Consider the following 70,833-nt stretch of genomic DNA (forward strand, 5'->3'; position numbering starts at 1 on the left):
ATGGTTAAAATCAAGCACCTACTAGCTAGGTTGATTAAAGTACCTAACTTAAAATGTGACATAGTGTGGAAAGATGTGACTAGGAACCAAACAACCCCTTTATTGCTCCATGTTTGTCGCCAAATTCTCCGTGCTTCGATCATGCGAGTATCTCAGCTTTACTAATACCATTATGGCCGTATGCATCACTCTGATGCAGAGGCCGGGGAGATCCCCTTTTCGAAAAAAAAACTAATACCTACCAAAAAGTCCATACATCAAAAAAATTCACTAAGGGGGTTGATCTGAATTGTATATACATCTGGGTGTTCTCTTACTATCTGGCTTCAAAATAAAAAAAAATACTAAGGACTTAATTGGTTGGTGACTAATTTTGGCACTGTTTACCATACTATTTTTGCTTTACTTGTATTACCTTGGTTGTTCAAAATCTTAACCACACTTTTACTTGCTTAAGGGAATTTGGTGACACTTTTTATGTATATGACATATGAGCTTATTTCTCAAACAAAGAATCATCGATTAAATATTTTTAAAACCAAACACCTACTAGCTAAGTTGATTAAAGTACCTAACTTAAAATGTGACATGGTGCGACAAGATGTGACTAGGAACCAAGCAGCCCCGTGTTGCTCCACACTCTCGCCAAATTCTACTGCGTCGATCGTGCCAGTCATGCTCAGCTATACTAATAGTAACTTCCAAAAATTCCATACATACACGGCGGTGACCCGTTGCAGTTCCCCACCAGCGATCACAAGTGCACGAAACCCGCTCTTGACCTCCCCCTACCATGCCACGGCTAGTCAACCATGGAGATGCCTCGGCCTCCGCAACAGGGGCGGAGACAGGGGGCGAGCAGGGGCTAGACCCCCTCCAACGATCGGCCCCCCTCAAAGAAATATAGTACGGGCCAGTACTAATACCCGTATATATATGCGCTAATGGCCGGAGATTACCTGCCTAATTATGTCATTTAAGCCCAAAAATCCACGTTGTTGTTCATGCGCCAAAGCCCAGGATGCAACAAAGATAGCCCATCTACCTTGCCTGTGTATATAGACGATAGATCATGGAGGCCTGGTAGTTCGTTCGATCTCTTCTCGCCTGACGATCAGATCGCTAGATCTATCTATCTCGGCGCCATGGCGCTAGGACGTCTGCCGCCGGACGCCGGTCCCAAGTCGCTGACCTTGGACTTGATTCCTGGCTTGTCGACGCAGCGGAGTAGCGGGGAATACGACGGCTGCCGCCGACGGTCCTCTTGGTCGCTTCCGTCCACACACAACCAGATAATTAGGCAAGGTACATACACGGTATTGTACTTTATATACCTAAAAGTTTTGCCAGTATGATGTAACCCCCTTTTCCTTTTGTTTGGCTATATATACTTTGTTAGTCGGAAAACAAAGAGAATTGTTCATGTGAATTGCCTCAATCTCAAATCTGTGCTGGGGCCAAAATTTTGGATCGAGTCATTGATGAATAGTGACAGTAGAGCTATATTTTAAAAAAAAATCAATAAAGTACAGCCAATTTTAAAGTTTTCTGTGTTTCTGAATTTTAGTATTTGGGATTATTTGTTATTGACCTATATATTTTTAAACATATGTTGAGATACTGTTTTGGTTGATAAATCCTACTATAGGTCTATAGTTCTATAGTACTAAACTAGTGATCGTCATCACTCGCCCCCCCTATATCCAAATCCTGGCTCCGCCCCTGCTCCGCAAGCACCAAGGCGGCGGAGCTGGATGCGCTGCTCCACGCCCTTGACTTCGAGATCGAAGATGTCTCGCCGTCGCGGCTCACAGGCCACGTCATTGTCACGGACACCTGCTGCCAGGTTCTTAATTCTTCCAACTAGTGCCATCTCTAAGCAATAATAACACCTACTATGTATTACTAAGGGCATCTCCAACATCGACCCGCAAACCTCCCACAACGGTCCAAACAGCGGAAGCCATCCAACACCGACCTGTATCGATCTGCGGGGCGGTCTGGACGCGATTTTTCCCGGAAACCGGAGACAAAAGTGGGGGAGATTTGCAAGAGTCTAGACCGATCCCAAGCCCGTTTCTGACCGCCCTGGCCCACCAAAACCCCCTCACCCCTCCCACGTGCTTTCGGTCAGTGCCGCTCCAGAGCGTCAGCGCCCCGCATTCATGCCCGCCTAGAGCAGACGCGACCGCTCATTGGCGCCTGCATTGAAGCGGAGCGCCGGCCGAGAGAGTGCCACCCGCGCCACTTCCCGGTGCAGGCGACTGTTGTGCGTTCAAACGACACGATAGTCGCCCGTCTGTCCATCTGCCACCCGCATTGATGGCACGCGGTTTCCGAGGCATCTCCTCCGGTGCCACTCGTCCGTCTGTCGGTCTGCCGCCCACTGGTGCTATATAAACCGCTGCCCCGGCCGTAGCCACAGTCATCCCTCTCCACACCACTCCCCGCTCATGGATCCCTCCATGTCCAAAGCTCTCTGGGACGGGCTAACGTCGGAGCAGAAGAAGGCCATGGCTGCCATTGCTGCCGACTGGCAGGCCGGCAGGCAGCCAGAGGACATGCAAATGGAGGAAGCCTCCGACGACAAGCCATCGCTACCCTCCTCTTCCTCCGCGGCACCCTCCTCCTCCGCTCCACCCTCGCCGGTGCATCGCACCCTGACCATCGACGAGGCTCGTGCCCATTATATGGACATGGTGCGGGAGGAGTGGGAGGAGCAGTTCCCGGAGGTGCGGATTGACGCCAACTACAACCACAACCTCCTCTAGGAGCATCTGCAGGCGGAGGAGCAGGTCGCCACCGATAGGGCGGTCGCGCCGGACGTAGACCTGGCAGAGCAAGAGGCGCTGCTCGAGTCCTACCGCTCCGCCCGCGAGATCCGCCTCGCCCGCTGACGGTATCGGCAGCGGGTGGTGGAGGTGGCGGCCGCCGGCAACAAGCGCGAGGGTGGCGATGGCTTGTCGTTGGAGGCGTCCTCCATTTGCATGTCCTCTGGCTGGCTACCAGCCTGTCAGTTGGCAGCAATGGCAGCCATGGCCTTCTTCTGCTCTGACGTCAGCTTGTCCTAGAGAGCTTTGGCCACGGAGGGATCCATGGGCGGGGAGTGGTGTGGAGAGGGATGACTGTGGCTATGGCCGGGGCAGCGGTTTATATAGAATCAGTGGGCGGCAGACGGACGGACGGGTAGCCCCGGAGGAGATGCCTCAGCAACTGCGTGCCATCAATGTGGGCGGCAGACGGACTGACAGGTGGCTGTCGTGTCGCTTGAAAGAGCGTAGTCGCCTGCACCGGGAAGCGGCGCTCTCTCGGCCAGCGCGCCGCTTCGATGTCGGCGCCAATGAGCGGTCGCCTCCGCTCTAGGCTGGCATGAATGCGGGCGCTGACCCTCTAGAGCGGCGCTGACCGAAAATGCGCAGGTGGGGTGAGGGGTTTTTTGGGGCCAGGGCGGTCAGAAACGGGCTTGGGATCGATCTGGTGTTGTTCGGCGACACCGACGATGAGGAGGTCGCGCCCAGGCGCCACGACGACGAAGAATCCGGCACGTCCGCGGGCGCCGCCAGCAGCGAGGAAGAGTAGTGCACGGTAGGTCGCCACCGCTTGGGTCCTAGTAAGGCCACCGCTCCTCCCATCTCGTCGATGCCAAGCTTGGTGGGCTCAGCATCTTCGGTCGATTAGTCACTTGGCGGCAACGTCGAGGCGGACAACTTCAGTTCCCGGGGCTCCGGAGAAGGAGGTCACGAAGGCGGAGCTGGAAAAGGCGAAGCTTCCGTTCTCTTGGTTCGTGGCCGGAGATGGGGACCGGACGCCGTCGTTCATTTAGATTAGCCTGCCTAGGACCACTTTGATGTATTTGTAATGAAATTCGTCATGTTTATACGAAAATCCGATATGTTTATATTAAACCGGGTCGTGTCTATATGAAATCCGGACTTGTTTGAATGAATTTCGTCCGATTGGTTTGAGTTGTTATGAAAATGTATGCGGCTAGCGTTGGATGGCTGCCTCCCGCATCCGCGTCCGCGGACTGGTCTCCCTTGTGAGCGGACGGATGCGGGAGGTTTTTTGCAAGTTGCCGTTGGAGATGCCCTAATGACAATACAATATCGATTGCTTGGCACCTAATTCTCCACTTTTCCTATGTCTATACATCCCCATCTCCGCTAAAGCGTCCAAACATGCAGCACCAAAACAATAAGAAAAGGAGAACAGAAGAGAAACACGATTATTATAGAGAAAAAATATGTATGATGGCAATAAAAGAGACGAGAGTCGCATCATCTAATGTTTCCATTTTCTTCATTTGTTCATGTTAGCTTAAGGATGTGAGGCATCTATCGGGGAACGGATTTCTCCAGCACCATCATAATAAAGCAAGACTAAATTGTGGTTTTCTCACAGAGAAAACAGTCACTGAATTCCCCAGCAATGCACTGTATGATTGAGTTGTTCCTTGGTTCGACTACGCATGCACGTATCACCAGGTCTTCATTGTGCCATTGCATTTGTGTGATGGTGTGAGTGTGTGCGTGTGTGTACGTCTGTGTTGTAATCGCCCGGGTGTTTTATCTGGTGGCGTTGTGTGAGTGCATTCGTGTTGTAATCGCAGGCACTCTCAACTCAACTTTCCAAAGGCCATACATACACACATACGCGGCGCTGACCCGATCGCAGTTCCCCACCCGCCACCACACCCGCACCTTCCCTTCCCCCGAGCGACCGCGCCTCGGCTCGGCCAGTCAACCCAACGAGCCCCGGCCGTGCCTCGACCAGTCAACCATGGGCGACGCCACGGCCCCGGCGTCGGCGAGCAGCAAGACGGCGGAGCTGGACGCGCCGCTCAGCGCCCTCGGCTTTGAGATCGAGGAGGTCTCGCCGTCGCGGCTCACCGGCCGCCTCCTCGTCACGGACACCTGCTGCCAGGTCCGTCCTTCTCCCTTCCGGCCGCTTACCTAACCCCGGCCATCGATCAGCTAGTCGCAAACTTTTTCTTTTCTTTTGTGTGTGCACTGAAACTGAAAGAAGCCGTTTTGCGTTCGCGCTCGTGGCCGGCCGGCCGGCAGCCGTTCAAGGTGCTCCACGGCGGCGTGTCGGCGCTGATCGCGGAGGGCCTGGCGAGCATGGGCGCGCACATGGCCTCGGGCTACCGCCGCGTCGCCGGCATGCAGCTCAGCATCAACCACTTCCGGAGCGCCGCCGCCGGCGACACCGTCCTCGCGCGGGCCGTCCCCGTCCACATCGGCCGCTCCACCCAGGTTATATTAATTCGTTTCCCCTGCTATTTCCCTAGGAGTAGCAGTCGATCACGTAGTGGCTGATTTCGACGTGGATTTGATTCCCTTCGATTCAATATAAATATACTCTCTCCGTTTCAAAATAGATGACCCAACTTTATATTAACTTTGTACTAAAGTTAGTACAACGTTGAATCATCTATTTTGAAACGGAGGGAGTATAATGGTGTTTTCACTCTGAAACAACTGTCTGAATCTCACTCCATGTTAGTTTGGCAGACTACTTAGCAACTTGTTCTGTGCTTAAGAGTAGAATGATAATCTCAACATATTCTGATCTCAATACGGACCATTGATGGAATAATGCAACTGGTCTAGCTAATAAGCTCACTAAAATTGAAGGTTGTTAAAGCTATCTTCTATGGATGCGTATCGCTGTCAAATCCGAATGATGAAAGGATGTTAGCGATCAACCGAAATTAATAGTTGCTGCTGGAATGGATTTGAAGGTATGGGAGGTGAAGCTCTGGAAGATGGATGCATCCACGCAGGGGGAAGGGCCTCAAATCGCAGAGGCAAGGGTCACGCTCCTCTGTAATCTACCGGTGCCGGATGAGATGAAAAGCGCAGGAGAACCCCTTAGAAAATACTCTAAACTCTGAAACTCCACCGACACATCCTCCTTTCCCTGTCCTGCCAGTCTTAGCTATAAAGTTTCGTAAAGGAAAATTAAGAGATCAACACATTTGAAGAAAAGGTATCAGGTGCAGTGCAGGCATATCAAGTTTCATGGTATTTTCATTTTCTTTGAAATCTGTCCGCATAAGGATCGGAGGTATCAGGAAAAGGATACCCGATGTGCCAAGCAGTAAATGTGCGCAAAAATCTGCACGTGTTTCTTTGTTTCACAAAATCGGGATTTCAATAGTTCGATGTCAAAATCTGAAACGAAGAGAAATAAATTTATCCGGGCCTTTACTCAGGCATTTGGAGCACTGGTGGATTAGACCACTTAAGTTCTCTACGTGCACTCTCAGAAAGGACGCAATGCTCATCCACATCTTCAGGCTGTGCTCATTCCTCATGCCCGTTTTTGTTCCTTGTTGTGAACAATCTGTACACCTGTACGATCGCCGGTCGGTTAACTACGAAGTACCCAGTCCCAAGTAATTCACCGTTAATCTCTTCTTTGATCGGTCACGTCGAGCAAAACTAAATCAGAGCAGAGCTCACAGTTCCCTTTTTACTCCTTCCAACCATAGTTTGCAATCTGGCGTTGTTCGTGTGGATTCTCATCGATCCGATTGTTTTTTTGCTGAACTGGTCTTCACTGACTCTAGATCATCTTGAGTTTGGCAGAACCAATTTATTTTTATTTTTGATGGTACTGTAGTGGCCGATGCTATTGTGAAGTGAGACTACCACAGTACCACGCTCCTCTGTAATCTACCGGTGCCGGATGAGATGAAAAGTGCGGGAGAATCCCTTAGAAAATACTCTAAATTGTAAAACTCAGGACAAATTAAGCTTGAAATGGGATGATCCATTGATATGTGTTTCTGTGAAAATATATTATTGTAAGCTTCTTACTTTTCGCTTGTGCAAATACTGATGGATCAACTTGGCAGAAACGATCTTCGTGTCTGTGGTTGGTGAATCTCACTATCCAGCGATTACTAATTTCGAATGTGCTTCCATTTTGTATTTATTCATTATTCCAGTATATATATTAAAGGGCCTACTATGTAAAAGGCTATCATAAATACCACATCCCCTTTTCCCTGTCTTCCCAGTCTTGGTTATAAATTCCCGTAAAGGAACATAAGAGATCAACAAACATGAAGAAAAGATATCAGGTGCAGTGCAGACATATATCAAGTTTCATGGTATTTCCATTTTCTTTGACTCTGTCCGCGTAAGGATAGGAGGTATCACCGTATCAGGAAAAGGATATCCAATGTGCCAAACAGTAAATGTGCACAAAAATCTGTACCGCTTTTCTTTGTTTCACAAAATCAGGATTTCAATAGTTTGGTCTTAAAATACTACACAAGAAATTGGCCATACAATGTTCACATATACGTACGCTTAGATATCAAGTTTGACTGTTGGAAATACTCTTAGATATCTCTTTCTCAGTGACTGTAAGATAGTTAGAAGAGTACCAGACATGTGGTCTTCGCCGGTTTCCCTTAATTAACCGTGTTATGTTTGGTTTTTGGGTCCGGTTCCACTTACTAATTGGACCAATTATCTTCTTCTTAATGCAATGCGGGAGCTCCCTGCCCTCTGACGAGGTTCCGTCAAGAAGAGTAACAGACATGACATAAACAAACTGCAAGTTCTGTTCGCTTAAGAGAAAGTAGTGCAAAATAATTTTTTCATCATGAGATGAAACACGTACCCGACGATTTTTCATCAGCACCGACGGAGTTGTTAAAACTACTTTCTTTAGGCGCTTATCACTATGAAATCACATAGAATAAATGATGTGTCCTTTTAGAATGTTAAAACCATTGCTGAAATAAACCGCCGTATTTTGCAGTAACACGAAAGTGTAAGGAAAAGGGAACTAGTAATCATATATAGCTTTTGGATTTATTCCTTTTACTACTGGTATATGCAGCTCTGTTGGCATTTTTAAATGGTGTACGACTGTTGCGTCAATGCCGGGCCCACTTGTCCAGATATACATACGCTTTTCTTCCCATCTTGGCTATATATATTGTTCAGTGTAAACATAGGAAAGGAACAAAATAGTAGAGCACAACAAAGACATCAGGTGTGGAAATTGTATTTCATGGTCTTCCCATTTCACTTAATATCTGTCGTCATAAGGATGAGAGGTATCAGGAAAAGGATTTCCATTCTGCCAGAGAGTGAAGGTGCGCAACAATCTAAATTGTGTTTGTTTATTTGCAGAACCTTGCATATCACATTCCATTAGTTTGAACATGGAAACTAAAACGAAGGTAACTAAATTTACTCTCTTTACTCAGACATTTGGAGTGATGTTGGATAGACCGCAACACACACGGCATGCAGGCTCTCAGAAAGCTTGAGCACCGGATGATCTCTTCGTTGCTGAGGCCATGACTGATAAAGCACAAGCCTTGTTTGGCGCATAACTATATTCACCGTTAAGTCCAGCTGCTAGGTGTTAGCGGGAGCAAAACATATTTCAGTTTCTTGATGATCCGTTTCTTGTACGCGACAAATCTATCTTTTAACTTGCATTGTTTTGCTAACATAATAGATGCCCTTAAACTTGGCCAACCAATATTAGCTCTCAACAATTACTTCAGTCGGCCGCGCAAATCAGAGTAGGGCTAATAGTTTTCCTTCTTCTCTCTTTCTAAAGTCTGGTTTAAGATTTTCGTGTGGATTCCCTTTGAATTCCGACATTTTTCGCTAACATTTACTTGCGTCATCAAAGCTCCATTCATGTGGAAGGTACGCTGGTTGTTCTTACTAGTGTGAACTGTTAAGTGACTACCGAGGTCCTGCATGGGAGTGAGTACAATTCAGTACAGTGACATTTCACTGGTGTAAACTGTACTAACCAAAGTTCCTCTAATTCCTCAGCCAGATATTTCCCTTGCCAGACGCCTGTAATTTACTTGTCACAGCAGAAACCCTTTTGGTCACAGCTCTAGTATTTTCCCCTGAAAAAAGGTGTCTGTGCATAAAATTGTGTTGCATTGGGTGATCCATTTACGATAAAAATAGTATGCAAGAATTTGGCCACATAAAGGGCCTCGCTTTCAGGTTCCGGTTTACAAATCCATGTATAGAAGCATTTAGATCTGAACAATCACATACCAATAGAGCGAGATTAATCTCCAAAGGGGCCGGCCAGACTGGTGTTTGTCGTGCTTGTACGTATTTCGTAAACTGTCCTTGTATTTGATAATTCAGTCGTCGATGGAATTCAATGAAAACGATAGAATGATGCATCCAGTAAGTCTGGTCTACCGGCCTTATTTACGGTGGCTTGCAAGAATCTGATCTGAAGATGTTCTTAAAAAACATATGGTGGTAAACAATTGCCAAAATTTCAATTTTCTCTCAACAGAAGTACCGATGATGCGATTCTCTCGAGTGCAAAATTTATCTTCTGGAGGTTTTAATCGACGTTCCGTTGTGGATTAAAGCTTCTACTATTTTGTAGCGTAGTTCTGAACATGTAATCAACGAGGAGCAATGAGGCAGCTGATCAACATTTGTATTCTGCAACTTCTCAAAAAAAGAAAAACTGAACTTTGTACTCCAGCGAACCAAAGAATGCTCTTCCTGTAATACAATTATGAAGCAACAAAAGTTGATCCTGGTCCTGGACAAATATGTTCCTAGCATAATCTTTGTTACAGTCGACAGATAATTAAGCAAGGAATCATCAGAGTTGATCCTGGACAAATAACTGAGGACATGAGACATTTCATAGGAAATCATCTGTACAAGGCTTTACAACTTTTCTGAGCACATAGCAGTGACCGGACAGCTCTAGTGTTCTCTAGCGAAGAGCTAAACCCTAATTTCGCTCCAGCTCCCATAAAGCGCTGCCGCCTCTGCGATGACGGCGTCGGCCGTCTTCTTGGCCGTCATCAGTTCCTGGCCTTGTCGAATCGCACCGTATGAGTTCTTGGACATGGCGGAGAGCGGTGGACGCATCGGCGGCGCCGGTACGGGCGCGTACTGGTCGCGGCGGCGGCGGGGCTTGTCGTAGCAGCACGGCTGGAACCGGAAGCGGCTGTATCCGGCGAGGTCCTGCGCGCTCTGCACGCGCCGCATCGGCTGTCGACCGGCGACGCGCGCGGCCGTAAACGGGTCGCTCTGCACGCGCCGCAGCGTCCCCGGGTGCAGCGGAGGACGCCCAGACGCCGCGGGCCGCTGGACGCCGGAGAAGAACACCCGGAAGGTGGCCGACGGCCGCGTGGCCTGCAGGCGGTCGTACTCGTCGCGCAGGTGGGCGAGCTCCTCGTCGCAGGTGACGGACACGAGCACGTCCTCGTCGTCGGCGAGGCGGTACCTGAGCGCTGACACGATCTTGCCGCCAGCCATCTCCCCGAGCCTCGCTGCCAGCTCCCGGAAGGAGACCCCGCGCGGCACGGCGAGGACGCGGGTCTCGCCTCCGACGTACCGGGCCGCGCCGTCCGGGCCGCAGGGCACGAAGCAGCCGCCGTGGCTGCACATCATCCTCAGGCGCCGCTCGGCCGCCCCGGCGGAGCCACTGCCGGACGCTCCTGGTGCCGCTGCCGCCGCCATGGGTTGGTCGGCGAGTCGGCGAGTCGTGTGGGTAATCGTGGAGGTGAGAGGAGTTCGATCGGCGTGAGTCTCCAAATTTATGGACACGCTACGCCTACGCGTATTCTATGTATATAGGCGGCGCGTGAGTATATATGGTTCCGACTCGGAAGTGACCATGCAAAGCCTCCTTCCCGCCCTTTTTGAGAGTCGACGGATCGAGCTCGGACTGGATTCCGAAGAAAACTTCGGCTCTCTAATGATTTTTTCCAGGGAATTTGACCCTGAAATTTTTGTGAAATCTTATCTGACTGCCGTCAGTTATTTGGGCATCTCCAGCGACCTACCCCTTAGCCATTGGATCGAAAACACAGATCTCAAAGCAGTCCGATTGGCCACGTCAGAAAAATCTACACGTTTGTAGGGAACGCGTCTATGGAGAACGCGTCAAAAATGCTACACCTACGTAATTTTTACTAAAAAGAGGTACTAAACCTTCCATCCCTAACTAATACCCCCCACCCCCTACCTCAATTTTACAGGGTGAGGCCCGGCCTCACTTTTCTTCTCCAATAAAATCTTTCCAGCTAAGCTCCTTTGTAAGGCACGTAAAAAAATTACGTAGGTGTAGTGTTGTCCGGGAACGTGTCCCCTTCACGTACAAAACTGGTGCCCCCATTCCCCTTTTTCGTTGACTTTGGAGAGAGAGAGAGAGAGAGAGAGAGAGAGAGAGAGAGAGAGAGAGAGTCCGGCGACCCGCGCTGCCGGGGCACCTCAAATTCCGCGCCCTGCTAGGGGGGCTCCTCCTCCTCACCGCATCTCGACAACGTGCGGACGACCACCATTGCACTCGTCTCCTTGGGCGACAACAACTATGGAAGAGGCCACGGCGAAGGGGAGGGACCCGTTGTCGCAGATTTGTGCTGGGACATGGCCACGGTGTGCTCATCGTGTGAGTGGCGGATCGCGCAGGGCCGTGCCCACACCGCGGCGGTTGCCTCCACGCCATCCTCCCTGCCCGCTCAGTCATCAAACACATCACCGTGGTACGTGGCTGGGCGCCTCCCCCGTCGTCCCTCTTTCATTTGCGGGGAACTTGTCGGTTGTCCACTGGTCGACGCGCCCACACGTTTTGCTATTGTCTTTTAGCTTCAGGTGGTGAGCAAAGGTGTAGATGTTGAAATTTTGTAGTTGCTTCTAGCAGTGTTACTAGTGCTTCAAAACATAGCCAAAATTTCTGAAAAGTTTAAGAGAAACTGTGCTGCAATAACCATGGCAACTTTGTGTAAAGTGACATGGAACATTTTTTCAAAAATGCCATGGCAATTGTCTGAAATTTACTAGTCAGTCCACACATGGCAAAACTATTGAAAACTGTTTTTGTTTGTTGGTCCTTGGCATTTTTCAAGAATAAATGGTGGTATAACATGGCAATTATACCACTGTTTTTGCACATAGCAAATTGGAACAGAATATGGCATCAGTGGAACATGGCATTTTTTTTGAACATTTTCTGTAGATTTTGCCACGCCATTTTACTGATCCCCCCCCCCCCCCTCTCATATTTTGTTGTCTATAACATGGCAATCTGTAGTCTACGTCATTTTTCTTAAGAGCAAAATGTTCTACGGACATGGCAATTTTACTAATGTTACAGAAATATCACATTTTTGTGCTTTTCTTGACAGAATTGTTAAATTTGGGAGGCATTTTTCTTAGAATAAGACGTTCTAATTACATGGCATTTTCATTAAGTAGCCCTTGGTAGTTTTCATTTGTAGGTGTAATGGCACTTTTATTGTTCAGAGCTTGGCAATTATATTTAAATAGACACGGCAATAAATGTTGTGGAATTTTGTAGAGAAACCATGGGCATTTTGTAGGAACCTTGGCATTTTTTAGAGACCATGACATTTTGTAGGAACCATGTCAATTATACTGTATATACCATGGCAAATCAAACATGTTTTCCTACAGTATTTCTTTGGTAGAAAGCCATGGCATTTATTTGTAGAAACCATGATTTTTTTATTATAGAAAACTCTGACATGTTCCAATGTATATACCATCATGGCACATTCCTGAAATATTCGTTGTTCCCCAAAACCCCTGAAATATCATGGCACATCCCAAAAAACCATGGCATTTTTTTTGCAAAATATCATGGATCATGCCATTTTAATTTGTTAGAGCATGGCATTTTTATTAACTAGTCCATGGTAGTTTTATTGAATGTAGCATGATATTTTGATCATTTGCATCATGACAACATTATTGTTTGGAACATGGGAAATTTATTGAACTTAGCATGGCATTTTTTTCAGTGAACACCATGGCATTTTATTGTTAGTTATAGTTCGTGGCAAAAAAAAAAGTGTCCATGGCATTTTTAATCTATAAGGATGGTAGTTTATTTTAAATGTCATGACAGTTTAAAAAATCATCATCGCAACTTTAATAGAGCATGGCATTATTATTATTATTAATAGCATGGCATTCTCACTATTAAGAGCATGGAATTTTCCCTTAAAAAGAGCATGGCATTTTTTATATAATAGCATGGCTTTTTTTACTATCAAGAACATAAAAAAATTATTATTAATAGCATAGCATTTCCACTATTAAGAGCGTAGCATTTTCCCTTAAAAAGAGAGTATGACCTTTCTAATATATTGGACCCATGGCATTTTTGTAGAAGTTTTTTTTAAAATGTCTCAGTGGCAAATTTATATATAATTTATTTTTGAATACGATGATCAAAACAAGTTGCCATGTGATCATTTTCACCATTTTTTGTGGTAAAATTAAAATAATTTTTTTAACTTTTATGTGGTTTTTAATTTTGCACCATGGCAAATTCACGTGTTTTTTATAATATAACGCCCATGTTTTTTAGTAGCGTGCAAATTGGGCCTTTTGTGTGGCACAAACAGAGGACTTGATCTATCAAATCAGTCGTGAAGCCGAGGAGGGAGCGGCGGGGAGGGGGGGGGGGGGGGGGGGGGCGCTGGGGGTTCTCCTCGGCGAACAAATTTTTTCGCTCACTCCCCCCAATCTGGGGGGAACGAGTCGTTCGCCGGCGGCTCCCAAGGAACAGACGCCAACGATTAGGGTCATTTTAAGGTCATGTATATTGGTTTTTTAGAATGGTGATGAGGTACGCCGCCTGTTGTCAGTGGTCTCAGGTCAAACGGGATAATCTCTTAGAAAAACAGGGAACATGGGGGATTATGCTTTCGTTCAAAAGATTTTTATTCTCGGCTTTGGGCTTCAGGGCACATGTGTTCTAAACAAAAGGGGGGTTTTAGGAGAGAATTTGTAGCACGCATGAGCGGGCGCACAGACTTTGGGTTGCCGATGTACGTCAAGATTCGGAAAGTCGTTTGTGTATTGCATGTATTCGCGGTCCTATATCCATGCGCACATATATCTGTAATCACATCATAAATGGGAAGCAACATACCTTTCTGTGGGACCGTTGTTCAAGTCATAGATAGTTCGATCAACACTTGGTGCAAGAAGTGTAGTAAAACGTAGAGCTGTGTTGAAACTGTTCACTTTGTTCTGAAACCGTAGAGCTGGAGTAAATGGGAAGTGACCATCATTTATTGAATCTTTCTACTAAGGAAAATTTTGTCGTCGAATCTTAGAATGGAAATAGTAATGAATATATGTATTTTACAAGGAACTTTGCTAGACGTACAAAGACTTACATGAGTTTACGGGATGATTTCTGAAATGGCAGGCACTAGTGCAGAACCGGGCCATAGCACCGGTTCGTAAGGGCTTTTTTTAGCCGATTCTGTAACCGGCACTAAAGGGTGGGGACTAAAGGTCCTCCCTTTAGTACCGGTTCTGCACGAACCGCCGCTAAAGGGCCACCACGTGGCACGAGCCAGCGCCGGGGGCGGTGAGCCCTTTAGTACCGGTTGGTAACGCCAACCGGTACTAAAATGTTTGGGGGGTTTTGGATTCATGATTTTTTTCCTTTAATTTTGTGTTTTTATTTAATTCTTTTTCGTTTGCTGCTATTTTATGATACTACATATTGTACACGTTATGCATATATATAAATAGAATTTCTTGTAGAACCGATTATATATATATATATATATATATATATATATATATATATATATATATATATATATATATATATATATATATATATCATCGAATGTCTCACAACCACCATTATTCACACATACACATGTATATATATATATACAATTAGGTATATATACAATTTCTCCTACATGTTGCCATGATGCCTTCGGAGCACAATGACAATTGGGAGTGATTCATGGGGGCGGTAGCGGGTAATGGTATTCTCCTTTGGGATCTATGACCTGGTCGAGCAAAAATCCCGCTATTTCCTCTTGAAGTGCTCGTATGCGCTCTGTTGGTAGGAGCCGCTCCCGCACGTCTTTGAACTGTTAAGGAGATCAATATGCATGTGTATTAGTTGTGTGACTAGATATCGATAATCATGTAAAAATTGTGAATAGTGTTCTAGCAAACGTACCCATTGCTGTCTATCAGATTTGCTCCTTTCGGACGCCATCATGCGAATGTTCTCGCAAACGTAGTATGCACACACTTCAGTCCCCGGCGCTTGCTTCAGGGCCTCTACGAGAATAGAATTTAATTAGATAATAATTAATCAAGCATGATAATTAATTAATGGTATTGAAACAAGAATTAAAGAGATGGTAGCTAGCTAGTACTACTTAATTACTTACCTTGGGTCAAAACCAAAACAACTTTTGTCGCTATTTGCCTGGAGTCACCTTGATGAACTTTGCCCAAGCCTTGCCCGCCGGCAAATAAAATTAATAAAGGGGTTATTAAATAGTTAAATCAGGAAATGACGAACTAAATAGGCCGAGATATAGTTAATAATGATTGAAATTACCTGCCGACTATCCCCTTCAAGATGGTGAAGTCACTTTCTTTTTTAAGTAGTGAGTCCAGTACTTCAACTGTTCCTTCTTCAACTTTAATGATTAACAAGATCCAGTGGTAACTGCATGCGCACACGTTTGCATGTCTTAATTAAGCGGGCATGTGCATAACACTAATCAACTACCCTAAACCCTATACACTTAATTATTAACATCTAACTAGCTAGTAAGCAAAAACAGAATTTGTAGTACAAGACAGTGTGACTCACAGGAAGTTGTAAGGAAGTAGTATATCTTCATTGGTATTGAGGCGCTTCAAGAACTCTAGCATTTTATTCTCTACATCTTCTTTATACCATTCCAATTTCCATGTGTGTTCATTAATGGTATTTGGGTCAATGAACCCAATGCCATAGCGTCCAGCTTTTTTCATTTCATACATCTTCATCCTGCATAATACCACAGAAAATAATATAGTGAGGATAATTACAGGTAATGATCGATCAATGAGCACTAAAGCTAGCTTGAGACTTCAATTACAGAAAGAAATCACTTACAGACAATAGCAACTGACGAGAGATTTGTCGAGTGCTTCTTGATTGAATAACTGAAATAGTTCTGAATACTCAACGGACAGAGCTAGCTTATGGAAGTAATGCTCTTCCTTGACGTTCACCATGAAGGACTCTCGATTGGAACTCTTGGTAATTTTCATGTACCAATCATGCAATTCATACATTCTCGTTGGGAGGTTCTTGACCTCCTCAGGCTTGACCAAAGGTTCGCCGCGGACATATTTCCGTTTTATGTCCTCCTCTCTAAGCGGAGACATGGGCTCGATCTCGATGAGTTGTCCAACAGTGATACCGAGCTCTTTAGCATGCCTTCTATGCCCGTCGGTTATTACCAGCTGACCGGCGCCGGTGCTCTCATGTGTTGGTACAACAAGCGGGAGGATCGATTGCGCCGCCTGTTCTCCCAGCTGGGGAATGGTTTTCCCGCATTTTTTGCCAGCTGCTTGGCTCGAGCTCGAGCTCGACTCCTTCTATAGTCATGCTCGATGTGCCTTCGTCATTTGGCGCTCATAGTCTGAGTCAACAGGCTTGGGAGCTGGTGGTTCAGCCATACGAATAAAGTGGTCAACGACTTTATCGGGCACTTTCTCCTTTGGCGGCGGTGGCGGTTTCAGTCCAAAATGGGCGTCCAATTGGCCCCTCACTTCGGCTTCGTTTTTCGATTCGGTCATGTCGTAAGGCCTCTTCGGAAGAGGCGCGGGGCTTGGACCATATTGAAATCGCTTGCCTCCGTCTGTACCTCCTGTACTACCTCGACTTGTACCGCTACGCGACATAGCTGCGGCGGCTCTCTTCCACGATTGTTGAGGCAGCGGAGACGGCTGACGTGGCTGAGTTGGAGTAGGAGGAGTGGCCTGACGCGGTGTCGTACTTGGAGGAGGAGTGGCCTGACGCGTTGGCGGACTTGAAGCGGGAGGAGTGGCCTGACGCTGTGCCGGACTTGAAGCAGGAGGAGTGGCCTGACGCTGTGCCGGACTTGGAGGAGGAGGAGTGGCCTGACGCATTGGTGGACTTGGAGGAGGAGTGGCCTGACGCGTTGGTTGAGTTCAAGCAGGAGGAGTGGCCTGACGCGATGGCGGACTTCGAGGAGGAGTCGGCTGACGCGGTGTCGGTGGCCTTCGAAAGATGATGCAATCCTTTCTCCATAGGATGATACGATGTATGGCCTCTCCCAGTGTGTGCTCCTCGTCACCTCCAGGAATGTCAAGCTCTAGCCCCGAATATTGGTCCACCACCTCATCAACCACGACACGAGCATAGCCGGCTGGAATCGGGTTGCAATGGAAGGTTGCTTCGGGGGGATTTGTATAAGCAACGACGTCCGCCACCTTCATGGATATGTTCTTCATTTTGAAGTGTAGCTCATAGTTAGTGTTCTCCAAGATGTCATCCACATGGTATCTATCCAGCAGTGCGTTACCCGGGGCGGAACCCATGCTGCTTCTCGGCATGGATGGGATGGTGCTATCCAATGCTGGATCATCCGCTAGCTGTTGCCGCTGCTGAGACCCCCTTTCCTGGCTAAGTGAGTCGATCTGCTGCTGCTGGAGCTAGAATTTGACTGCGAAGTCCGCGTGCGCTGATTCTAGGACTTGAAGGCATTCTGCTTCCTGCTTCCTCTGCTCCTCCTCCAGCTTCCTCTTCTTCTCCTCCTCCATCTTCCTTCTTGCACGGCTTCTGTAGTCGGTGTTCCTGTAGCGACCAGACCTCAAATGGTCTGTGCTGCTGTGCACCAGTGTCATCCCTGGATCAGTAATGCTGACACGCACAGTACAAATGGAGGATTTATAACAGAGTAGCAATCACACACTTATTACATCGAATATCTCCAAAGAGAATAAGTATGATAAACATGGCTTAAGGCCATCTAATAACGATAACAGCGGAAGACTTGGAAGATAAGTGAGTCCATCAACTCCAGCGGCATCACTGAGTATAAGACCACGACCTAAGGCACCTTACTCGTCGTCTGAAAAGTCTGCAACATGAAACGTTGCAGCCCGAAAACGGGTCAGCACATAGAATATGCTGGCAATGTAACACATAGAGAGCAATGAACAATAATAATGCTATACTACATGCATATATGGCTGGTGGAAAGCTCTATGGTTACAGTTTTACGAAAAGCCAATTTTTCCCTACTGCAAAGGAATAAATTTTATTTAACTATCATGGTGGTTGTTAAACATTGAGAAGGTACCTCCAACTCAATCCCAATTAAGTGTCATCATTAACCCAACAAAATTAATTAAAGGTAACATGGTGATGAGATTCAAATGATAATCCAGGTACTAGATACTCAAGTTGTCCATAACCGGGGACACGGCTAACCATGATTAGTTTGTACACTCTGCAGAGGTTTGCGCACTTTTCCCCACAAGACTCGATCGCCTCCGCTTGATTCTCGCACTACATGATGTTTGAGAAATGGATGACCGAGACACAGTCTTTCAGAAACAATCACTCTTTACTCTGGATGGACCGGTACACCTACTTTCCCCTACATCTGCTAGTCCACCTCTTCAAGAGATCCTGTAACCTACTCAACTATGCTAGAGCCCATAATAGCTTGTGGCTGCACACGGAAGTTTCTAGCTTGAATAATCTTATGATCCCTTTGAGCCTGGGTGACGGACCTTATAAAATCAGACAACACTGGGTTCTCCAGGTGCCTCAATCCACCCAGATGTGAGTTTTAGTTGCCACCTTAAGTTGAACCATTATTAACAATCTCACATCTGTCATGAATATCTCTCAAACCCAATCCACGTCTACGAGCATAGCATGGCAATAATAAAAGCAACGTAGAAGTAACTCCCAAGGGTTTGAATAGAAAACAGGTAATAGGTGCTACCTCAACTACTTCCCAATACCCACAATTTATTTAGATCCTAGTCATGCAATGTTTGAGGAAAACAGATCTAATGCAGTAAAAACTGGGTATGGAAAAGTATGATCAAAGTGTTACTTGCCTTGCTGATGATCCGCAAAACCTAACGAGTCGAAGTAACAAGCGGCACACTCCGGGTACTCTATCGCAAACAAACAAGCATACAATCAGTACTCATCTAATGCACAGGTAAAGCTCGAATGAAAGATCCAACCAGAAAGTTCAACTTAAGAACTCCGGTTTGCAAAAAGAATCAACTCGAAAGAAGCAACGAAAGTCAAACGGCGGAAGAAAGAAACTTCGTTTGCTAATCTGAATCTAGGTCAAATTTTACTGTAGCAAAAACTTGTCTGAGTAGGTTAAACGGAAAGAGAATTTCGAGACGAAACTCTAGGTGCTTGAATCGCCTGATTCCGATAAACGAGCGAGAAGTTAAACAGAATCAAAGATTCGATCAGAAATCGAATCTGAGAAAATAACGGAAAAATCCGTCGAAAAAGAAAAACGGACGAACGGTTAAAGAACGGGCGTTCGTTAACAGAGAAAAAACCGACGAACGCGTTCGCTAAAACGAACGGTTCGGTAAACGCTCGCAAAATAATAAAACCGAAAAAAACCAAACTAGGGTTTTTTTTAACGAAGGGTTTTTTTAAACGAATACCGGCAACGACGAAACGGGGCAGCGACAGTACCTCGTCGGGGCTCCGGCGAGGGCTCCGGCGGGCTCCGGGCTCGGCGGCGGGGTGCGGGGCTCGGGGGGGTGCGGGCGAGGCGAGGGGCGGTGGCTCCCGGCGGCGGCGGTGGCTTGTGCGGCGGCGGCGGCGGCAAGTGCGGGCGGCGGCGGCGCTCGGCGATGAGGGCGGCGGCGGCGGCGATGAGAGGAAAGAGAGAGGGGGTGGGGGTATTTAAAGGGGGGGGGCGCGAGGTGGCTTGGGGGAGGGGTCGGCCGGCGGGTGCCGTGCGGGTGCCGGACTCGGCGGCGGCGGTGGCGTCGCTCCCGTGCACGGAGAGGAGAGCGCGGGCGGGCCGGCGCTCGGCTGGGCTTCGGCCCAGCGGGCGTCGCGCGTATTTTTTTAAATAAGTTCCGCGGAAAATAATTCGTAGAAAAATAAATAAAAATCAGAAAAATATGAAATAAATTTTCCCCGTCTAGTTAGAAAATCTAGAATAGGGTGAACATTTGTTTTAGATCAAAATAAATATTTTGAAAACATGCAATATTTTTAATGCAATAAAAATTGCAAATAAAATCCAAATAAATTCCAAATAATGATTTTAACATTTTTCCTCCAGTATTTCAATTGTTTTGGAGAAGTCATATTTTCTCCTCTTGTTTATTTTTAAAATGAAATATTTTTCCGGAGAGAAAAATAATTAAAACCAAAATCCTCGTCTTATTATTTGATGAAAATCAAATATGAAAATTCGAGAAAAATCCCCAACTCTCTCCGAGGGTCCTTGAGTTGCTTAGGATTTATCGAGGATTTTGTCAAAATGAAATAAAACATGATATGCAATGATGATCTATGTATAACATACCAAATTGAAAATTTGGGATGTTACAGTTCCAGTCCGAAAAGCCCTCATACCACGGAACAACGCCCTTGCCTCGTGTTCTTCCTGGGTGTTCAGGATTTCCCAGGGCACGCGTAAGCTCGTCGTTCTCTATGTTGGGCGTGAACACCCCCTTTCGAGCATCTTCTATTGCATCAAGTAACTTATCTTCGGCTCCTTTAAGACATGCCTTCTTCGAAACCTGGCCTGTCTTCGGGTCCAACGCCCCCCATGCGCATAGAACCAAGTTCTGCACCTGGGGGGCCAGCTCTTAGTAACTGGAGTGACCTTTTCATCCAGCATCTCTTGCTCAGACTTATCCCACTTACGCATTGCCACCACGTAGCCACCTGGCCCCAACCTATGGAACTGCTCCTTTTTTGCGGCATTGCTCTTGTTTTTTGTCGACCGTTCCTTAGATAATTCCGATTCCTTGAATTTCACGAAAGCGGGCCAGTGTTCTCTTTGCTTCTCCAGTGTTCCCTTGAATTCTGGAGTCTTCTTTCCTCCTTTGACGTAGTTGGCCCATATAGTTTTCTTGTGGTTGTTGAATGCAATTGCCATCTTCCTAAGAGCAGCGTCCTTGACTTTCTGCACATCTGCATCTGTGAAATGATCTGGTAGGGTGAAATGTTCCATGAGAGATTCCCAAAGCTTTGATTTTGCTTTGTCGTCGACAAAAGTAAGATCTGGACGTTTCTTTGCTGGCTCTTTCCATTCTTGAATGGAGATCGGGAGTTGGTCCCTCACAAGAACTCCGCACTGATGAACGAACTTGTTCACAATGTTCTTAGGCGCGCTTGGTTCGCCATTAGTTTTGATGGCATCGATGTTGTACTTTACGCCCTCCTTCAACTTTTTGGCCTGGCCTCGCATTGTCCTGCTGCCTGTAGAAGATTTGCTCGATCTGGAGGGCTGAAAGAAGAAAGATCGATTTGTTAATATATTTTCAAATCATTTAAACCATGTGATGATCACCCGATGCATGCTTATATAAATATACTTGGCCGGTCTCTGTTATTTCAAGATCAACATTTTCTTCGTCATCATAATCATAGTTCATGACTTCATCAATTCGGTCGTCGCGATCAAATATCATATCATCACCCTCCCCGGTATTGTTCAGATATTGGGAGCCGTCATCTGTTTCATTCTGATCATCTGGCCCGCGAGGGGAGCGTATGAGCTCGAACATGGCCTCTTCTCCCTCTCTGCCGGTATTGTCCGCCATAGGTTTTATTTAACTAATTCAGAAGAAATATAAAACAATTTAGTATTCAATTTACAATGCATGCATGCAATCAATAAGGAAAAACTGAATCATAGTACATAATATGCATCATCGAACATAATCTCGAATACATCGTCTCGAATAATATATATAATCTCGAATACATCGTCTCGAATAATATATATAATCTCGAATACATCGTATCGAATAAGCTAGCTAATAAAGATCGAATACTACAGAATAATCTAGGCCACTCGCGGTTCCTGAGGCGCGGGCGGTGGACACCCAAAGAGAAGGAACCGTCACAGGATCATAGCTCCGGTCATCTCCCCAAAGAACCTGCCAGGTATTGGAGAACCTGACGTCCATAGAAGCCATGTAGCGACGGACTTGCTCGTCCTCCTCCCTGACACGGCGACGTACCACCTCCGGCGGGGCCGGCTCCCTCCGCACCGAAAGTGGCTCGCGCGAACGCCACCAAAGGAGCTCAGGGTCGACGACGGGACCCGGGGCCGGGTTCCTCACCAAGCGGCGAGCCCCTGAAGGTAGCACCTCCCAGTGCCAGCCCGGCGGAGCCCAGTCCCGGACATGGGTCCTCTGAAGCAGGACGTCGCCGCGAACGGGTCGACGGCGAGGATGCGGGCTGGGCATCGTCGAGACAAATACTATATGCCGCAAAAGTAACATTTTTTAAATGATTGGATTGTGATTTCTTATATACAAATTTAAAAAATGATATCGTTGCATATATCAAAATTCTATATGCAAATTCTAAATTTCTATAACTAAAATTATAAGAAACTAAAAAAAACATCGATCATCGTCTAACAATTTGACATTATTCTAATTCATCTAGCTAAAACTAACATTTCTAAAATTTCTAACATTTCTATATAACTAACATTTCTAATATTTCTATAACTAAAAAATAGAAAAAAATTAACATTTCTATAAATATTTGTATAACTAAAAAACAGAAAAATTACTAACAATTTTATAACTAATTAACAATGTGTGTGTGTGTGTGGCCATGGCGGGGCAGGAGCTCACCGGCGAGGCGAGGCAACGGGGGCGGCGACGGGGGGCGGCGATGGGGACGGCGACGGGCGGCGACGACGGGGATGGCGACGGGCCGGGGCGGCGATGACGGGGATGGCGACGGGCGGCGACGGGGACGGCGCGGCTACGGGCGGTGACGGGGATGGCAACGGGGGCATCGACGGGAGGTGGCGACGGGGGCGTCGACGGGGGCAGCGACAGGGGCGGCGGCGACGGGGTAGAGGAGAAGAAGCAGAGGAAAACTGATGAATTTTCGTAAGTGTTGTTTATATAGGAGGGGCCTTTAGTACCGGTTGGAGCCACCAACCGGTACTAAAGGTCTAAAGGTCAAATTTGGCCAGGCCAAGCGGCGGGAAGCGCACCCCTTTAGTACCGGGTGGTGGCTCCAACCGGTACTAAAGACCCCCCCCCCCTTTAGTACCGGTTGGAGCCACGACCCGGTACTAAAGGGTGCGCTGGCGCAGGTGCCGTGCGGGCAAGTTTAGTCCCACCTCGCTAGCCGAAGGGCGCCCGCACCTGCTTATAAGCCCCGCCGCGGCAGCTGTCTCGAGCTCCTCTCTATTGCAGGCCTTTTGGGCCTACCTCTGCTTGCATGCCCTGTTGGGCCTACTAGGCTAGCGGGCCTGCATCCTGGCCCAACTACAGGTTGGGTTTCTAGTCGTATTCAGGCCGCTGTGGCCCAGTAGGCGGGCTTTTTTTTATTTAGTTTTTTTCTTTTTTCTTTTCTGCTTTATTTATTTTCTTTTATTTATTTGTGAGTTGTTTTTTTGCTGTATTTAGAGTTTCTTTGTGAATATTTTGCTTTAGGTACAAAAAATTACAAACTTTCTGTTAGTGCCAGTAGTTTTCAAATTTGAATAGTTTAAATTTGAATTATTTGAAATTTGTGTGAATCACTAGTTTGTGAATAATTTAACTTTAAAAATATATTTTTCAGTGATTCTTTTTTTGTTTAATATTAGTGTGTTTTATCATTATATTAAATTTGGTAATACTTAGGTTATTTTAAAAAATGAAATGCCTTATAACAGATGAGTTTTCGTCCGAAACCCTGATACTTCGAAAGAGATTGTCCATTTTGTACACGAAGTGCATCCAGTTTTTGCCGTATCCCTCTCAACTTTTTGCACATGCTATGTGGGTGAAATGATGATACCATGACAATTTTCAACCTTTTCAGAGTTCATTTGAAGTGTTTTTCAATTTCAGGGTCATTTAGCTGAAAAAATTGGTAAATGCATGAAAGAATTTGTTTGCACATAAAATTTCTTCGCGTTTCAAGTGCCAAAACACATAAGTACCCTAACTATTACAAAGATTCCCTCCGGTTTGTTTGAAGAGGCACTTTTCAGATATATAAGTCTGGAAACTCACTAGAGAAGAAAGTGATGACAGTGAAGCCGATCACATCCCAGAGTGGGATCTTTGGGTGTGAAAATTTTTCTTCGTGTGTGTCCCTTTGCGCCGTAACCATGGAAAATCATCATCATTTAACTGGATGCGGGTCAATATTCACTGTAAAGGGAGCAATTTCATCAAACTTTTCGTAATCTTCTGACATGTCTGTCTTGTCATCCACTCCCACGATGTTTCTTTTCCCTGAAAGAACTATGTGGCGCTTTAGCTCATCGTATGATGCATTCGCTTCCTTATCTTTTCTTTTTCTCGTCTTGGTAGACATGTCCTTCACATAGAAAACCTGCGCCACATCATTGGCTAGGACAAATGGTTCGTCTGCATACGCAAGATTATTGAGATGCACTGTTGTCATTCCGTACTGCGGGTCTTTCGTTACCCTGCCTCGTGTCTTATTGACCTATTTGCACCGAAGCAAAGGGACCTTCAAACCACGTCCATAGTCAAGTTCCCATATGTCCTCTATGTAACCATAATATGTTTTCTTTCCCGTCTTGGTTGGTGCATCAAAGCGGATACCACTGTTTGGTTGGTGCTCTTCTTATCTTGGGCGATCGTGTAAAATGTATTACCATTTATCTCGTACCCTTTGAAAGTCATTATATTCGAAGATGGTAACTGGGACAGCGAGTACAGGTCATCTTCAATAGAGGCGTCATGCATGGTACGTGTCTGCAACCAGCCGGCGAAACTCCTGGTTTGTTCACGTGTAATCCAGTCATCAGACCGCTCCGGGTATTTGGAGCGTAGAAAATTCTTGTGTTCGTCCATATACGGAGCCACCAAGGCGGAATTCTATAGAACTGTGTAGTGTGCTTCAGTGAGAGAATGTCCGTCCATACATATTTTTTGATTCCCTCCTAGCGTGCCTTTTCCATCCAGTCTGCCCTTATGCCGCAATTCAGGAACACCAATCGGCTTAAGGTCAGGAATAAAGTCAATACAAAACTCAATGACCTCCTCATTTTCATGGCCCTTGGAGATGCTTCCTTCTGGCCTAGCACGGTTATGAACATATTTCTTTAAGACTCCCATGAACCTCTCAAAGGGGAACATATTGTGTAGAAATACAGGACCCAAAACGTTAATCTCTTCGCATAGGTGAACTAGGACGTGCGTCATGATGTTGAAGAAGGATGGTGGGAACACCAACTCGAAACTGACAAGACACTGCACCAAATCATTCTCTAACCTTGGTATGATTTCTGGATCGATTACCTTCTGAGAGATTGCATTGAGGAATGCACATAGCTTCACAATGGCTAATCGAACGTTATCCGGTAGAAGCCCCCTCAATGCAACCGGAAGCAGTTGCGTCATAATCACGTGGCAGTCATGAGACTTTAGGTTCTGAAACTTTTTCTCTACCATGTTTATTATTCCCTTTATATTCGACGAGAAGCCAGACGGTACCTTAATACTGAGCAGGCATTCAAAGAAGATTTCCTTCTCGTCTTTGGTAAGAGCGTAGCTGGCATGACCCTGATGTATGCCGTCTTTTCCATGCATACGTTGCTGGTCCTCCCGTGCCTCAGGTGTATCTTTTGTCTTCCCATACACGCCCAAGAAGCCAAGCAAGGTCACGCAAAGATTCTTCGTCACGTGCATCACGTCGATTGCAGAGCGGACCTCTAGGTCTTTCCAATAGGGCAGGTCCCAAAATATAGATTTCTTCTTTTACATGGGTGCGCGTCCGTCAGCGTCATTCAGAACAGGTTGTCCGCCAGGACCCTTTCCAAAGACTACCTTTAAATCCTTGACCATATCATGTACATCAGCACCAGTACGGTGGCGAGGCTTCGTCCGGTGATCCGCCTCACCTTTGAAATGCTTGCCTTTCTTTCTTACGGGATGCCTGCTCGAAAGAAATCGACAATGTCCCAGGTACACATTCTTCCTACAATTGTCCAAATATATACTGTCGGTATCATCCAAACAGTGCGTGCATACGCGGTATCCCTTGTTTGTCTGTCCTAAAAGGTTACTGAGAGCAGGCCAATCATTGATGGTCACGAACAGCGACGCCTTTAGGTCAAATTCTTCCTGTTTGTGCTCATCCCACGCACGTACACCTTTTCCATTCCACAGCTGTAAGAGTTCTTCAACTAATGGCCTTAGGTACACATCAATGTGGTTGCCGGGTTGCTTAGGGCCTTGGATAAGCACTGGCATCATAATGAACTTCCGCTTCATGCACAACCAAGGAGGAAGGTTATACAAACATAGAGTCACAGGCCAGGTGCTATGGTTGCTGCTCTGCTCCCCAAAAGGATTAATGCCATCTGCGCTTAGACCAAACCATATGTTCCTTGTGTCACCTGCAAACTCCTCCCTGTACTTTCTCTCGATTTTTCTCCACTGCGACCCATCAGCGGGTACTCTCAACTTTCCACCTTTCTTACGGTCTTCACTGTGCCATCGCATCGCCTTGGCATGCTCTTTATTTTGGAACAAACGTTTCAACCGTGGTATTATAGGAGCATACCACATCACCTTGGCAGGAATCTTTTTCCTGGGGCGCTCCCCCTCGACATCACCAGGGTCATCGCGGCTGATCTTATAACGCAATGCACCGCATACCGGGCACGCGTTCAAATCCTCGCACTCACCGCGGTAGAGGATGCAGTCATTAGGGCATGCATGTATCTTCTGCACCTCTAACCCTAGAGGGCAGACAGCCTTCTTTGCTTCGTACGTACTCTCGGGCAATTCGTTGTCCTTTGGAAGCATATTCTTTATCATTACCAGCAACTTTCCAAATCCCTTGTCAGATACACCATTCTCTGCCTTCCATTGCAGCAATTCCAGTGTGGTGCCCAACTTTTTCTTGTCAGCTTCGCAATTCGGGTATAAAAATTTCTTGTGATCCTCTAACATGCGCTACAACTTCTTCTTCTCCTTTTCACTTGCGCAGTTTCTCTTTGCATCGGCAATGGCCCGACCTAGATCATTAGCGGGCTCATCTGATGCCTCTTCTTCAGCTTCTTCCCGCATTGCCGGTTCAGCTTCTTCCCCCATTGCCAGCTCAGCTTCTTCCCCCATTGTTGTATCATCGTATTCAGGTAACCCATGGCCAGGATAGCTGTCGTCGTCGTCCTCTTCTTCTTCATTGCCTTCCATCATAACCCCTCTTTCTCCATGCTTGGTCCAAACATTATAGTGGGGCATGAAACCGGACTCAAACAGGTGGATGTGAATGGTTCTTGAGTTAGAGTAATTGTGATCATTCTTACAGCCAGCACATGGACAAGGCATAAAATCATCCGCCCGCTTGTTTGCCTCAGCCGCAAGCAGAAAAGTATGCACGCCATTAATGAACTCGGGAGAGCATCGGTCATCGTACATCCATTGTCGGCTCATCTTCATTACACAACACCGAAAAGACCAAATTAATACAAGTTCATACATAAAGTTCATACAACACTTAAATGCAACAAACAAATAACTCTCTAGCTAAAGCATGCAACAACAAATGCGATCAAGATCGCAACTAAGGTAACAATTGATCCAACAACATAATGATACCAAGCCTCACTATCAATGGCATATTTTCTAATCTTTCTAATCTTCAAGCGCATTTTCTCCCGTCTTGATCTTGTGATCATCGACGACATCGGCAACATGCAACTCCAATTCCATCTTCTCCCCCTCAATTCTTTTCAATTTTTCTTTCAAATACTCATTTTCTCTTTCAACTAAATTTAACCTCTCGACAATAGGGTCGGTTGGAATTTCCGGTTCACATACCTCCTAGATAAAAATATCTATGTCAACTTGATGGGCATAATTTGTCATAAACACGAAATGCAACAAATAGTTTTAAAAGAGAATATACCACATCCGAATCATAACACGGACGAGGGCCGACGGGGACAGATATCAAAACCATGGCGCTATGTATAACAAACAACGTACGGGTAAGATAATTATACGAGTAACTATATATCCAAATCACACAAACATGAAATTTTTATATAAAAAAGATAAGAACAAGAGGCTCACCACAAGGTGGTGCCGACGACGGGACGGTGCGGGCGATCGACGATGGTTACGACGGAGATTTAGAAGGCACTAAGTAAACCACACCTACATATGCAAACTAAGTGTTATTTTGACCTCAAATTGCATATAAATCAAATACTACCACATATAATTCCTCCCAAATTACTAAAACCCACAAATTAATCACTATATAAACCATTGCAAGAGCTAATCTAGCAATGAGAGATGAAAGGACAAAGTTGCTAACCTTTGTGATCATTTGAATGGATGGGGGCCTTCAAATCTTGACAAAATTTGGGCAAAATGTGTGATGAGCTCGAGAGGAAGAAGGGAAGAACAGAGAGGAGAGGGGAAATGGGGAGAACAGAGCGCGGGTGGACGAAGGGTTTATATAGGACGACCTTTAGTACCGGTTCGAGGCACGAACCGGTACTAAAGGTGCTGGAGGGGCCCCAGACTGACAACATCCTGCCACCACTCTCTTTAGTACCGGCTCGTGGCACGAACCGGTGCTAAAAGTTCGGCACGAACCGGTACTAATGGAGCGGCCCGCCTAGCTGTTGGAACCGGCACTAATGGTCACGTTAGTGCCGGCTCAAATACAAACCGGGACTAATGAGCTGAACATTTGACCATTTTTCTACTACTGAGGCTTTAATTGGATGAAGGGTGTGGGCGAGGCCCCACACAGGTGAAAATTAGGGGGGATGAAATGGATTTATGGAAGGGTCTGTAGCAGCCCCGTAAGAGGCCGTACGTGTAGCATTTTTGATTTTACGAGTCTTGAACATGTTTGCAAGTACCGGAAATAGAAACTTGGACACTTAGGACATGTCAGTTAACTTGTTCCAAGTTCTAGAAGCTTCAGCAATACATCAGTGTGCTGGAACTTCAGCTTATACTTTACAAGTAAAGTTTTGTACTAGTCCAGGGAACCAAAGCAGCATAGTTGCTTAATTATACCCCTGCTGGCCAGTCATTGTTGGTGATAAATTCAGAAAGGGTTTGTGATGTATTTTCTTGTGTAAAGAATGCTCTTCCTGCAATATAATTCTGATGAATCACTAGAACCAGCAAATATGTTGGAACCATCACAGTTGATCCTGGACATGAAACATTTCATTGGAAATCATGTACTACATGGTTTTACAACTTTTCTTTCTTTGGTAAGAGTACATAGCAGTGACAGGACAGCCCTAGTGTTCTCTTGTGAAGAGCTAAACCCTAATTTCACTCCAGCTCCCAGAAAGCACTCCGATCCGGTTCTTATCTGCCATAGCCGGTTCTTCTCTCCAATTAGCATATACTCCAAATCTGCTTCTCGCCTTCGCGGCCGCTGCCTTGGCCAACAGCAGCTCCGGGCCTTCTCGGATCGCACCGTGCGAGTTCTTGGACATGGCGGAGAGCAGTGGGCGCATCGGCGGCGCGTACTGATCGGGGCCACGGCCGGGCTTGTCGTAGTAGCAGCACGGCTGGAAGCGGGCGAGGTCCTGCGCGGTCTGCACGCGCCGCATCAGTGGTGGCGCTGGACCGGCGACGCGCGCGGCCGTGCACGGGTCGCTCTGCACGCGCCGCAGCGTCCCCGGGTGCAGCGGGGGACGCCCAGACGCCGCGGGCCGCTGGACGCCGGAGAAGAACACCCGGAAGGTCGCCGACGGCCGCGTGGCCTGCAGGCGATCGTACTCGTCGCGCAAGTGGGCGAGCTCCTCGTCGCAGGTGGCGGACACGAGCACTTCCTCGTCGTCGGCGAGGCGGTACCGGAGCGCTGTCACGATCTTGCGGCCGCCGCTGGCCAGCATCTCCTCGAGCCTCGCGACCAGCTCGCGGAAGGAGACCCCGCGCGGCACGGCGAGGACGCGGGTCTCGCCTCCGACGTACCGGGCCGCGCCGTGCGGGCCGCAGGGCGCGAAGCAGCCGCCGTGGCTGCACATCATCCTCAGGCGCCGCTCGGCCCCCGCCTGGGAGCCACTGCCGGACGCTTCTGGTGCCGCCATCGGTTGGTCGGCGAGTCGGCGAGTCGTGTGGGTATCGCCGATCGAGAAGCGAAGAGAGGAGTTCGGCGTGAGTGGTGGTATGGTACCCGTATGCCGCGCACGCACACGCACCGTGCCGCGCGTCTCCAAATTTATGGACACGCTAACGCGTATGTACATAGGCGGTGCGTGAGTGCGGTTCCGATTCGGACCATGAATCATTCACATCAACACGTCACGTACGCCCAACATGGCAAAGCCTCCTTCCGAAGTGGCGCCTTAAGCAACTGGCGCCCACTTCATGGGACGGCCCACTCTGGCTTCGCTCCCTCGCTCCGGCTTAGCTTCGTTTGTTCGCTCGATCAACTCGCATTGCTTGCTTTTCGGATTTTTCCCGGCTGAGCTGCTGTTTTGAATAAGTTCGTGAAATAGAAAAAGATTGTGGATTTATTAAATGTTCATGGGTTTTAAAAATTCGTAAATATGAAGAAATTAACACAAAAAATCACTAATTATGAAAAACGTTCATCGATTTCGAGAAAAAGTTCATCGAATTTGAAAAACAATCATTAAATACGAAAAAGGTTCATCAAATTTGAAAAAATATTTATCGAATTTGAAAAAAATTTCATCAAAACTAAAAAAAATCATTGATTTGAACAAAATCATCGAATTTGAAAAGCATTCACTGAATTTGAAAAAAAATCATCGACTTTGGATAAAAATTTCATTGATTTTGAAAAAAAAAATCATCGAATTGAAAAAAGTTCATCGTATTTGGAAAAAAAATCATTGAATTTGATGAAAGTTCATGAATTTGAATAAAAAATTCATCCATTTTGGAAAATTTCAAGAATTTAAAGAAAAATCATCAAACCAGGAAGAAGAAATAGAAGGAAAAAGAAAAAAAAGAAACAAGGAAGATGGAAAAAAAGAAAAAGGAAAGCAAGAAGAATAAAAGATCAAAAAAGATGAAAGTAATCAGTGCCCGTTGGGTGTCAGGTTGGTTACATTAACGAACCTTGATGCAGGGAGTTGCTGGTTCGAATCTCGCCATGAGCACACCTTTTTGCTTTGTAAAAAAGCAGAAGAAAAAAAAGGTAGATGGGTCGGCCCATCACGGGGAGGGGGGGGGGGGTGGGGGGTATGCGCCATGTACTGTTAACCCTATAATGGACGCTTAGAGCATCATATAGGATTTTCCCTTCTCATGGGCCTGAAGAAAACTCGGTGTCGATGAAGTGGGCCGGCGTGGGTGTCGGCCCATGTCACAACCCAAACACAAAGATGAGACGAACAACCGGACCAATACATGGATACAAATTGGGGATACGAAGGATTTGGGGTGAGGATCAACAACAAGGAGTGATGAGATGTAGGAAGCAGAAGGGTGAGGAATGAGAACAAGAAGATGAGAAGTTGAAGACGTTTCAATCTATTCGCGGCCCTCCTTTGTCTAGCTTTTCCTCCTTCATAAGCCTTGTGCCTATTTGCATAGCTGGGCCAAGCCCATGACCCATTATATCAAGAAGGCCGTGCATAAGAAGAAGGTAATGACACTTGGGGCATGACATTCTTGCCCCCTTAAAACGCGGCTTGACCTTAAACCGGTGGCGCGACACCGAAGAACAGCAAAATCATCTGGGTCCCATAGTCGATGGAGCTTTGTATCTCTCTTTGCTGATAGACATACAACGTCATAATACTCTTTGAACTTCTCTATCCAAACTTGATCCTCATTTTAATTGTTTCCTGACCATGAAGATTCAAGATTCTAGGATGTTCGTCGAAACCAAAGGACCGTTTGAACCATTGAGAAAAAGCACAAGCAAACCAACAAACTATTTCAGTTGATATGACTACCATGCCTTTCGATGACTCCTAAACCGGTGGCATAACTTCTAAACCAATCGTACCACATGGAGGCTTCTGGACACTACAACGAGGATGGGTGGGGAATATGTTAGATATTAGTGTTGTTATTGTAGGACATAGTAGCCATGGTAAAAGGGAAGTTCTGAACAGAAATTGCTATGTGTATGATGCTTACTTGTACGAGAACTGTACGATCGTGAACTGCTGTAGTTTGGCCATACGCATGGACGGCTTGATTGGCCCTATCGTACATAAATAGGACATTGTGTGTTGTATGCACAGCAGCGTTCGTTCTGAATTCACGGAAACGAAATATTCCCTTGTGTGTGTCCGTTCCACTAGAAAACATCGTGTTGTTTCCATTTCTGTTTTGCAATATTCTGTTTCATTTCCCTATTTTCTTTTCATTTTCGTTTTTTCGCAGAAAAATCTAGAAAGTTTCTGCTCCATTTTCATCCCTACCTACTTATGGAAGAGGAATCTGAACATCCGCAGACCATTTCTCTTCGCCTCTCTAATGGATTGATAGTTCGCTCCTATTCCATAGATGGAGGCCATTCAACACAGACATATGTGTGTTTGTCCTTCGGCTCCATGACTTTGCACAGCCTACGACTTTTGCTTTCTACTTCTCGTCGTGCACTGCAAAGTGGAACAACCGGTCTCCGGAAACCCGCCTCTTGTGATCCTATATGAGTGAGGGGTGACCAGGCTTTTGTGGAGCGCTTTTGTGCAACTGTTGGCTTCTTCTCCAACGTACGCAGACTACTTCCCAATTACAACTATTTGTCCGATATAGGCGATCTCCTCTTTTTCTTTTTGAGAACATAGGCGATCTCCTCAGCAACATGGCTTCTGATGTTCTGATGCACCCTGCAAAAGAAAACATGGCTTCTGATGCTCCACCAATAACTCCCATCTCCTAGCATCTCATTCTCACCCTGTCATCGAGAGTAGCCAGACCGTCTTAGTAGAATCCATGTGCCATTGTCTGAATATCAATCTGCCCCTCCTGTTCGAAAAGAAGCATATCTGAATAAAGGTACCAAGGTAACCCTAGAGTTGTTGCGAACACATCTTATTCCACTGCATTGTATATGCTCTTATCCCTTCTCAGGGATTTTATTTGGACTACTTGTACTTGCAATCGACATGGACATGCTCTTTATATCTTATCTACTGCTCCCTGTATCAAAATGTAAGACGTACTTTGACACCATTTGATCATGATTTTTGCTTTCTCTTTCTTTTCCTTTTGTTTGTTTCTCTGCTCGTGCAATCAAAACTTAGGATAGAAGAAAAAAAGTTCTCTCGAGACACATCCTCTTCTTAGTGTCAACAAAGGTCCTACATTTTAAGACAGAGTAGTAGATCGTATATTATTGTTCCTTTCAGTCAAATAATCATGTCTACTATGTTTAATGCTTCCTCTGTCCTAAAATAAGTGTCTCAACTGTACATATATTTCAAGATCGCCCCTCTCAATGAGATTAAGATGACATCAACTCTTGTCCATGTCTTATATTTCAAGATCGCCTGTCTCATCTAGATGAGATTAAGATGACATCAACTCTTGTCCATGTCTGCAGTCGTACAACATACACTTTAGTTGGAGGACTAAAGTGCACTGTCCCACGGCTTCAGCGACTTGCAATGGATTTCACTCCAAGTCTCTAAATTATTGACAGAGATAATCGAACATATAAAGCCTGCTAGGGTACCCGCCCATCTGGAGGCCTTCGCGCGCGCGCAATGGTCGGCCGTTCGATCAACTCGCTCGATCGTTTTTCACCCTCAATTTTTACTGTTCATTGCTATCTTTTGTTACATCTTTGACTGATTTACTATTTACTGGGTGACTGCCACTGGGCCCATAAAATCGTTGGTCCACGCGGCAGCGAAGTGATCGTCGACTCGGTCGGTGACCAATGAAGACGCCCGTGAAAATACCTAGATCGAGCAGTCAAAGGGATCACGTCCTCCTCGTTCCTTCCACTCCCTCGCCTCCTCCTTCCTCCCCATCCGGCGGCGCCTCCTCCCTCTTTCCCACGGCCTCCCGCATCGCGCCGCCACCGGCTGGCTCCTCCTCCTCTCTTCTGGATCGGGCGCAGCCGCCATAGGAGAGCATGGGCTCGAACTGAGTGAGGAAGAGGTGGTTTGCGGCCACGCGGGTGAGGAGGGCGGCCTTCCGCTGAACGCCACCGTCCTCTCCTCGCGCGCCCTCGCGGCCAGAAGAGGCAGATATGTACGGAGGATCCACGAGCTTGGTGCCATCCGTCCCGTCCGTCGACGCCCACCCCCTCTTCCCCAACGCGTAGGTGCTACATTCACTTGCGTCTTCGCCGCCTCAAGTGTGCGGGTGAGTCTGCAAACCCCTCTCTAATTTCTATCTCTCTCTCCCTCTCTCTTGATTCGGTTGCATTGCGTTGCAAGAATTATTATTGTGCAGAGGTGGCTGCAGCTATGCACATAATAATTTCTAAAATTGTGATATGTTTTTGAGGCTGCAGATGCGACCACCAGCTGTTTGTATAAATGCTCAAGGAGGACTGCTCTGGGGAGGACATCACGTGTGTTTGAAAGAGAGGGATGGAAAAGAGGGGGCTGGAGTGAGAGGAGAAGAGGAAGGAATTGAACCACATGTTATTTCTTTGTCATCGACGTCATCCCACCATTGTAGAGATTTTCTTGGATGACATGCGGCCCATACTCTCCCCTTGTCCTCCATCTCTGTTGGTACCCTTTCATGGTTTCTTGTCCACTTCTTTCATGATTTATTCTTTTCAAATAGTAATTCAGGCTGTTATACTAATTTGATTGATGTGGGTGGTGTAATAATTCAGGTCGTGCAGGATGGTCTGCTAATTTCCCTGATGCTTCATCAGGTTTCGCTTTTTGATACATTGATTGATTCCCAATTTGATGGAAATAACCAAAATGAATGAATTGATGTGGCTGTTATACTAAATTTTCCTTATTTTGTGTGTGATTATGCTCAGGTTTTGGAAGAATCGGGCTAAGGGGTGATTGTGCTCAAGTTTTGATGTAGGTACTTTTGAAATCTGAAACTTTGGTTTGGTATGACATGCCATGCTAATAAGATTTGAATAGACAATATAGTTACTAGAGTCACTTCATACAAGTGCGCAAACTTATTTTGCATTGCAGTGAGATTCAGATAATTTTAAGAAACACATGTAAAGGAGTCCAAACAGGATGGGCTCGGTGTACATGGTTTTCAGTTAATGCAGGTACTTTTGAAATCTGAAACTTTGGTTTGGTATGACAAGCAATGCTAATAAGATTTGAATAGACAATATAGTTACTAGAGTCACTTCAAACTAATGCGCAAACTCATTTTGCATTGCAGCGAGATTCGGATAGTTTTCCTGTTGTAGAGTTTTGGAGCTTGCTCTGTTAATCCGTGTTATTTTTTGTATCACAGTTTAGGTCTGACCAGCTGTCAGAGTAAATGACCACGGGTAGCCTAACCGACTCCCCCTGGCTCTTCAAGAAATTACCAGGCCAATCGAGCCTTCGAGCATCCAGAGCACAGGGCCGCCTTCCTCTGGCCGGCTATCACCAAGGCCGACTACCAGAAGGCGACCCGGCCTCAAAAACCTTCCCGAAGAAAGCTATGAGATGGCCGACTCCAGGAAGCTGGCCCCAAGAAGGCCAACTCCCAGAAGCCGGCCAAGACTGCACCCACCAGGGCTGCACCCACATAACGGTGATAAGACGGGGCGTGGCCGCAGTACAGCCTGCCACCCCCGAATCCCGGAGCATGCATGGCCACAGTGCGCCGTATGGGTCAGCCATCCCTCGTCCGGCGCGGCACTGTAGCCATGTTGACCGTGACGTCACCCACGACAGGCGCCAGTACGGCCCGCGGGCGGCGGGCCCCTTCAGCCAGAGAGACGCTCGAAGGCGGCCCGGCCTCCCCTAGTCGGCCTGGGGCGTAGCCGGCTCCCAATAGCCGGCTACCTCCCTCCCTCGAAATATGTGCATCATTAAGGAGACAAGACGAGGTGAGGCTACAGTGAGAGCCCGCCAGGCGGCGGCACTGTAGCCACGCTTACCTCGACAAAGCCCTCGTCATCAGGGGCGAGGCAACAGTAACCAGCCACCGATAAGGCCCCCAGGCGGTGGGGCCGGCCTGTCGGCCAAGAGGCCGGCAGCCGGCGGGACCCACTAGTCGGCGGGCCCCAACGGCCGGCGGAGAAGCCGGCGAGCACAGACACTGACGGCTGGGACCCGCACCCAGCCAGATTACCATTGTACCCCCGGGTAGGCCTATATAAACCCCCCGGGGCACCCATGCAAAGGGTTGATCTCATAGAATTTTACACACCGCATAGAGAGAAAAGGAGAGCTAGCCTTGCCCTTCTTTTTCCTCTAGCCAAACAGCTCAAGGAGCCTCTTGTAGCTACTTGTCTTGATTCAGTGATCATGCGAAGACCCCGCAGAGCAGGATTAGGGGTGTTATCTCCACGGAGAGCCCCGGACCTGGGTAAGATTCGCCGGCGTGCATGTCTTCGCCTTATCCCGTTTCCAGGCACCGGCGACGTCTTACTAGCTCCCACAATGATAAGCCACCCGTTGGCATATGTCGCACCTACCACCCGACATTTGGCGCCCATAGTGGGGCCAGGTGCACCGTCGTCCGGAGACCTGTTCTGGACGGGAACCCTTTTCCTCCCCCGCGAGCGTAGCCAGCCCGCTACGCCAGATGGCGCTTGCCCTGACGCGCTGCGAGGCGTCGACGACGCCTGCGCGGCGAGCTGCCTCGCCGATCTTCTTGCCGAGACTCGCATCTCTGACGAGCCTGCGTCCGACGCGGGCACAGACTGCCCCGAGAGCCGCCTCGTCAGCCTCCTCGACCAGCTTCACGTCTCCAGCGAGCTTGTTGTGGACTTGGAGTCGGTCGGCTCCACCGACCCGATGCTTGTCGACTCCGACACGGCATTGCTTGACGCCTTCCCCACCAACGTGGTGATCATCGACGACCCTCTCCCTTGAGCCGACAGTGGCAGCAGCGCTGTCACTGAGGTGCTGGTCATCAGCCACGGCGCCGTCTCGGACGAGAACGCCCACGACGCCCTACAAGCGGCGCTGCACGACTTGTCCGTCCCCATCCCGGCCGACGCCGACGCCGAGACTCTGGAGGCACGCCGCCTTGCCCTCATCGCGGAGGGCCAGAAGATAGCATCCATGAGACGCCTCACTGAGGCTCACCAGCGCGAAGTCGACCGCGCCGCCTTTGGTACGCCGCCTCCTGGCGGGCCGAGCCGAGCCGGCCTCGTCAAGAAGCACGACGCGGCCATCGCCAGCATGCTGGGAGCAGACCGCCCAGTCTACGCCACGCCACTCGAGAACCTGCGTGCCGCTCAGGCGGCCGTAGACGAGCTGAACGGGCTGGGGGCTGATGAGCTCCCCTACATGACTAGACGCATCCAGCAGCTGATCGACGCGGCCGCAGAACGACATGAAGCCGGCGCCCGCGCTGAGAGTCCTCCCCCACGCCGAGAACACGCCGCGACATCCCGGACGCCGACTGCAAGCGGCGCCCGCGCAAGGAAAGACAAGAAGCCGGCTGCTAGCCGCAGTCGGACTCGGGTCACCATTGAGCGCGACGCAGAAGGCCGCCCCCGAGCGGTGGAACGAGATGGCAATCCGCCTCCCCCCGCCTCGTGGGGAGAGATATCCCACCCCACCGCCTGTCACGCATCCGACTCTCGGCGGCCGACTAGGCCACCGCGAAGGAGTCGGCGAGAATGATGCCCGCCACCGGATCGACCGCCTAGCGCGATCCCTGGCGCTAGAAGAAGAAGAAGATGTCGGCCCGCCTTGCTTTGGCCCCCGCATCCGCGACGAGCCCTTCCCCAAAGGGTTCTCACTCCCAAGAGACACGCCAAAATACAACGGCTCCGTGAAGCCGGAAGATTGGTTGATCGACTACTCTACCGCAGTCAGCATAGCAAACGGCAACAGGCGCGTTGCCATGAAGTACGTCCCTCTCATGCTTCAAGGCACGACACGCACCTGGCTGAATAGCCTCAAGCCCTACAGCGTCAACAGCTGGCTAGACTTCACGGAAGTCTTCGTCCACAACTTCACCAGCATGTACAAGCGGCCTCCCAAGACCCGCCAGCTCTCCTTATGCGTCCAAGGGCCCAGCGAATCGACTCGCGACTACCTCACGCGTTGGGCCGTGCTCCGCAACTCCTGCAAGGGGGTGCACGAGGTTAAAGCCATACAGTACTTCACCGCCGGGTGCCGAGAGGGCACCCTCCTCAAGCACCGAGTCCTCTGCGACGAGCCGACTACCCTCGACGAGCTGCTGATCATAGCAGACAAGTACGCCACGGCCGACTCCTCGATGAAGACCGAGCTCTGAGTGGACGCCTCTGGAAAGGTGCTCGCTCCGGCTCTCGAGACGCCGGCTGGTGACTCCAACCGACGCCCCTACCAGAACGACCACAAGCGCAAGGCCCCTATGCCGCCTTCCACCAGTCGGCAAGTAGCCACCGTCGAAGACGAACGGCCCGAAGAGCGGCCCGTGCCCAAGAAGAAGGGTGGCAGGCCGGCTTGGCAGCCAGCCTTCTCCTACGAGCAAACTCTTGATGCCCCCTGCAAGTTCCACAGCGGCGCGAAGCCGTCAAACCACACGACCTGGAAGTGCCATTGGCTCACGGGATCTCTAAGGCGAGGGGCTGGTGCCGCCTCCACCTCCTGGCCTGCCGCCTCCAACCCCTCAGCAGCCGGCTGTTCGACCAGCAGTCGGAGCCATTCAAGATGAGTTCCCAGATGAGCACGCCGCCTACGTCGTCTTCATGAGCCAAATTGAAGACAAGCGCAGTCGGCGCCGACAACACCAAGAAGTCAACGCGGTCGCCTCCAGCAACCCCGAGTTCATGCATTGGTCTGAAAGGCCTATCAGCTGGAGCCGGGCCGATCACCCAGAGGTGATGCCGTCTCCCGGCTCCTATGCGTTGGTGTTGGACGCCACCCTCGCGACGGAAAGGTGAGCTGCCCGTTTCTCCCGTGTGCTGATTGATGGTGGAAGCAGCATCAACATACTGTACCGCGACACCATGGAGAAGTTGAACCTCAAGGCGAAGCAGCTCATGCCAAGCCGGACTGTGTTCCATGGCATCGTACCCGGCCTGTCCTGTTCCCCAATCGGCAAGATCAAGATGGATGTTCTCTTCGGAGACAAGGATCACTTTCGCCGAGAAGCGACCTGGTTTGAAGTAGTGGATCTAGAGAGCCCTTACCACGCCTTGCTTGGCCGACCTGCCCTGGCCAAGTTCATGACTGTGCCCCACTACGCCTACCTCAAGATGAAGATGCCGAGTTCAAAGGGGATCATCACCATAGCCGGAGACTACAAGAAGTCCACCGAGTGCGCTGCGGCCAGCAGCCGACTGGCCGAGTCCCTCGTGATTGCTGAAGAGAAGAAGATGCTGGACCGAGTCGTGGCCATGGCCGGCAAGCAGCCGGCCCTGTCCCCCAGCCCCAAGGAATATGATGCTCAGGGATCCTTCCAGCCGGCCAAGGAGACAAAGAAGATACCTCTGGACCCGGAGAACCCGGAGAGGTTTGCTGTCATTGGTGCAAACCTGGACAGCAAAAGGAAGGCGAGCTCGTCGACTTCCTCCGTGAGAATCGGGACATCTTTGCATGGTCCCCAAAGGACATGCCGGGTGTTCCGAAGGATTTCGCCGAGCACAAGCTACACGTCCGAGCGGACGCGAAACCAGTCAAGCAGCCTCTCCGCCGACTGTCGGAGGAGAAGAGAAGGATCGTAGGAGAAGAGATAGCCCGGCTCCTGGCCGCCGGCTTTATTATGGAGGTGTTTTTTCCAGAGTGGCTGGCCAACCCGATCTTGGTGTTGAAGAAGAACAATAAATGGCGTATGTGTATAGATTACACCAGCCTCAACAAAGCCTGCCCCAAAGATCCGTTTGCCCTACCACGGATCGATCAAGTGATAGACTCCACAGCCGGATGCGAGTTGTTGAGCTTCTTGGATGCTTACTTAGGATACCACCAGATCAAGTTGGACCCAGCCGACCGCCTGAAGACCGCCTCCATCACACCATTCGGAGCTTTCTGCTACCTGACTATGACATTCGGCTTGAGAAATGCCGGTGCCACTTTTCAGCGTTGCATGCAGAAATGCCTCCTCAAGCAACTCGGCAGAAATGCCCACGTCTATGTAGACGATATTGTGGTGAAGACGGAGAAGCGCGGCACCCTGCTGGAAGACCTCAGAGAAACATTTGCCAACTTGCGCCGATTCCAGATCAAGCTCAACCCTGAGAAATGCGTGTTCGGAGTACCAGCCGGCCAGCTTCTAGGCTTTTTGGTCTCCGAACACGGCATTTAGTGCAACCTAGTGAAGATCAAGGCCATAGAGAGAATGGAGATTCCTGCCAAGCTGCGAGACGTTCAGAAGTTTACCGGGTGCCTGGCCTCCCTAATCCGCTTCATCAGCCGGCTAGGGGAGAAGGCTCTCCCCTGTACCGACTCATGAAGAAGTCCAACCACTTCGAGTGGAACGACCAAGCAGACCAAGCTTTCCACGAGTTGAAGAAGATGCTGACCACACCACCTGTCCTGGCAGCGCCGACTGAGAAAGAGCCCATGCTCCTTTACATTGCTGCAACTAGCCGAGTGGTCAGATAGTCATCGTGGTCCAGTGCCCAGAAGAAGTCCGAGCTCAGTTAGTCCAGAGGCCGGTATATTATTTAAGCGAAGTACTGTCCACCTCGAAGCAAAACTACCCGCATTACCAGAAGATGTGCTATGGAGTGTACTTCGCCGCCAAGAAGCTGAAGCCCTACTTTCAAGAGCATCCCATCACGGTCGTATGCACTGCCCCGCTTGCCGAGATCATAGGCAGCCGGGATTCATCCGGCCGGGTGGCTAAGTGGGCCATTGCGCTGGCTCCTTACACGATCTTCTACCAGCCCCGCACCGCCATCAAGTCCCAAGCATTGGCCGACTTCCTTGTCGACTGGGCCGAGACCCAGTACCTACCGCCGGCTCCCGACTCCACTCATTGGCGGATGCACTTCGACGGATCCAAGATGCGCACCGGCTTGGGAGCTGGCATCGTCCTCACCTCTCCCAAGGGCGACAAGCTCATATACACATTGCAAATCCATTTTGCCGCCTCCAACAATGTGGCTGAGTACGAGGCGCTCATACACGGGCTCCGGCTAGCCAAAGAACTCGGCATACGCCGGATCCTGTGTTATGGCGACTCGGATTTGGTGGTCCAGCAGTCATCTGGCGACTGGGACGCCAAGGACGCAAACATGGTGAGCTATCGATTCCTCGTCCAGCAAATCAGCGGATACTTTGAAGGGTGCGAGTTCCTCCACGTGCCACAGGCCGATAACGAGCAAGCAGATGCCCTGGCACGGATAGGCTCCACCCGACAAGCTATACCAACCGGCGTCTCTCTCCAGCGCCTCCTCAAACCGTCTGTCAAGCCGTCTCTAGAATCGGACTCCATCTTCGTACCGCCTGCCCCTGATGCAGTCGGATCCGACTGGGGGAACCCAGCAGGCGGCTCGGGGACTTCGACAAGCGGCCCGGGGACTGCCGTAGTCGCACCTGGCTCGGAGACTTCAGAACCCGGCCCGGGGACTGCAGCAGTCGGCCCGGGGACTGCATCAGTCGGCCCGGGGACTGCAACGACACAACAGGCGGTGGCCGACTCCAAGTCTTCACCACCCAACCCACCCACCCGGGTCACAGTAGCCGTACTGACCACAGAAGAAGTCACAGCTCCATCATGGGCCCAGCCCATCCTCAACTTCCTAGTAAACAGAGAGTCGCCGACTGATGAGATCTCGGCAAGACTAGTTCAACGCCGAGCCGGAGCATACGCAATAATAAACAGAGAACTTGTTAAGCGTAGCATCACTGGAGTCTTCCAGCGCTGCGTCGAGCCAGAGAAGGGCATAGTAATCCTCAAGGATATCCACCAAGGCGAATGCGGCCACCATGCGGCCTCAAGATCACTTGTCGCCAAAGCTTTCCGCCATGGCTTCTTCTGGCCGACTGCTTTGGAAGACGCCAAGGAATTAGTCAAATGCTGCAAAGGATGCCAAGTCTTCAGCTCCAAGCAACACCTGCCAGCTTCTGCACTCAAGACCATCCCCCTCACCTGGCCCTTTGCCGTTTGTGGGCTGGACATGGTGGGCCCATTCAAGACAGCCCGCGGCGGCATGACACATCTGCTTGTCGCCGTGGACAAATTCACCAAGTGGATTGAAGCGAAGCCAATCAAGAAGCTGAACGGGCCGACTGCCGTGACATTCATTGCAGACATCACCACTCGGTATGGTATACCACACAGCATCATCACCGACAACGGCACGAATTTTTCCAAGGGAGCACTGGCACGTTTCTGCGCGACACAGGGCATCCGACTGGACTTAGCATCCGTTGCCCACCCGCAGTCAAACGGCCAGGTCGAGCGAGCAAACGGCCTCATCCTCTCCGGCATCAAGCCCCGACTGGTCGTACCACTGGAGCGTTCGGCCGGCTGCTGGCTCGATGAGCTGCCGGCTGTCCTCTGGAGTCTGCGTACTACCCCGAACAAGTCAACCGGCTTCACTCCTTTCTTCCTTGTATATGGTGCCGAGGCTGTCACCCCAACCAACATCGAGTTCGACTCGCCTCGGGTCACCATGTACACGGAGGCGGAGGCCAAGGAAGCGCGAGAAGACGGTGTCGACCTGCTGGAAGAAGGCCGGCTGTTAGCACTCAGCCGGTCCGCCATCTACCAGCAGGGTTTGCGCCGTTACCACAACCGGAAGGTCAAGCCAAGATCCTTCCAAGAAGGCGATCTTGTGCTCCGGCTGATCCAGCGAACAGCTGGCCAGCACAAGCTCTCGGCCCCTTGGGAAGGCCCATTTGTCATCAGCAAGGCCCTAGGCAACAACTCCTACTACCTGATCGACGCACAGAAGCCAAAGGCACGCAAGAGGGATGATTCCAGCAAGGAGTCAGAGCGACCATGGAACGCCAATCTCCTGAGAAGATTTTACAGTTAAAAGCAGTATGTATCACGCTACCTTTTTATATTAAGTACAAGACAACGGGCCCCCCGAGGCGCACTCGGGGACTACCCTCCTTTATCTATGAATGATGAGTGTCATACCCATGAATGTACTATTACATTTGATTCCCTATCTGGCACCGGGTTCGACTAGTCGGCCCGGGGACTGGCCGCCTTGAGTTATATTAAAAGTTCTACCTGAAGTCAGACAAGTAGTGTGCCAGCACCCGAGCCCTCTCTTGTTGTAAGTCGCAGCTCGAAGAATCGACTGTTCGACTGGCAAGAGCCAAAGGCAGGAAAGGTTGCCCACACGAAAAACGGCTAAGGACTAACGAACCTATATAACACAAGCCGGCCTCCCACCACACCTACCGGCTGTCAGAACAGCCGGCTGGCCGGCTTCCCAGTCACTTCGCTACAATCCAAGAAAGCTAGAGTACTTGCCCTCCCAACCGGCCAGGCACTTCTCCAGCCACAGACTGCAGAGCAGCTGTCCGGCTGGGAAGGCGGCAACCAAGGGAGGGCGGCAAAGGAAACAGCCAAAGGACGAAAAGCAAGAACAATGGGAAGCCAAACACATGCATGATTATATTTACACATAAGGCCTTCAACAGGCCGACAGTCAATATAGTTTGAATACACCCCCAGTGGGTGGAACTACGCAAACTTAACAAAATATCATTCAAAGAGTAATAAAACAGGAAAGTAAAGGCGACAGATTAGGCTAAGGGCACAACAGGCGAGCCGGGCTGGTCGGTGGAGACGGCAGCGCCGGCTAGAGGAGTGGCCGGCTGGCGAGTCTCGGCTTGATCATCGCCGGCTGCAGGCGGTGCGCTCGCACGCGCCTTGTTGCTGGTGGCACGGTCAAGCTGAGGCTGGCCGGCTGCTCCACCATCTGGCACGGCGTCTTCACCCTCCTCCTCCTCCTCCTCCTCGCCCTCGTCGCTGGAGTCGATCTCCTCCGCCGAGTCCTCGCCATCTGCTGGGTTTAGCCCGAACCACTCCTCCGGCTGGGCAACACCGTTATCATCCACCTCAGGAGCAAAGGCGCTGGTGTCGGTGTAGTCGGCGATCACCGAGGCACGCTGGATGATAGCCGGCCGCGCCGGCTCCAGCTCCGTGTCGGCCTCCTGCCGCCAGGTGGCCAGCTGGTCCAAGTCAGCTCAGGATACCAGGCTTTGACGAACTCCAGCGCCCGCCTGGCGCCTGACCGAGCTGCAGAAGCCTTCCAGGCCTCGAAGCGGCCGACCGCTACCTCCAGCCAGTCGGCAGTCCGACTGGGGGTGCGGGGAATCACCTCGCCGGGCCAGAGAGCGGCCAGCACTTGCGCCCCAACACGTTGAAGCCGGCGGAGCATGCGGTGAGCCGGCTGGAGGCGGGCTTGAATCATCAGGAGCTGTTCCTCAAACGACCGGCGAGCGTTCGGCGCGATCTCAGCGCCAGCCTGCCTTTGCACCTCGCGGTGGGCCTCGACGACCTGGTTGGCGGCAGTAGAGTAACCAGGGAAGTACTCTGCACAAGAAAGAAAGAAAGAGAAAGAAGAGAAAAATACAAAGTTAGAGAATGAACCAAACGGCAAGCGGCAAGCAAGGAGCGAAGAAGAAGGCGGCCTACCGTCAACCAAGTCTTCGATCTGGCCGTAGCCATTCATCAACGACTGCCTCGCCTCAGCCCAGCTCGCCGCCTCGGTCTCGTATTCGGCCTGGAGGGCAGCCTCGCTATCCTGCACCGCCTTCAGGGCCGCCTTGTGGCTCTCCTCCTGGTCGGCCAGCTTCTTGACCAGGCGGTCACGCTCCTGAGCCAAGGCGTCGAACTCGGCTTCCTTAGCGCGAAGGGCGGCCTGGGTCCCACCCAGCTGCTCCCTCAGTTTGGCGTTGGCCGCTGCAGATATGGCAGAGAAGAAAAGAGCAATAACAAAGAAGTCGTCAGGAAAGATCCGACCCGACTGCTCAGCAGTCGGCCCGAATCTCGGGGACTACACCCAGTGGGTGCGCTGATGCGCCCCCATGTGAGATAAAAGATGAAGCACTTACTCCGGCTCTCAGTTAGATCAGCAGTCTTTTGGGTCAGCTCCCGAGCCTGGGAGTTGAAGGCAGCCGCACGGAGGTTGTGGTAGTCCTGCAAGTCGGACAGAGAAGCGAATGAGAACAAGATAGCAAACAAAGCCTACCAAGAAGTTCCAAGCCGCCTGCTCAGCAGCTGACTCGGAACTCGGGGACTACACCCAGTGGGTGCACTGACGCGCCCCCACGGAAGAAACCAAGATCAAGAAGCGAAAAACGGGAAGACTCACCCGAATGGCTGCCTGTGTCGCGAGAAACTCGTCATTATACTGCCTCAGCACTGCGGCCTAGGACTGAAGCTGGTTCCGGACTTCTTGCGCCGCCACATTCACCACGGCCGTCCCACCACCCGACGTCCACCCCGAGCTGGCGCTGGCCATCTCCACGTCCTGGGCCGACGAGCTGGAGCCTGCGGCCTTCTGCGGGTCCGGAGCCGAAGTTGCCTTCCCCGCGCGCTGGCGCGATGGTGACCGGACCACCAGGTCCGTCCTCACAGCCGGCTCGCCTCCAGCCGATTGCGCAGGCGGCGCGTTAGGCCGGCTGCCTTGGGCCGCCCCAGTCGGCGAGAGCGGTGCCGCCTCCCTCTCCTGGACGATGACGTCGTCCTCCCTCTCCATCCCTGGCAGGTCGCCGCCGCCTTCATCCGGCGGGGGCTCCGGGATCTCGGGCGCCGCGACACGCAGGGGGGTGACAAGCAAGGCCCCCACCGCTGCCGCTGCGGCTGCAGCCTCCGCCTGGGCCTTGGCCGCCGCGTCGGCTTGTGCCTTCGCCGACTCCTCCGCCTCCTCCTGCGCCGCCTTGGCGGCAGCCGCCCTCAGCTCTTCCGCCTCCCGCTCCTCCCGCGCATTTCGCTCCATCGCCGCTTGAAGCTCGGCGCGGGGGTCCCTGCGGCGGGTGCTCCCGGATCCTTTCGGCAATCCAACCACGCGATGGCGACCGGACCACCAGGTCCGTCCTCACAGCCGGCTCGCCTCCAGCCGATTGCGCAGGTGGCGCGTTAGGCCGACTGCCTTGGGCCGCCCCAGTCGGCGAGAGCGGTGCCGCCTCCCTCTCCTGGACGACGACGTCGTCCTCCCTCTCCATCCCCGGCAGGTCGCCGCCACCTTCATCCGGCGGGGGCTCCGGGATCTCGGGCGCCGCGACACTCAGGGGGGTGACAAGCAAGGCCCCCTCCGCTGCCGCTGCGGCTGCAGCCTCCGCCTGGGCCTTGGCCGCCGTGTCGGCTTGTGCCTTCGCCGACTCCTCCGCCTCCTCCTGCGCCGCCTTGGCGGCAGCCGCCCTCAGCTCTTCCGCTTCCCGCTCCTCCCGCGCCTCCCGCGCATTTCGCTCCATCGCCGCTTGAAGCTCGGCGCGGGGGTCCCTGCGGCGGGTGCTCCCGGATCCTTTCGGCGATCCAACCACGGAGGCGGCAGCAACCCGCTCAAGAGAAAGCGGAGCCTGATTTTTGAGATAAAACAAGGATTCAGAGATCGACAAGAAAGAAGAAGGAATATGCAAGAGAATCTACACTTACGCCGAAACCGTTTGCGGCTGCTTCACCACCTTGCGGAAGCGGGCCGCCTTCGCGGCCGCCTCATCCCGCCTGGTCGCCGCCGCCCCGCCCTTGGGCTTCTTCGGCCGACTGCCGAACAAGCCCGACGCGGCCCGGCACTTCTGCGCGCCGCCTCGAGCAGGCGGCGCGGCGGAGGAACCCGCGCCATGGTCGGACGCCGGCTGGCGGCGCGGGACGATTTCTGCCTCGTCATCATCCGGCCAGTCGTCGAAGCTGGCTCCAAGCCCGGAGCCGCCTGCTTCGCCGCCTCCCGCCTCGGTGTTGTCGTCCATGGCGGCTGCCCCCAAGTCGGGGTCCTCCAAGTCATGCTCCACCCGGTCGGGGAGAAATCGGCGATCCGCCCCCGCTGTCCCGGCCGCAGGTCGAATGAGAGGGCTCTGCAAAGACGTGCCGACTGGTCAGAGTCAGCCAAGAAAAACTTGGTGAAAAAACTAAAAGGAGAGAAGATAAAGAAAGCATACCGTGGGCGGGGGATGAGCACGGGAGTACGGCTCCTTGCCAAACTGCCACTCTGCAGAGAGCTTGCAGTTCGCGAGATAGTTCACCATATGAGCCACCTCATCATGAGGCATCGCCTTGGTGCACATCCGACTCGGATCGAGTTGGCCGCTCATTTGACTGATCAAATGAGGGCGGCTTTGAAGCGGGAGCACCCAGCGCACCATGAAGGCGACCAGCAGGTCAGACCCAGTCAGGCCCTCCGACTGGATCATTACCCGGAGTCGGGCGACGGCGGCGGCTCCAGCCGGTGACAGCGTCCTGGCCTGATAGGACCACTGGGGCCGCCTCCCAGCCGGCGGGCTGGCTATGTAAGTCGGCAAGTTGACGTAGTCGCCTTGCGGGGCGACGTTCTTCATGTAGAAGTACGATTTCTGCCAGCGCTTCACCGACTGGATCAGCGTGATGACAGGGAAGGGGTTGTCGGCTGCCGGCCTCCGCATCGCGATGAAGGCGCCACTCTGAGCCGGCACTCCCTGCATGCGGGTGCCGAGCTTGGATTGGAAGAATTCCCCCCAGAGCTCGAGGGTGGGAAGAACGCCAAGAAAGCCCTCGCACAGAGTGACAAAGGCGGACAGCAGCACCACCGTGTTTGGAGTGAGGTGGTGCGGCTGGAGCTGATAAAAGTCGAGGAAGGAGCGGAAGAAGGCGCTCGCGGGCAGACCGAGGCCGCGCAGGAAGTGCGAGCGAAAGATTACCCGCTCGCCTTCCTCCGGCGCCGGCGTGATCTCCTTCTCCGGCGCGAGATGGACCTGCACCTGGTCCTTGTCGGGCAACCGCCGCGTCTTGCGGAGGAAGTCGATGTGGTCCGTGTGGAAGGTGGAGGCGTCCCAGTCTCCGCCGTACTGCATGATGGCGAGAAGCTGGCAAGAAAGGGTGCGGCGGCGGAGAAACCACGGCCCCGCGGCGGCGAGGTTGCGGGGTAGTGCGAAGATTGGTGGGACGGCGCGGCGGCAAGAGGCTACTGCGATGGGAAGAAGGAGGAAGAAGATGGCGGAGAGAGGATGAGCATGCGAGCGTCTGCCGCTCCCCCTCCTCCCCCTACTTATAGCCTCGTGCGGCGAAGCCGAGGAGGCGAGGCGTGGGGGGAACATGGGATTAACTGCGCCCACTCCCCCACGTCCCGCGATTATAGCGCCCTAACGACGTGCAGAAACTGCCGTCGGAAGGCGAGCGGCCCCCTTTGGGCCACAGAGAATCCGCGCCTGGGCCTAGGCGTGGGAGTGATGGGCCCCAGGCCTGCAACGACGTCCCGTCGCGCACGTGGGTTGGCAGGCTTTTTCAGCCGAAGGGTGCCACGTGGTACGCGGGCGGCGAGCGGCCGGCCCGCAACCCGACGTGCGCACCAACCGACTCCCGCCTTCAGACTTCAATTTTTTTTGCCAAGACGGCACACCCAACCGAAGCCCGCTCCTATCTGCTGGCTCATCAAGATAAGAAGCTGACCAAGCTTCTCGACCTCCTCTCAGCCTCGAAGCCCAACCAGCTTTGGGGACTACTATCGGAGTAAATGGCCATGGGTAGCCTAACCGAGTCCCCCTAGCTCTTCAAGAAATTACCATGCCAATCAAGCCTTTGAGCATCCAGAGCACGGGGCCGCCTTCCTCTGGCCGGCTATCACCAAGGCCGACTACCAGAAGGCGACCCGGCCTCAAAAACCTTCCCGAAGAAAGCTACGAGATGGCCGACTGCAGGAAGCCGGCCCCAAGAAGGCCGACTCCCAGAAGCCGGCCCCAAGAAGGCCGACTCCCAGAAGCCGGCCAAGACTGCACCCACCAGGGCTGCACCCACATAACGGTGATAAGACGGGGCGTGGCCGCAGTACAGCCTACCACCCCCGAATCCCGGAGCATGCATGGCCACAGTGCGCCATACGGGTCAGCCATCCCCCGTCCGGCGCGGCACTGTAGCCATGTTGACCGTGATGTCACCCATGACAGGCGCCAGTACGGCCCGCGGGCCCCTTCAGCCAGAGAGACGCTCGAAGGCGGCCCGGCCTTCCCTAGTCGGCTTGGGGCGTAGCCGGCTCCCAATAGCCGGCTACCTCCCTCCCTCGAAATATGTGCATCATTAAGGAGACAAGACGAGGTGAGGCTACAGTGAGAGCCTGCCAGGCGGCGGCACTGTAGCCACGTTTACCTTGACAAAGCCCTCGTCATCAAGGGCGAGGCAACAGTAACCAACCGCCGAAAAGGCCCCCAGGCAGTGGGGCCGGCCTGTCGGCCAAGAGGCCAGCAGCCGGCAGGACCCACCAGTCGGCGGGCCCCAACGGCCGGCGGAGAAGCCGGCGAGCACAGACACTGACGGCTGGGACCCGCACCCAGCCGGATTACCATTGTACCCTCGGGGGGTAGGCCTATATAAACCCCCCGGGGCACCCATGCAAAGGGTTGATCTCATAGAATTTTACACACCACATAGAGAGAAAAGGAGAGCTAGCCTTGCCCTTCTTCTTCCTCTAGCCAAACAGCTCAAGGAGCCTCTTGTAGCTACTTGTGTTGATCCAGTGATCATGCAGAGACCCCGCAGAGCAGGATTAGGGGTGTTATCTCCACGGAGAGCCCCGAACCTGGGTAAGATTCGTCGGCGTGCATGTCTTCGCCTTATCCCGTTTCCAGGCACCGGCGACGTCTTACTGGCTCCCACAATGATAAGCCACCCGTTGGCATATGTCGCACCTACCACCCGGCACCAGCACAAGTGGCAACAGGCAGTAGTGGAGAAGGCATGAAGAGGCCCACATCTAAAAATCTCAACTATTCTAGGATTTTTGAGGTAATTTCTCAAACTGAAAAGCTCAACGAAAGGAAGACACCTATTTCTATGCACAAATTCTTTGTTGCTAGAAGAATTTGTAGAGAGAAAAATGTCTCCCCCGTTCATTGCCTTTCAGATTCATATTTGAAGTCTATTGTTCTTAATTTTAGTTAACTAATTGCTTCATTTCTTGTTGTTTCAGCTGCTGACCATGTGATTGGTAGCCGACAATTTCTTCATGGGTTGCTGATTTCTCAAGTTTTGCCTCACACAAAAGAGGGCTAGCAACACCTTTGACAGAAACAACCAACATTCAGTGCAGATCCGGTATATTCTGGTTGTCTTCCATTTAGTTGACGGCATGCAAGACTGATCTGATGCATCTACTGCTTGTTGACTTGGTTATATTTATCTATAAAGGTAATTTCAGTGTTTCATTTGTGTGAACATTTCTTTTGTTACAGATTTTACCTGCTTGACAAAGTGCAAAAAAGTAAAATGTATCATTTATATAGCTAACTGGAATAAAGAGTAGCATCGTCTCTCAACAAGATATTTTGTGTGTTCCGCGCCAAATTTGAGTGATACTTTTATGAGCGCCTGGCGAGGTTCTCAGCAAGTTTAGTTTAGGCATAATTTTCCTCTATTAAACAGTGCATTTTAGACAGTGAAACTGTTCCAAATTATCCCATGCTGTAGTTGAAATGGTGCATCTGCGTTATATATTTTGGGAAGAGCTGCAGTTCATGATCTTTCTTTATAATAATCATACCAATCAGTAGAGATAGTGTGCAGACTTTCTGCCTATTTTTCTTTCTTCAGGTAGGAAACACATGTTAATTTCTTGACCACCTCCAGTGATCCAATGTCAGATGAAGTGTTTAAATATTTTTGCTCATGCTTATTCCCGGACGGCCGGACCCACAGCTCAATGGAATGAGTTGTACAACTTTTATTCAACACATTATATATACAAGTATACTGATATTTATGGTGATGTTATACTATGAATTAATGGTTAAGATAACACTTTTTTATAGATGATTTTCCTCATATTGCCAACATATTTTTGGTTGCGGGTTGATACATAACATTATTTTGTCTTATCTTCTTATGTTGTATCTATTTTTCATGTAGATACTCTATCTGGTAAGGTTCTAATTCACATGGTTGCATGGCCAATGAATGAATATAATTAGTTTTCACAATGTATATTTTACAATTTCTCAATGCGTAAACGTGTCAGGCTCTTAGGTTAAAGCTAATTCCCATTAAAATGGTTATAAATAGTGGCCTCTATCAGTAGGCTGGGTCTCAATGTTGGTTTTGATATGTGATCGATGCATTTCATCAAATGGTTAACATATCAGGATTGCATATGATTATCTTTGAATGGAATTTGTGTCTTTGATTTTTCACAAATTTGTTTTGATATTTGCGATAAGATGGGTGTTGTGTGTTGTGTGCAGGCCATGGGTAATTTTGTACTATTTGTTCAAGGTGTCAGCATATGTATATTATTCTTATAGTCTTTACATGCTCATTTAGTTCATTCATGTTTCCTTTGCAGTGGCAGTGGTGCAGAATATATCCTCCGCCATGGAAGGAGGTATTTGATGTTGTCAGATGGCATATAGGTCAATAATGAGGTGACTGCCGGGGTAATCTCAGGAAGGGACAATGACACAAATTAACTTTGTTGACAAGCTCACGATCACGGGTAATAAAGATGATTTTAAGTAATGTTCTAATTTCTGTGAATTTCCTTGTTAAATGTCCTGAAAGAAATAAGAATGGCATACTGAATGTGAAGCATTATTTCATTCATCTACATTTTTAGGAAAGATAATCTTGGATTGCTTTTGCTTTGATGGATTCTCACTTATCAGAATATAGCCTCCAGCCTTTATACATAGAGACTGATTTATCACTTTGGCTGGTTATATTTTTCTCTACTGCATAATGACCTATGTACATTCATTTCCTCTATAGTTTTTAATTCTACACCTTATTTCTTATTATGGCGAATCATTGGTATCACGGAAATGTTACTGTACCATTATGTGCAATTGTTTCTTATTGATATCATCGTAACAAGATGGTGAACTTATCAAATGTAGGGAACAAGCCGTCCTGCAGTGTTTCCATGTACTGCAAGTTGACGACAAGTTCATTGTTGATGCCATGCAATTTCTTACAAAATACATGTGGTACAGGTAAGCATGCTATTACCCGCCATTGTGTGTGTTTTGCATATTTTTCTATTCAATACTATGAAGTTTTCCTCTGTTATGCTCTTCTCAGGTATGAAGGCCGACACTGATTATCAAGTGGTATGGCACTCTTCTTTATCAGCTCTATCCCATCCTGTAGAGGCTTTGTGAAAATAACTCCATGTTATCTTCTACATAATTTTGCATTTCTTTGTAGAGATAATACGTGAATTTATGGTATAAGTTTCAAAAGTTTGGCAGAATCCTTGATCTAAAGTGAAATAGAGTTGTATTGTCTCCTATATGAGTTAAAACTTCTTGCAATCAGTAATTAGCCATGCATTTTGAGGGTATGAAAGTTGAACAAAATTTGAGTTTCTTGGTTGCATGTTAAAGAGTGTTGTACTAAACAAAGATGAGTTGCAATGAGTTTTATATATTTAGTTTTCAATTATAAAGATTTCTACAAAGCACGAAACATTTCCAATTCTTTCTGATTTTGTGTGCATGTTGTCGCAGGTTTATTTGATGAATTGTATATAGTTATTGATACAACATCTTCCAGTATAGATCTTAAATGACAGCAATATCTCAAGTTACTTGTGTCTGCTTCCCTTCTTAAAATCAACATTTTGTTTTGATTTTTCGGTACTTAAGTAAGGTCACTCATCAGTGAGCAGGAAGTGTCTTCTCGGTACTTGTGTGATCAAGGCCAAAATTGGTTTTCTAACTTATTATTGTAGGTGCTTTAGAAAGTGCAAGTATGTGTCACAATAATGCCTGGAAATCAGCCAGTGGCTGGATTATTTGAGCTATTTTGGCGTCTCTGCCATCCTATAGTTGTTCAGTTTTCTCTTTTGAAACGAGGCTATCTAGAGGATTTCATGTTGGGGTTTAGGAAGGTAACTATTCTTGGTTACAGTGAATGATTTTGTTGGATTATTTGTTCATTTGGCTATCTTAATGCAGTCCCATGTGCATACTTTTTGCAGGCATCAGTGAAGATTGGGAGGTAGAGAGGGATTGCTCAAGTGGAAACAGATCAAGAACCAGAAGGAGCTCAAGATTTTGCTACTTCCTTGGTAATAGCTTTGTGAGGTAATTAAGCTAGCTACACGTGTGTTTGTTTTCTGCTATATCGAGGTCACTATTCTAATTTAGAAAATAGAAACATGATGTGTGATTTAAGAGTAATAGCAAATGTTATTAGCATGAATAGACTATATTGTCCGTACTAACTAGCAACAAAGTCTAATTCCTCCCACGTAGCGGTTGTCAATGTAGACTTAACCAGCCCGGACTTTATGTACTTCCTGCTTTATTTTTTCTTTGATTTAGCGAACATACAAATGCATGTGATAAGTGTCAAATTTAGCACTCAACGACACTTATTTTCAGACAGAGGAAGTAGTTATAAGTAGGTGTGCAATTAGAATTTACCTGACTTTGGGTTTTCACATCTTGTTCGAGGTCTTGAGCCCTCATAATTCATTTGAACATGTTTTAATTTATTTTTGTTTATACTATAATATGAACTAATTAGAAATTACATAAATGCATTTTCTTGATAAATTAAAGCTTATGCTGATGTGTATTCGATTTTGATTTCTTTTCTTTCGTCATAGATCAGTTAAATATTATCCAGGACCATGCACCCGCCCTTGACAATGGCTTCCAGAAGCTAAGGTTGTAGGGGTGAATTAAAGTTTGATTTTCCAGCAGCGAGGTAACTACTACCGATGGAGATCAAACTAATGAGCTCACGAAAAAAATAGACATCAAACACCAAAGGAGGTTAGTTTTTACCTGAGTGGAAACAACAGTCGTATCGTCTTGCTGGAGCCTCCTTTGTCATGGAAAGTCACCAGCTTCAGGGAGTGCCAGCACAGCCAGAACAGACGCCACCTACGGCGGGGAGTGACAGTGGCAACTGCGCGGATTTGGCTCACCCATACGAGAAACGGCGGCGCCATCTACCGATTTCATGGCTCTGAGCTGGAGCGGGAGCTGCTGGGTCGTCGGGATGCAGATGGAGCCCCTGCAACTCCGAGCTGCCGGGCCACTGAGATGCAGATGGAGCCGCAGCGCCTCCGAGCTGCAGCGGGAGCTGCTCCACCGCCAAGTTGCAGTGTGAGCCGCCGCGAAGATGGAACCCAAGGTGCCCTCGTCCGCCTCCTCCAGCTGCTTCCTCACTTCAGTACGAGTACAGGGGGAGAGGAATGGGACGAAGACTGGTGGATGGAATCAAGACCAGCGGTCATGCGAGACACGTGGTAGGCATTGTGCTACGTGGTGGCAGCTCATGAAGCAACAATTGACGTGTGTTGTTGTCTCTCAGCACGCTGTATCTTGAGGGCATGATTGTAGTTTTCTTTATCTTTGAGGTTTGTGATGTTACTCAAACTGCCAGCCTTTTGGTTTCTGATTTTAATGAAAGCAGGGAGGCCCTCCTTGGGGCGCTTGAGTTTGTAAAAAAAAGACTAGCAGTCAACCACGTGGAAGAAGATTAGGACAGAATTGCAACATATGTAGGCCCATATAGCGGCTATGCTGGACAACAAGGTCATTTTCAATGATGATGACACGTGCAGCAATAGCTCAATTAATGTTCATCACTTCAATGCGCTGATATGATGTTTGTCTGGTGATGACCCACAAGTATAGGGGATCTATCGTAGTCCTTTCGATAAGTAAGAGTGTCGAACCCAACGAGGAGCAGAAGGAAATGATAAGCAGTTTTCAGCAAGGTATTCTCTGCAAGCACTGAAATTATAGGTAACAGATAGTTTTGTGATAAGATAATTGGTAATGAGCAACAAGTAACAAAAGTGAATAAAGTGCAGCAAGGTGGCCCAATCCTTTTTGTAGCAAAGGACAAGCCTGGACAAACTCTTATATAGAGAAAAGCGCTCCCGAGGACACATGGGAATTATCGTCAAGCTAGTTTTCATCATGTTCATATGATTCGCGTTCGGTACTTTGATAATTTGATATGTGGGTGGACCGGTGCTTGGGTGCTGCCCTTACTTGTACAAGCATCCCACTTATGATTAACCTCTATTGCAAGCATCTGCAACTACAACAAAAGTATTAAGGTAAACCTAACCATAGCATGAAACATATGGATCCAAATCAGCCCCTTACGAAGCAACGCATAAACTAGGGTTTAAGCTTCTGTCACTCTAGCAACCCATCATCTACTTATTACTTCCCAATGCCTTCCTCTAGGCCCAAATAATGGTGAAGTGTCATGTAGTCGACGTTCACATAACACCACTAGAGGATAGACAACATACATCTCATCAAAATATCGAACGAATACCAAATTCACATGACTACTAATAGCAAGACTTCTCCCATGTCCTCAGGAACAAACGTAACTACTCACAAAGCATATTCATGTTCATAATCAGAGGAGTATTAATATGCATATAGGATCTGAACATATGATCTTCCACCAAATAAACCAACTAGCATCAACTACAAGGAGTAATCAACACTACTAGCAACCTACAGGTACCAATCCCAGACTATGAGACAAGAATTGGATACAAGAGATGAACTAGGGTTTGAGAGGAGATGGTGCTGGCGAAGATGTTGATGGAGATTACCCTCTCCCGATGAGAGGAGCATTGGTGATGACAATGGCGATGATTTCCCCCTCCCGGAGGGAAGTGTCCCCAGCAGAACAGCTCTGCCGGAGCCCTAGATTGGTTCTGCCAAGGTTCCGCCTCGTGGCGGTGGAGTCTCGTCCCGAAAGCTTGCTTATGATTTTTCTTCGGATGAAAGACTTCATATAGCAGAAGATGGCCACCGGAGGGCCAACAGGGGGTCCATGAGGCAGGGGGGCGCGCCCAGGGGGTAGGGCGCGCCCCCCACCATCGTGGACAGGTGGAGGCCCCCCTGACGTGGATTCTTCTTCCAGTATTTTTTATTATTTCCAAAAATAACTTTCGTGGAGTTTCAGGACTTTTGGAGTTGTGCAAAATAGGTCTCTAATATTTGCTCCTTTTCCAACCCAGAATTCCAGCTGCCGGCATTCTCCCTCCTTAGGTGAACCTTGTAAAATAAGAGAGAATAGGCATAAGTATTGTGACATAATGTGTAATAACAGCCCATAATGCAATAAATATCGATATAAAAGTGATACGTCTCCGTCGTATCTACTTTTCCAAACACTTTTGCCCTTGTTTTGGACTCTAACTTGCATGATTTGAATGGAACTAACTCGGGCTGACGCTGTTTTCAGCAGACTTTCCATGGTGTTATTTATGTGCAGAAACAAAAGTTCTTGGAATGACCCGAAACTCCACGGAACACCTATTTGGAAAATAAGAAAAATACCGGAAGAAAAATCCACGTCAGGGGGCCCACACCCTGTCCACGAGGGTGGAGGGCGCGTCTGCCCCCCTACCTCGTGGGCCCCCTGACGCTCCACTGACCTCAACTCCAACTCCATATATTCACTTTGGGGAGAAAAAAATCAGGGAGAAGAATTCATCGTGTTTTACGATAAGGAGCCGCCACCAAGCCCTAAAACCTCTCGGGAGGGCTGATCTGGAGTCCGTTCGGGGCTCCGGAGAGGGGGATTCGTCGCCATCGTCATCATCAACCATCCTCCATCACCAATTTCATGATGCTCACCGCCGTGCGTGAGTAATTCCATCGTAGGCTTGCTGGACGGTGATGGGTTGGATGAGATTTATCATGTAATCGAGTTAGTTTTGTTAGGGTTTAATCCCTAGTATCCACTATGTTCTGAGAGTGATGTTGCTATGCTTAATGCTTGTCACTAGGGCCCGAGTGCCATGATTTCAGATATGAACCTATTATGTTTTCACGAATATATGTGAGTTCTTGATCCTATCTTGCAAGTCTATAGTCACCTACTATGTGTTATGATCCGGCAACCCCGAAGTGACAATAATCGGGACCACTCCCGGTGATGACCGTAGTTTGAGGAGTTCATGTATTCACTATGTGTTAATGCTTTGGTCCGGTACTCTATTAAAAGGAGGTCTTAATATCCCTTAGTTTCCATTAGGACCCCGCTGCCACGGGAGGGTAGGACAAAAGATGTCATGCAAGTTCTTTTCCATAAGCACGTATGACTATATTCGGAATACATGCCTACATTACATTGATGAATTGGAGATAGTTATGTGTCACCCTATGTTATGGTTGTTACATGATGAACCGCATCCGGCATAATTCTCCATCACCGATCCAATGCCTACGAGCTTTTCACATATTGTTCTTCGCTTATTTACTTTCCCGTTGATACTGTTACAATCACTACAAAACACCAAAAATATTACTTTTGCTACCGTTACTTTTGTTACCGTTATCACTACTATCATACTACTTTGCTACTAAATACTTTGCTGCAGATATTAAGTTATCCAGGTGTGGCTGAATTGACAACTCAGTTGCTAATACTTGAGAATATTCTTTGGCTCCCCTTGTGTCGAATAAATAAATTTGGTTTGAATACTCTACCCTCAAAAACTGTTGCGATCCCCTATACTTGTGGGTTATCAAGACTATTTTCTGGCGCCGTTGCCGGGGAGCATAGCTCTATTCTTTGAGTCACTTGGGATTTATATCTGCTGGTCACTATGAAGAACTTGAAAGACGCTAAGACAACAATTTATCCCTCAACTACGAGGGGAGGTAAGGATTTGCCATCTAGCTCTGCACTTGATTCACCTTCTGTTTTGAGTAAGCTTGCGACACCTAAACCTGCTTCTGCTATTCGTTCTGATATGTCGCATGTTATTGATGATGCCACTTCTTCTATGCATGATACTTATGATGAGACTACTTCTATGCTTGATACTACTGTGCCACTTGGTGAATTTCTTGATGAACAAATTGCTAGGGCTAGAGAGAAAGAAATTATTGAAACTGATTATATTGATGAAAGTGATGATGAAGACTTGCCTGTTATTCCTGAGGGTTATGTTTTTGATAAAGAAGCTACTTTAGCTATTTTAGCTTGCAAAGATAGATATTAACTCAAGAGGTTATTAGCTAAATGGAAGCAGCAATCTCTTAATGATAAAATGAAACCTGACCCTGCTTTTGCTACTTCACCTATCTGTGTTACTGATAAGGATTATGAATTCTCTGTTGATCCTGATATAATTACTTTGGTTGAATCTGATCCTTTTCATGGCTATGAATCTGAAACTGTTGTGGCACATCTTACTAAATTAAATGATATAGCCACCCTGTTCACTAATGATGAGAAATCTCGCTACCTATATATCCTTAAAATATTTCCGTTCTCATTAAAGGGTGATGCTAAGATATGGTTTAATTCTCTTGATCCTGGTTGTGTGCGTAGTCCCCAAGATATGATTTATTACTTCTCTGCTAAATACTTCCCTGCTCATAAGAAACAAGCTGCTTTGAGGGAAGGGACAATTCCATTTCTCGCCCTAACTTGAACCCACACCTGGCATTTACCCCTAAATTTTGAGTATGCTCAAATCCGCCCCTGTGCCGTTAGGTGGTGTTATAGAAATACCCCTGAGCATCGTTTCTGTTAGGTCAAAGGGGTTTGACCGTCTTCAAGACTTTTTTTGGACAATTATACCCCTTCTTACAAGTGGGGCCAATGGTAGGAAAAAAACAAAAAGATTGAGGCCCACCGTACCGGTTCACCTATTCCTCCTTCTTCAACCTCCCGACGCACATGAAACAGAAGGGAGGAGCTCGGGCTCCGGTCATTGCCGGCGACTCCCGACGCGGGAGCACTCACAGAGTACCGTGGCAGTCCGCAATGCCCTGCCGCATCCGAGATACATAAGTGCGGCACCCGAAGGCCACGGGGGCCTCACCCTGCTCAACAGAGGTGCGGCCATGGCAGGGCGTTATGTCGGGGTCCACCCTACGGTCAAGCACACAACCATTTGTAGAGGGAGAAATCTTCATCACGATGAGAGAGGCGCTCTGGAGGAAGGAATCGGAGAGGGGAAGCCTCAGGGCTCGGCATCGACGGCGCACTTCTTGTCTTCTTCAACTCCGGCGGCATCGTCTCTCGTGCGCGTGTGGTCAATGGACTCCCAGAGTTCAAAAATCGCCTCCATGAGCTTTGCCACTGTCTACTTTGTCTCCCCGCCGAAGGAATTGGCCTGGGATTGCCCCAATCGCCAGCGCCCCTCTCCTTCTTCCTCAGCTCTGGTCCACCGCCGCCGCGGCCGATCTCCGGCCATGGTGAGCCCCCAGCCTCTACGCCATCTTCCTCGCGTTCCTTATTGCTTCTTGAAGCTATTCACGTCGTTCCCTTGGAGCCGCACGACCCCGAGTATATCCCCCCGCGAGCTCCGAGATCCACTACCCCACTGCCCTCATCGCTGTACCTCGAGCTCACTGTTTCCCATCCTCCCGGCCACCTTGGTCCACTTCGGATTCTCGCCCACAGCCTCGTAGGACATCTCTGCAGCACATAGACCGCCGGCATCTTCCTATACATCGCCGTCGTGCCTTAGTGCACGCGCTGGTGTTTACCTTTTTTTTTGAGATCCGTTGGTGTTTAGCTGCTATCGTTAAAAACTTGTCTAGCCTAACCGTCCTCGTTAGGTATTCCATGGACCCATGGGCCCTCTACTAACTAAAACAAAAATGCATTAAAGAGACAATGACATGTGGGCCTCCAATATCTAATGACCAGTCCTTGTTGACTGGTCTAGCTTTGACTTATTTTTTTTCTTTTTATAGTTTACCTAAATGTGGACTGGTACCACTAAGGGGCATTTTGGACAAATTGCACGGTCAAACCCCTTTGACCTAACAGAAACGACGCTCAGGGGTATTTCTATAACACCACCTAACGGCACAGGGGCAGATTTGAGCATACTCGAAATTTAGGGGTAAATGCCAGGTGTGGGCTCAAGTTAGGGGGAGAAATGGAATTGTCCCTTGAGGGAAATATACAATTTTGTGCAAATTGAAGAAGAGAGTCTCCCACAAGCTTGGGGGAGGATTCTCAAGTTACTTAATGCTTTGCGTGATCATCCTCTTAAGAAAAATGAAATACTTGATATCTTTTATAATGGACTAACCGATGCTTCTAGAGATTACCTGGATAGTTGTGTTGGTTCTGTTTTCAGGGAAAGAACACCGGATGAAGCTGAAATTCCATTGAATAATATGTTGACAAATGAAAATAATTGGACACTTCCCGAGCCAGCTCCTGAGCCAGCTCTTGAGCCTATTCCTAAACCAACTCCGAAGAAAAGAGGTGTTCTATTTCTCAGTCCTGAAGATATGCAAGAGGCAAAGAAATCTATGAAAGAAAAGGGTATTAAAGCTGAAGATGTTAAGAATTTACCTCCTATAGAAGAAATACATGGTCTTAATTTACCGCCTGTTAAAGAAACTTGTGATCTCAATCCTCCACCTATTGAGGAAACTCATGGTCTTGATAACCCGACACAGGTAGTAAAGGTAAATTCTCTCTATAGATTTGATAAAGCTGAAATCCCTCCTACTAAAATTGCTAGCCAATGCTTGGATGAGTTTGATAACTTCATGGTTAGGCAAGAAGATTTTAATGCTTATTTTGGTAGACAATTAAAAAAATGCTTATATGATTGAACACTTGGGTGATTATATGTCTAGAGTTAAAGGTGAACTTAAACTCATTAGTAAACATGCTTCTATGGTTACCACTCAAGTAGAACAAGTACTTAAAGCTCAAAATGATTTGCTCAATGAATTGGATAGTAAGAAAAATGATTATGCTGTTAGAGTGGCTACTATAACTGGTAAGATGACTCAAGAACCTTTGTATCCTAAAGGCCACCCTAAGAGAATTGAGCAAGATTCTCAGAGAAATAATATTGATGCACCTAGTCCTTCTAAAAAGAAGAAAAAGAAAAATGATAGGACTTTGCATGCTTCTAGTGAACCTATTGCTGAACCACCTGAGAATCCAAATGATATATCTATTTCTGATGCTGAAACACAATCTGGTAATGAACATGAACCTAATGAAAATGCTAATGATGATGTTCATGATGATGCTCAACCTAGTAATGATAATTATGTAGAAATTGAACCTGCTGTTGATCTTGATAACCCGCAATCAAAGAATCAACATTATGATAAGAGAGACTTTGTTGCTAGGAAACATGGTAAAGAAAGGGAGCCATGGGTTCAGAAACCCATGCCTTTTCCTCCCAAACCATCCAAGAAAAAGGATGATGAGGATTTTGAGCGCTTTGCTAAAATGATTAGACCTATCTTTTTGCGTATGTGATTAACTGATATGCTCAAAATGAATCCTTATGCTAAGTACATGAAAGAAATTGTTACTAATAAAAGAAAGATACCGGAAGCTGAAATTTCCACCATGCTTGCTAATTACACTTTTAAGGGTGGAATACCTAAGAAACTAGGAGATCCAGGAGTACCAACTATACCATGCTCCATTAAAAGAAACTATGTTAAAACTGCTTTATGTGATCTTGGAGCCGGTGTTAGTGTTATGCCTCTCTCTTTATATCGTAGACTTGATTTGAATAAGTTGACACCTACTGAAATATCTTTGCAAATGGCTGATAAATCAACTGCTATACCTGTCGGTATTTGTGAGGATGTGCCTGTTGTGGTTGCAAACGTTACTATTTTAATGGACTTTGTTATTCTTGATATTCCCGAGGACGATAGTATGTCTATTATTCTTGGAAGACCTTTTTTGAATACTGCAGGGGCTGTTATTGATTGCAACAAAGGCAATGTCACTTTTCATGTTAATGGCAATGAGCATACGGTACACTTTCCGAGGAAACAACCTCAAGTCCACAGTATCAATTCTATTGGAAAATTCCATCAATTATTTTTGGAGGTTTTGAACTTCTTCTTCCTACTGTCAAGAAGAAATATGATATTCTTATTATTGGGGATGTGCATATCCCCGTTGAGGTAACATAGTGTTATTCGAAATTTCTCCGGTTCCATGTTATTCGGAATGAGTTTGTTAACAAGACTTGATCAACCTTGTTAGTGGATTCCTTCTGATGAGCATGAGATGGATGAAACTAGAAGGCACAACCTTCTGTACCCTTTCTCTACTTTCTATTATTTAGTTGAAATAAAGTAAAAAATAGTATTTTCTGTCTGTTTTCTGATTTATCCGTGCAATATAAAAATACCCCGAAAATAAAAGTTCTCCAAATGCCCTGAAAATGGAATATGATTTTTTCTAGAATTTTTGAGAATATCTGGCACTGAGAACATAGCAGGAGGGGCAAGCACCTGGCCACGAGGGTGGAGGGCGCGCCCTACCCCCCTGGGCGCGCCCCCTGCCTCGTGGGCCCACGGTGGCTCCCCTCCACTTATTCCTGCACCCACACACTTCTTCTTCCTCCCACAAACACCAATATCCAGCTCAAGCACGAGTTCTAGCTCATTTTGCTGCGATTTTCGATCTCCTTGCTCAAAGCACCTCTCACAAAACTGATTGGGGAGATTGTTCCTTGGTATGTGACTCCTCCATTGGTCAAATTAGTTTTTGTTCTAGTGCTTTATTCATTGCAAATTTGTGCTGCCTAGGTGACCATGTTCTTGAGCTTGCATGTCAAATTTATATGGTTCCAAGTAGTTCTAATGCTTGATATAGGCTCTAGGCACTTGTAGGAGTAGTTGCTATCAATTTTATTAAGCTTGGTTCACTTTTGTTTGAAGTTACTAAAAATTTCGGAAATTTTTCAGAGGAAGAAATATGCTTAGGAAAATGTTCCAAGGTGGTTTTTCAAGGAAGCAAGGACCCAGGCTTGCAATGCGTGATGCTAACGATGAGCCACCAAGGGACGCTCTAGTGCGGCCTTGTGAATGCCTTCAGAAAACTTTATGGATCGAGCGGGAATCAAGGAAGAATTTAATGCATATTTGCGTAACGCTGATCTTGTGAGCTTCGAGGCAGAGAAGTGCCGCCAATACCACTATCTCACTAGTTCATTTGTGAGGAGGTTTGAGTTTTTCATCTTCACGCAAAAGGAAGATATGTTATTACCAGAGAGGAGGCAGATGAGTACGAGAGGAGGGCGGAGGCAGCTCGCTGCCACGCTGCAGCTCAGGAGGCAATAACTGCCGCAGCTCAGTACGACCCTGGGTACAACTATGGATATCCGCCAGGCCATCCGTGGCAATAAACCAACTTAAGCCAAAAACCTAAGCTTGGGGGTGTACGTATCTCTCACCGACATTACATTTATGTTCACACACTCATTGCTAGATGTCGGTGCTCATACTCTTTCACTGTACTATCCATGCTAGTTTATTTTCTTTTTCCTGCTTTCTTCTTGTGTGTTTGTTAACCCTTAAGAAAAACCAAAAAAAATTAGTGTAACTTTTAGTTAGTTTACTTCTCCTACTGTACTAGTAATAATTAAAAAGAAAACCCAAAAAGATTTCCCGTTCTTCTTTTGCTTGTTGGGAGCTTTCCCGTGTAAATAGTTTTATTTCTTTTCTTTTCTTTGGGGGTCGATAGGAGAAGACCATAATTAAATTGTTGAAGTGGCTCTTATATGCATTATTGTTGATTTAACCAAGAGCCCATATTGCCTTGCCTTCTCCTGTTTATTGAATGCTCGCAGATTCCAGCTTAGTCCAATGCACGTGCACTCTTATTATTTTTATATCATTCGGTCGTGCAAGTGAAAGGCAATTATGACGATATATGATGGACTGATTGAGATGAGAGAAGCTGGTATGAACTCGACCTCTCTTGTTTTTGTAAATATGATTAGTTCATCGTTCCTGATTCAGCCCATTATGAATAAACATGTTTGCAATGACAATTAGAGATCATAGTTGCTCGTGCCGTGCTTGATTAGCTATGAGTTATAATGGTTTACCTTGCGTGCCAACATGTTATTAAAATGGTTGTGATGTGGTATAGTGGGGTGGTACCCTCCTTTGAATGATTTAAGTGACTCGACTTGGCACATGTTCACACATGTAGTTGAAACAAATCAACATAGCCTTCACGATATTTATGTTCATGGTGGATTATATCCTACTCATGCTTGCACTCAATGTTTATTAATTTTAATGCATGTTTATGACTGTTGTCGCTCTCTAGTTGGTCGCTTCCCAGTCTTTTGCTAGCCTTCACTTGTACTAAGCGGGAATACTGCTTGTGCATCCAATCCCTTAAACCCCAAAGTTATTCCATATGAGTCCACTATACCTTCCTATATGCGGTATCCACCTGCCGTTCCAAGTAAATTTGTATGTGCCAAACTCTAAACCTTCAAATAAACATTCTATTTTGTATGCTCGAATAGCTCATGTATCAACTAGGGCTGTCCGTATCTTCCATGCTAGGCGGGTTATTCTCAAGAGGAGTGGACTCCGCTCCTCACTCACGAGAAAATGGCTGGTCACCGGGATGCCCAGTCCCATGCTTTATGCAAACTAAATCAACATAATTGCAAACAAAACTCCCCCTGGGACTGTTGCTTGTTGGAGGCACTCGTTGTTTCGAGCAAGCCATGGATTGATGCTTGTTGGTGAAGGGGGAGTATAAACTTTACCATTCTGTTTGGGAACCGCCTATAATGTGTGTAGCATGGAAGATGTCGCCATCTCTTGGTTGTTATGTTGACAATGAAAGTATGCCGCTCAAAATATCATTTATCTCTATTTCAAAACCGAGCTCTGGCACCTCTACAAATCCCTGCTTCCCTCTGCGAAGGGCCTATCTATTTACTTTTATGTTGAGTCATCACCCTCTTATTAAAAAGCACTAGCTGGAGAGCACTGCTGTCATTTGCATCCATTACTATTAATTTATATTGGGTATGACTATGACTGGATCTCTTTTACCATGAATTACAATGTCTAGTCGGTCCTTTATCTTTAAAGGTGCTCTGCATTTATGTTTTGTGGTCTCAGAAAGGGCTAGCGAGATACCATCCTGTTATATCATATCATGATTGTTTTGAGAAAGTGTTGTCATCCGAGATTTATTATTATCACTCGCTAGTTGATTATGCCATTGATATGAGTAAACATGAGACCTAAGAGTTATTGCGAATGTGGTTAGTCATAATCTTTGCTGAAAACTTGAATGCTGGCTTTACATATTTACAACAACAAGAGCAAACAGAGTTTGTAAAAGTTTTTCTTTATCACTTTCAGTTTATCAACTGAATTGCTTGAGGACAAGCAAAGGTTTAAGCTTGGGGGAGTTGATACGTCTCCGTCGTATCTACTTTTCCAAACACTTTTGCCCTTGTTTTGGACTCTAACTTGCATGATTTGAATGGAACTAACTCGGACTGACGCTGTTTTCAGCAGACTTTCCATGGTGTTATTTATGTGCAGAAACAAAAGTTCTCGGAATGACCTGAAACTCCACGGAACACCTATTTGGAAAATAAGAAAAATACCGGAAGAAAATTCCACGTCAGGGGGCCCACACCCTGTCCACGAGGGTGGAGGGCGCGCCCCCCTACCTCGTGGGCCCCCTGACGCTCCACCGACCTCAACTCCAACTCCATATATTCACTTTCGGGGAGAAAAAATCAGGGAGAAGAATTCATCACGTTTTACGATACAGAGCCGCTGCCAAGCCCTAAAACCTCTCGGGAGGGCTGATCTGGAGTCCGTTCGGGGCTCCGAAGAGGGGGATTCGTCGCCATCGTCATCATCAACCATCCTCCATCACCAATTTCATGATGCTCACCGCCGTGCGTGAGTAATTCCATCGTAGGCTTGCTGGACGGTGATGGGTTGGATGAGATTTATCATGTAATCGAGTTAGTTTTGTTAGGGTTTGATCCCTAGTATCCACTATGTTCTGAGATTGATGTTGCTATGACTTTGCTATGCTTAATGCTTGTCACTAGGGCCCGAGTGCCATGATTTCAGATCTGAACCTATTATGTTTTCACGAATATATGTGAGTTCTTGATCCTATCTTGCAAGTCTATAGTCACCTACTATGTGTTATGATCCGGCAACCCCAAAGTGACAATAATCGGGACCACTCCCGGTGATGACCGTAGTTTGAGGAGTTCATGTATTCACTATGTGTTAATGCTTTGGTCCGGTAGTCTATTAAAAGGAGGCCTTAATATCCCTTAGTTTCCATTAGGACCCCGCTGCCACGTGAGGGTAGGACAAAATATGTCATGCAAGTTCTTTTCCATAAGAACGTATGACTATATTCGAAATACATGCCTACATTACATTGATGAATTGGAGCTAGTTCTGTGTCACCCTATGTTATGATTGTTACATGATGAACCGCATCCGGCATAATTCTCCATCACCGATCCAATGCCTACGAGCTTTTCACATATTGTTCTTCGCTTATTTACTTTCCCGTTGCTACTGTTACAATCACTACAAAACACCAAAAATAGTACTTTTGCTACTGTTACTTTTGTTACTGTTATCACTACTATCATACTACTTTGCTACTAAATACTTTGCTGCAGATATTAAGTTATCCAGGTGTGGCTGAATTGACAACTCAGTTGCTAATACTTGAGAATATTCTTTGGCTCCCCTTGTGTCGAATCAATAAATTTGGGTTGAATACTCTACCCTCGAAAACTGTTGTGATCCCCTATACTTGTGGGTTATCAAAAAGCATGATGCAAAATGGACGTATCAACTCCCCCAAGCTTAGCCCTCGCTTGTCCTCAAGCGGAAGCCGATAACGATAAATATGTCCACATGTTTAGAGGTAGAGGTGTCGATAAAATAAAATACGGACATGAGGGCATCATGTTTATTCTCATAACAGGAACATATATCACTACAAAAAAAAGACACATCCGTGACATTTTGGGCCGAACAAAAAAAAATTCTGTCATACATATGACACTTCTATGACGATAATTGTGACAAAATCCGGTATCATCATAGATGTGGTGGGCTCCTACTTCTATGACAAAAAATCATGACAGAAAATGGGCTTTTCGTCCTGGGCGGGCCGGAGACGCGGCTGCATGACATTCTTTGGGCCGTCCATGACGGAAAAAACCGTGGTAGAAGCGAGGGCGAGGAAAATTTCGGGGAGTTCCCGGTTACGGTGGGAGGTCGGGGGCCAAGCGATGCGCGTTTCTCTCGTACACGTACGCGCGTGTGTGCGAGGCGTTGGCTCTAACTGAACCCGAGCGAGGCGTTGGGCTCTAACTGAACCCGAGCGATTGCACTGCAGGCTACGCGTTACTGAACCTGAGCGATCGATCGATGGCTGTTAACTGAACCCGATCGAGCGATTCCTTCGCTACTGCTGCTAACTGAAGCCGATCGATGCTGCCTCTGGGATGAACGGTGAGTGTTGCGGGGGGGGGGGGTTGGATGAACAGTGATTGGTGGCGTTGCCTCTGGATGAACAGGACCCCGTGGTGTGGTGGAGGGCTGGATGAACAGTAGACGGTGGAGGGGTGCCCGTGGAGGGGTGGTTGAACAGGACCCCGTGGTGTGGAGGGCTGGATGAACACTAGACGGTGGAGGGGTGGTTGAACAGGACCCCGTGGTGTGGAGGGCTGGATGAACAGTAGACGGTGGAGGGGTGCCCGTGGAGGGGTGGTTGAACAGTAGCCGGTGGAGTAGCGCGCGGTGGAGGCTGGATGAACAGGAGCCCGTGGAGGCTGGAGGAGGTCGACGGTAGCCCGTGGAGGCTGGCGGAGGTCGACGGTGGAGATGAACAGTATCCCGTGGAGTCCCGTTTTGCGGTACGCCACACCCCTCCCGATGAACAGGACCCTCGTTTCGACCGTAGGAGGTCCGTTTCGTCCGTTTTGCGGTACGCCACACCCCTCCCGATCAACAGGACCCCCGTTTCGACCGTAGGAGGTCCGTTTCGTCCGTTTTGCGGTACGCCACACCCTTCCCGATCAACAGGACCCCCGTTTCGACCGTAGGAGGTCCGTTTCCTCCGTTTTGCGGTACGCCAGACCCCTCCCGATCAACAGGACCCCGTTCCGAACGTAGGAGGTCCATTTCCTCCATTGTGCGGTACGCCAGGCCTCGTTTCCATCGCCTGTTCCGTCTAAGCCCTCCCGATGAACACGACCACGCATTCCGTTCCGACCCAGCCGGTTGCCTCCCACGCGTTCCGTTGCCTCCCGATGAATACGACGCATTCCGTTGCCTCCCCATGAACACGACGCATTCCGTTGCCTCCCCATGAACACGACGACGATGTTGTTTCTCCGTTCTGACCCAGCCATGTACACGAGCCCTGGCCGTACGTATGCGCGAGTAGGCGTTCGTGACCCCGCCCGTATGTACACATACGTGGCCGTATTTTCTTTCTTGCACCCTGGCCGCTGTACGTACGTGTACATGCTACGTGCGCGCCTCTACTACGACACGTACGCGCCTCTACTACGACATGTGCGCGCCTCTACATCCACCAGTATATATGTACGTACACGTTCGTGACCAGAATGACAATGCTACGTACGCTTCGACCAGGTGGGTCCCGACTGTCAGGCACTTCCTTGCGTGCGAAGATGTAGCTGGTGGGTCCCAGCAGTCAGGGGGACGAATCGTTTTGGTTTTTTGCCCGGACGTACTTCCTTGCGTGCGAAGGTGTAGCTGGTGGGTCCCAGCAGTCAGGGGGATAACGTTTTTTCGCGAAATACGGTGGCCCGTCCGGTGGGTCCCCGCTGTCAGGTGGAGGAATAATTATTTTGCGCGTAATAAGGAGGCACTTCCTTGCTGCGGCCGTGGACCCAGCTCTCAGCGTCTCCACGCACAGTACTCTTCCAATGGAAGTCGGTCGTTGACCGCATTGACCACGCCGCGCCGAGAGCACCACGGCGGTGGACGACGGCGAGGCCTAGGAAGGGGATGACACGGAGGCAGGCAAGACTCGGCAGTTGTTTCCCACGCGGAGGGGAGTACGACTGTACGAGGGTTTACTGGTTCGTCTGCCGTCGCTGGAGAATAACAGCAGGTGTGGGTGAGTAGAGGGATGGCTAGGCCAGCGATGGGAGTACGGTGGGGCGGTGAGGCCTGCACGGCAGCACAGCCGGCCGCGGGGAGGAGGGAGCAGGCAGCCCCGCCGGCGCTTGTTTGAGCAGCTGGAGCAGGAAGAGCAGAGATTGAAGAAGCAGCACGACCATTGGATGGACATCCAACAGTCAGTGCTTGTGCGTCAACCTTTTTTTAGGAAAGCCTCAAATCTGTGGAAAAAAACATACAACCCATCTGCCATTATTTCTAATAATTTACAGCCCATTTGCTAATTGTTGACGTTTTTTTTGGAGCCCATATTCTTTTTGTTAGCATTACAGCCCATATTGTGGCCACGGTTAAAAAATTATACGAAATCTTGCATATTTCGGTGCGGTCCGAACTGTTTTTAATCCCGAAATTTCGACTCACATTCAAACTGATTTTAAAAATAAATGTATATTAATATAAAATCCAACAAATTCTCCACGCATAAAAATTAATGTAATTTAAAATCTTGAAATGAAAAAAAAGATATTTGAAACTAATTGCCGGTTGATGTGTTTTAAAAATGTACAGCCCATTTCTCATTACTGATGGGCCATTTTCTCGGCCAGCCGAATGAAAGCTCTCCTCGTCTTGAAAGATTTGCAGCCCAACAGGCCTGACAAAGCGACTTACTTGGCAAATCATAAAAAAACTGGGCTGTGGCCGTGGACCCAGCTGTCAACCTCTCCACGTACAGTACTCCTCCGATGGAAGTCGTTCCTTCACCATGTTGACCATGCCGCGCGGAGAGCACCACGGCGGTGGACGATGGCGAGGCCTAGGAAGGGGACGACGCGGAGCCGGGGAAGACGCGGCAATGGAAGCCCGCGCGGAGAGGAGTACGAGGGTTCACTGGTTCGGCTGCGGTGTGAGGCTGCCGTCGCCGCAGGGCCTGGCCAGCGGTGGGAATAGTAGGGGGCGGTGAGGCCTCTGCGGCAGCACAGCCGGCCACGGGAGGCAGGAGCATGCGGCACGACCGGCGCTGCTTTGGGCGGCTGGAGCAAGAAGACCAGAGGTTGAAGAAGCACTACGGCCGTTGGATGGACATCGTACGGTCACTGGAGCTAGAATCGTTCATATTGACTAAGTTGACAAAGCCCTTCATCCCCGTCAACTTAGTAGGCCCACAAGTCAGCCTCCCACCAAGGTGGGTCCCAGCTAGCCGGGGGAGTATTCATTTTTTGTGCGTAATAAGGAGGCACTTCCGGTGGGTCCGAGCTGACAGCGGGGGGAACGTTTTTTCGCGAAATACGGTGGCTCGTCCGGTGGGTCCCAGCAGTCAGGGGGAAACGATTTTTTCGCAAAATACTGGTGGCCCGTCCGGTGGGTCCCCGCTGTCAGGTGGAGGAATAATTATTTTTCGCGTAATAAGGAGGCACTTCCTTGCGGCTGCCATGGACCCAGCTGTCAGCCTCTCCACGTACAGTCCACGTCCGATGGAAGTCGTTCCTTGACCATGTTGACCACGCCGCGCCGAGAGCACCAGGGCGGTGGACGACGGCGAGGCCTAGGAACGGGACGACGCGGAGCCGGGGAAGACGCGGCAATGGATGCACACGCGGAGAGGAGTACGAGGGTTCACAGGTTCGGCTGCGCTGCTGTCGCCGCAGAATAACAGCGGGTGTGGGTGAGTGGAGGGATGGCCTGACCAGCGGTGGGAGTAGTAGGGGGCGGTGAGGCCTCCGCGGCAGCACAGCCGGCCACGGGAGGCAGGAGCAGGCGGCACGACC

General features: G+C 48.7%; 4 protein-coding genes across 6 annotated transcripts; 2 read left to right on the forward strand and 2 right to left on the reverse strand.

Moving 5' to 3' along the window:
• The first annotated feature begins 4,630 nt into the window (after positions 1–4,630).
• Positions 4,631–6,415, forward strand: LOC109786370 (1,4-dihydroxy-2-naphthoyl-CoA thioesterase 1). The gene is made up of 3 exons (XM_020344938.3): positions 4,631–4,923; positions 5,064–5,255; positions 5,744–6,415. The coding sequence occupies exons 1-3, from the start codon at positions 4,780–4,782 to the stop codon at positions 5,894–5,896; spliced, it is 489 nt and encodes a 162-aa protein (XP_020200527.1). The 5' UTR covers positions 4,631–4,779; the 3' UTR covers positions 5,897–6,415.
• A 22,739-nt stretch (positions 6,416–29,154) lies between these two features.
• Positions 29,155–30,599, reverse strand: LOC123493503 (uncharacterized). Its single transcript, XM_045227211.2, has one exon. It carries the CDS (start codon positions 30,302–30,304, stop codon positions 29,327–29,329), a length of 978 nt encoding a protein of 325 aa, XP_045083146.1. The 5' UTR covers positions 30,305–30,599; the 3' UTR covers positions 29,155–29,326.
• Positions 30,600–33,924: 3,325 nt separating this feature from the next.
• LOC109777193 (uncharacterized) lies at positions 33,925–54,746 on the forward strand. Of its 3 annotated transcripts, XM_073496096.1 has the most exons (11): positions 33,925–34,316; positions 34,468–35,006; positions 35,126–35,232; positions 49,846–49,925; positions 50,110–50,327; positions 51,478–51,627; positions 52,028–52,123; positions 52,212–52,240; positions 52,873–53,022; positions 53,113–53,218; positions 53,746–54,746. In XM_073496096.1, exons 6-10 carry the CDS (start codon positions 51,588–51,590, stop codon positions 53,134–53,136), a joined length of 339 nt encoding a protein of 112 aa, XP_073352197.1. In that variant the 5' UTR covers positions 33,925–34,316; positions 34,468–35,006; positions 35,126–35,232; positions 49,846–49,925; positions 50,110–50,327; positions 51,478–51,587; the 3' UTR covers positions 53,137–53,218; positions 53,746–54,746. The 3 variants fall into 3 exon arrangements, 2 of the variants coding, with proteins under 2 accessions (XP_073352197.1, XP_073352196.1); XR_002236240.4 differs by lacking the exons at positions 33,925–34,316; positions 34,468–35,006; positions 35,126–35,232 and having other exon boundaries at positions 49,841–49,925; positions 52,864–53,022; XM_073496095.1 differs by lacking the exons at positions 33,925–34,316; positions 34,468–35,006; positions 35,126–35,232 and having other exon boundaries at positions 49,841–49,925; positions 50,110–50,234; positions 53,090–53,218.
• On the reverse strand, positions 44,015–47,224 carry LOC141021605 (uncharacterized). Its single transcript, XM_073497450.1, has 3 exons — positions 47,198–47,224; positions 44,652–45,012; positions 44,015–44,549 (listed from the first exon to the last, which is right to left on the reverse strand). The coding sequence occupies exons 1-3, from the start codon at positions 47,222–47,224 to the stop codon at positions 44,110–44,112; spliced, it is 828 nt and encodes a 275-aa protein (XP_073353551.1). The 3' UTR covers positions 44,015–44,109.
• Positions 54,747–70,833: the final 16,087 nt, after the last annotated feature.

Source organism: Aegilops tauschii, chromosome 4 (assembly GCF_002575655.3).
Source record: "Aegilops tauschii subsp. strangulata cultivar AL8/78 chromosome 4, Aet v6.0, whole genome shotgun sequence".
In the NCBI taxonomy this organism is placed as follows: domain Eukaryota; kingdom Viridiplantae; phylum Streptophyta; class Magnoliopsida; order Poales; family Poaceae; genus Aegilops; species Aegilops tauschii.

Coding starts and splice junctions, on each gene's coding strand:
- LOC109777193 (XM_073496095.1), top strand. CDS start 51,588: ATGACACAAATTAACTTTGTTGACAAGCTCACGATCACGG. Junction 52,241..52,872: donor CCGACACTGATTATCAAGTG/GTATGGCACTCT, acceptor TAGGTGCTTTAG/AAAGTGCAAGTATGTGTCAC. Junction 53,023..53,089: donor TCATGTTGGGGTTTAGGAAG/GTAACTATTCTT, acceptor ATCTTAATGCAG/TCCCATGTGCATACTTTTTG.
- LOC109786370 (XM_020344938.3), top strand. CDS start 4,780: ATGGGCGACGCCACGGCCCCGGCGTCGGCGAGCAGCAAGACGGCGGAG. Junction 4,924..5,063: donor TCACGGACACCTGCTGCCAG/GTCCGTCCTTCT, acceptor GCCGGCCGGCAG/CCGTTCAAGGTGCTCCACGG. Junction 5,256..5,743: donor ACATCGGCCGCTCCACCCAG/GTTATATTAATT, acceptor ATGGATTTGAAG/GTATGGGAGGTGAAGCTCTG.
- LOC141021605 (XM_073497450.1), bottom strand. CDS start 47,224: ATGCCTCATGATGAGGTGGCTCATATG. Junction 45,013..47,197: donor ATGATGAGGTGGCTCATATG/GTGAACTATCTC, acceptor CACTGGGTGTAG/TCCCCGAGATTCGGGCCGAC. Junction 44,550..44,651: donor GATCGAAGACTTGGTTGACG/GTAGGCCGCCTT, acceptor TTTCTTGTGCAG/AGTACTTCCCTGGTTACTCT.
- LOC123493503 (XM_045227211.2), bottom strand. CDS start 30,304: ATGATTCATGGTCCGAATCGGAACCGCACTCACGCACCGCCTATGTAC.